Source organism: Lepidochelys kempii, chromosome 1 (genome assembly GCF_965140285.1).
Source record: "Lepidochelys kempii isolate rLepKem1 chromosome 1, rLepKem1.hap1, whole genome shotgun sequence".
In the NCBI taxonomy this organism is placed as follows: Eukaryota; Metazoa; Chordata; order Testudines; family Cheloniidae; genus Lepidochelys; species Lepidochelys kempii.
The window spans coordinates 3,115,565-3,187,421 of NC_136380.1; the positions used below are offsets into that span (position 1 = coordinate 3,115,565).

Genomic DNA, 71,857 nt, shown 5'->3' on the forward strand with positions numbered 1-71,857 from the left:
TATCACTTGGCTAGTGATAGAGGTATAAAAGAAAGAAAGAATCAAAATCACTGTCTGCCAGTGTAAGGGCCTTCTCTCCCTGTGACAGTCTGAGGCCCTGTGCTTAGGTTAAGATCTTTGGCTAAGCAGCAGAGGCAGCCATAACCTGGGAAGTGAACGGTCACATCCCCACATTCCAAATTTGTCACATTGAAATAAGGTGCTATTGGGCTGTTAGGATATAATCCTGTCCTGATAGTGCCTCCAGAGAAAGGGAAGTGCCTAGAAGATGTAAAAGGAATCTTAGCTTGATAGCATCCTGTCTGGCAAGAACTCACTTATCAATAGCTGGGATGTGAAATCCTCACTTCTGTATTGTTTTTCATTATAGTTCCCACTTTGCTATTGTTTGTCTGTATAATCTTTGTCTGGTTCTGTGATTGTTTCTGTCTGCTGTATAATTCCTTTTGCTGGGAGTAAACTAATTAAGGTGATGGGATATAATTGGTTACATAACCATGTTACAATATGTTTGGATTGGTTTGTGAAATTTTCAGGAAAATGATTGGTTAAGGTATAGCTAAGCTGAATTCAAGTTTTACTATATAGTCTGCAGTCAATCAGGAAGTGGGTGGGAAATGGGAACAGACAATGGGGTTGGGGGAATTGGAATCATGTTTAGCTAAGGGTAGGAATGGGAACAGAGACACAGGTAAGGCTCTGTCGTGTCAGAGCTGGGAAGGGGGACACTAAGGAAGGAAACTGGAATCATGCTTGCTGGAAGTTCACCCCAATAAACATTGAATTGTTTGCACCTTTGGACTTTGGGTATTGTTGCTCTCTGTTCATGCGAGAAGGACCAGGGAAGTAAGTGGGTGAAGGAATAAGCCCCCTAACACCCGTTGCCAACGCTGTCCGCATGTCTAGCAGCAGAGAGTATCAATAGAGTATTTATTAGATGGAGTGAGAACTGGCTAATTGATAGGTCTCGAATGGAGATGTCCATGGGGAATACTCATCCAATGGGAGGATTTTCTAGTGGTTCACATGGGTTCTAAGGCACCTAACTTCCACTGATTTGGGCTTCTAGGAGCCTGGATGATGAGCTAGAGATAGGTGCCTATTTCCACATGGGACTGTCCTCTATGAGCCCTCTCCTGGAGCGAGGTGCCTAGGACAGGTCAGCACATTTCCTTAGGGACCCAAGAGAGTCGTGGGGGAACAAGATCCAAAATCTCTGCTCTACTTGATTCGGAGCAGGGACAGAAACACAGGTCTCCCACGTCACACGTGTGCCCTGAACAGCAGGCAAATGGCTTTCTGGGTGGAGCTCTCAGTCTCTGTGGCTGGAGCTGTTCCATTTTGCACAAATAAACTTTCAGTGGACCAGGGATTTGAAAGTGGGTTTCCCAAATTCCAGGTGTGGGTGCTAAACCTCTGGGCTGTGGGATATTCTGAGAGTGCAAACACACGGACGCACATGCAAACACACACGGAACTACATGAGTGCACGCACGCACACACACACGGACGGATGCACATGCACACACATACACAAGACCACACACACACACAGATGCAAGTGCACATACACATGGGTACACAGATCTCGACAGACAAACACATGGACCCACGTGCACACATACACAAAGACTCACACACACACACACATGGATGCACATAAGGATGCACATGCACACAAAAAATATTCCTGAACTTCTCGGCCCCATTCAGGAGGCGTGGTCTGAGAACCCCTAACCGATCAGGTCTGCTGGGGAGATAGGTGGGTCAGGGAGCAGAGCCTTGAAGTAATAGGGGGTTAGGGCGTAACTTGTACATAGACCGATTCCCCAGTTTGTCACACTGACACAGCACAGCAATTCCAGGAAAAGATATAATATCACTCTGACTACCATGTAAGTGTTTCAGGGAAGGGGGTCCATCACCATATCACCAGCCAGCTCTGCATGGAGCTCGGTCTGAGAGCCAGAGCACCAGGAGAAAAATTTAGGTTCCTTAATGAGTACAGGGCCGGAGCAGCCTGTCCCGGATCTGTTTGGTCCTCACCCCGTAGATGATGGGGTTTAGCATGAGGGGCATCAAGAGGTACACATTGACAATGAGAACATGGAAATGCAGGGGCACATTCTGGGCAAATCTGTACATGAGGGAGAAGAAGAGATTTGGGATGTAAAAGACTAAGATGGCACAGAGGTGGGAGATACAGGTCTCAAAAGTCTTGAGCCGGGCATCCTTTGTGGGGAGGCTGAAGATGACTCTGAGGATCTGGGTATAGGACAGGGAAATAAAACTCACATCCAGACCAATCACACAGAATACCACAAAGAGACCATAATAACTACTGGCACGGGTGTCGGCACAGGCCAGGTTCACCACAGCCATGTGGGCGCAGTACGGCTGGGGGATGATGTTGGTTTTGCAATATGGCCACTGCCTCACTAGGAAGGGAAAGGGCAATGCAAGCATGCCACCCCGCAGCATCATGGCCAGGCCAATCTTGGCCACCACAGAGTTTGTCAGGATGGTGGAATGTCTCAGGGGATGGCAGATGGCAACGTAGCGATCAAAAGCCATGGCCACGAAGATCCCAGACTCCATCACTGAGAAACAGTGAAGAAAGTACAGCTGGGTGAGGCAGGTACTGAAATTGATCTCCCTGGAATTGAACCAGTATATTGCCAGCATTTTGGGCATGATGGTCGTAGATATGACCAGGTCAGTGATGGCCAGCATGAAAAGAAAATAGTACATGGGCCCATGGAGACTCGACTCTGTCTTCACAATGAACAGGATGGTGAAGTTCCCCAAGACGGCTATGACATACATGGCGCAGAAGGGGATGGAGATCCAGGCATGGGCTGCCTCCAGGCCAGGAACACCCAGCAGGATGAAGGTGGAGGGGTTGGTGAAGTCAGTTGTGTTGGAACCTGACATGGAGTAGAGGAGAAGGTGTTCTACTCTGAGGCAGAACGGTGTCTCCTGCATGTACATATGTTCCCCTGGCTTCCTGTATGTGCCCAGGCTCTATGGTGATGGTAGTAGTACAAATTCCTGGATGGAGAGACAATGTTAATATGAGATACAACATATGCTATTGGAGGCTGTTCTCATGGGTGAGGCAGATTGGTCGCTTTTCACAACCTGAAAAATTATATTTTCATCATTCAGATAAATGAATTATGAACAACTGACTCTACTAATGCCAATTCCATAGTTTATGGGGCTTCTTGCATCAATAATTCCTACATTTCATGGTCTGAGAAAACTTAATAGGCACCAGGAGTAAACATGAATGTGGATACTGGTTATCCATCATCGTTCCTTAATGCAATGAAAGCCAGGCTAACAAGTCCATGCTCTAGGGAGTTCTGCATTCACCTGATTGCTCAAAATCTGACAGTGGGGAAAAAACAAACCATTGCCAAGATATGTGCCAAGTGAAAATATTCCAACTGGAACATACCTCAGGGAAAAGACCTGGGAGTCATTGATAGCAGCTCCATGGAAACACCTGCTTGTGCATAGCAGTGGCCAAAACAAAGACAATGTTTGGATGCCTAAGGAATGGGATGAAGAATAACCTGCTCTATGAACTCAGTTTTGGTTACCCAGTCTCTCTAAAAGGGTTGCCATATGCAGACAGATTGAAAAGTCTGTGACTGCTTAGTTTAGAGAAGAGATAAAGAAGGGGGCATATGATAGAGGAGAGCCTTATTGCTTCAAATGGGTTAATTCCCCAAAGCAAAACTGATTGGGAGGAAAAAAATAGACAGAAAAACGGGAATGAAAATTGGGAGTTCTTTCAGAAGAGTTCATTAGATATTCAAAAAGTCACAATTCCATAGTCAAGAAAATACAGAACTTTGGACAAACCCCGGTTCAGTAGCCAAGCGAAGGCAGCGATGTTAATCTTTCAGAAAAAGGAGATGTGTTAAAAAAAAATTGTTCTGCATTTGGAAAGAAGCAGTATAATTTCATCCTTTAATGGGAGAACATATATATGGTTGATCAAAGGAATAATGTGGATGCAATAGACTTTGATTTCTCTGAGGCATTTGATTTAGTAGGGGAAAACATCCTAATAAAAAAAAAGAACACTGTAGAATATCAATCGAGCACATGTAAAATGGACTTAAAACTGCCTAACTGACAGATCCCAGAAAGCAGTTGTCAATGGGCTATTGTCAGCAAATTTTGATGTTTTAGTGGGGTTCTTCAGGGATCAGTCCTATGCCTGATCCTATTCAATATTTTCATCAATGATCTGGAAGCAAATAGAAAACCACTGCAGATAAAATTTGTGTACGACCCAAAGATTGGCAGAATGGTTACAATAAGGAGGGCAGGGCAGGCATACTGATTGATCTGGTGTGTTTAGTTGATCTGGGCCCATGCAAAGAAAATGTTTTAATACAGTCATATGCAAAGTGATCGTCTCTGAACAGGGAATGCAGACCTGACCCACAGACTAGGGCACTGTATTAAGGAATGTGGGGACCCTGAAAAGGATTTAGGGGTCCCTGTGGGCAACCAACTCATCGTGAGCTCCCAGTGCGATGATGCAGCCAAAAGGTCTGATGCGATCCTCATATGCATAAACAAGGGAGTCGTGAGTTTGAGCAGGGGAATGATTTTATCTCTGCACATGGAGAAATTCACTCGTCGAACCACAGAGTCCATATTTCAAAAGGGATGTTGAAAAATTGAAGAGTTGCAGAAAAGAGCCACAAAATTATTGGAGGAAGGAGAAAATGCTGGACAGAGAAAAACTTAAAGAACTTCATTTATTCATCTTAAATAGTAATAACGGGCTCTGTAATCCCTACCCTTAGAAAGCTACAGTGGGATTCTCTACCCTTAGAAAGCTACAGTGGCATTTCCGTAGTGATTCGGTGTAGATACTAACACTGACAGCTGGGGTTCTCCCATCAGTGTATGTAATCCACTTCCCTGAGAAGTGCTAGCTAGGTTGTGGGAAGACCTCATAGTGTCTACACAGGGGTTAGGTTGACATAACTACAACTCTCAGAGGTTTGGATTCTTTCTGATGCTTCAAAAAAAGGCAAATGCAATGTTAGATTGTATTAGCGGAGGCATAAAATGCAAGTCACAGTAGGATATAGTACCGCTCTATTCAGCACTGGTTAGGCCTTAGTTAGAGTGGTGAGTCCAATTTTGGCACTCTGTATAGAAAGGATGTAGATTACCTGGAGAGGATCCAGAGGTGAATGACAAAGATGATCAACGGGAGGAAATACAAGCCATATGAGCAAAGGCAGAAGGAACCAGGCATGTTTACTTTCAAAAAGATGAGATTAAGCGGGGATCATGATAGCAGTCTTCAAATAGTTGGAAGGCTGCCATAAAAAGCTGGAGGAAAGTTGTCCTATTTTGCCACAGAGGGCAGGAGAAGAGGCAATAGGTTCAAACTACAGCATCGCAGATTTAGATGAAATATCTGGAAAAAAATTCTAACTGTAAGAATAGGAGAACAATTGAACAGATGCCTAGGGAGGTTGTGGAAGTTCCTTCACTGGAGGTTTTCTAAAGGAGAAGGGACAGTCATCTGTCGGGAATGGTTTAGTCATAATAAATCTTGCATCAGGCAGGCGGTTAGACTAGATGACCCTTGAAGGCCCTTCTTATCCTATGGCTTTGTGATTCTACAATGTAATCTAGTGAGGAGCAGGACTTAGTCAAACACAAGTCATGGAGATGAATACTGGGGAAACTGGGTAAAATTTAATAGCGTGTGTTATGCAAGAGGACAGATTGGTTGATTTAATGGTCCCTTCTGATGCATCCAGTGAAGTGAGCTGTAGCTCACGAAAGCTTGTGCTCTAATAAATGTGTTAGTCTCTAAGGTGCCACAAGTCCTCCTTTTCTTTTTATGGATACAGACTGACACGGCTGCTACTCTGAAACCTTCTGAGCTTGAACACTGTGAATCTATCAATTAAGAAACTAGATCAGGCAATAAAGTTTACTGTGTCTCATAACACGAACAAGGAAACATTCAATTACATTGAAAGTCTGAACATATAACAGTGAGAAAAGAAAATTCTTAACAGAATCCATATTTAACCTGTGGAACTCATTGGCACTGACATATTAGATTGAAGTGTTTAGCTGAATGGGATTCACAAATGGGGAAACTTTGGGGAAAAGGGGAGTCTATAGAGGAAGCAGGGGCTCCACCTGAACCAAAATGGAACCAGATTGCTGGCACTTTACATTAAGAAGGTCATAGAGCAGTTTTGAAACTAAGGGTTGGGGGAAGCCGACAGGTGCAGAGGAACACATGGTTCGAACAGAGACATCCCGAAGGGGAGGCTCTATTAAAGGAGATTCTCTAAGTCCTAGTGAGGACGAGATGATGGAAAATGATAAAATACAGGTAGGATCTGATGAGAAACAATGAAATGAAAAAGTGTCCCGTTCAACTACATCATGTAATGGCAGACAGCTAAAAGGACTCCAGATTTTAAAGTGCTTCTATACCAATGCTAAAATTCTAAATAATTAAATGGGTGAACTAGAGTGCCTCATATTGAATGAGGATATTGATATCAGAGGCACCACAGAAACTTGGTGGAATGAGGATAATCAATGGGACACAGTAATACCAGGGTACAAAATATATCGGAAGGACAGAACAGGACGTGCTGGTGGGGAAGTGGCACTATAGGTGAAAGAAAATGTAGAATCAAATACAAATCTTAACTGAATCAAACTGAAGCATTGAATCTCTGTGGATAGTAATTCCATGTCTAATCATAAGAATATAGTGGTAGGGATATATTACAGACCACCACACCAGGATGGTGATCGTGACTGTGAAATGCTCAGCTAGATTAAACAGGTTATTAAAATAAAATGAATACCTTGCATTGGTCTTCATGGCTGAGGATGTGAGGATATTCCCAAACCTGAGCCATTCTTTTTAGGTGACAAATCTGAGGAACTGTCCCAGATTTAGGTGTCATTGGAGGAAGTTTTGGAACAAATTTATAAATTTAAAAAGTAAGAAGTCACCAGGACCAGATAGGATTCACCCAAGACTGCTGAAGGAACTCAAATGTGAAACTGAAGAACTGTTAACTGTAGCCTGTAACCGATCATTTAAATCAGCTTCTGTACCACATGGCTGGAGGACAGCTAATGTGATGCCAATTTTTAAAAATGGCTCTATAGGTGACGCCGGCAATTACAGGATGGTAAGCCTGTCTTCAGTACCAGGCAAACCGGTTGAAACTATAGTACAGAACAAGACTGTCAGACACGTAGAAAGACATTATTTGTTGGGGAAGAGTCAACATGTGTAAAGGAAAATGATGCCTCACCAGTCTACTAGAATTCTTTGAGGAGATCAACGAGCATGTGGGTAAATGGGATCTGGTGGGTGTAGGGTACATAGATTCTCAGAAAGCCTTTGACAAGGTCCTTCACCAAGTGCGCTAAAGCAAATTAAGCTGTCATGGGATAAGAGGGAAGGTCCTCTCATGCATTGGTAACTGGCTAAAAGATCGGAAACAAAGGATAGTATAAATGGTCAGTTTTCAGAATGGAGCGAGGTAAATACTGATGTTCCCCAGGGGTCTGTTCTGGGCCCAATCCTATTCAATATATTCATAAATGATCTGTAAAAAGGGGGAAACAGTGAGATGGCAAAATTTGCAGATGCTTCAAAATTTCTAAAGATAGCTGTGAAGAGCTATGAAAAGATTTCTCAAAACTGGGTGACTGGGCAACCAAACGCCAGATGAAATTTCATGTTGATAAATGCAAAGTAATGCACATTGGAAAGCATAATCCCAACTACACATATAAAATGATGGGGCTAAATTACCACTCAAGAATGAGATCTTGAAGTCATTCTCTGAAACCATCCACTCCATGTACAGCTGCAGTCAAAAAAGCAAACAGAATGTTGGGAATCATTAAGAAAGGGACAGATAATAAGACAGAAAATATCATATTGCCTCTGTATAAACCCATGATGTGCCCACATCTTGAATCCTGTGTGCAGATGTGGTCACCCCATCTCAAAAAAATGATATATTGAAATTGGAAAAGGTTCAGGAAATGGTAACAAAAATGAATAGGGGTATGGAAGCACTTCTGTGTGATGAGAGATTAATAAGATTGGGACTTTTCAGCTTGGAAAAGACATGACTAAGGGAGGACATACCTGAGGGCTGTAAAATCATGACTGGTGTAGAGAAAGTCGATAAGGAAGTGCCATTTACTCCTTCTCATAACACAAGAGCTAGGGGTGACCAAATGAAATTAATAGGCAGCAGGCTTAAAACAAATCAAAGGAAGTATTTCTTCCCACAACACACAGTCTGTGGAACTCCTTGCCAGAGGATGTTGTGAAGGCCAAGACCATAACAGGGTTCAAAAAAGAACTAGATAAATTCATGGAGGATAGGTCCATCAATGGCAATTAGCCAGGATGTGCAGGAAGGTGACCCTAGCCGCTGTTTGCAAGAGGCTGGGAATGAGCAAAGGGGATGGATCACTTAATGATTCTCTGTTCTGTTCATTCCCTCTGGGGCACCTGGCACTGGCCACTGTCGGAAGAGAGGAGACTGGGCTCGATGGACCTTTGGTCTGACCAAGTATGGCTATTCGTATGTTCTTATTTTTTTCTGGATTGGCCATTGTAGGTGGTGATGGTGGCACGACTTTTAGTTAGGGCAGCCTGGCATGTTCAATTTGAAGACCTTATTTTCAGTTGCTTATAAGTTTGCCAAACTGTCACTGTTTGGACTAAAAAATTCCCATACTGGGTTTCTGCTTCAAGTTTGAAAGTTTCAGGCACAACAGTTCAGCTGACTTCATTAATAAATCTCTGAGAAAACATGTCTTGCCCATGTTGAAAAAATTGTTTAATTGTTCCAGTGAGGAGTGCTATCACCTCCATGCTTTCCAGCAAATTAAAGTCAGGTAACAGCTCCCCTCCCTGTCACTCATTAACAGCCAAGCCCTGAAATGCAAGAGGAGGAGGTCACACTGTCTGTGTGTTAACACACTTCTCGCTCCTGAGGTCTTTTCTCAGTTCTACCTGCAAGGAGACTTTTGCCTCGGTGGGGTCTTAGCAAACTATGGGCCATGGCCTCCAAATTTGGCCTTGTATCAGACATCTACTGTCACCTTTCATGCTGAAGGATCCACAGTGTCACTGAAATACAGACACATTGGGGCTGGAGGTCATCAGCTTGGGGTGGAGGGTGCAGCAAAGAGGGATAATTTACCAGGAAAACTGGAGCAAATTCACCACTTACGTCCAGAGACCTGGGATGTTTAATGGCTGTGCAGAGCAGAAAAGGATGACAGACCTAATCTCTATCCCATCCCACCCAAGTTCTACTGGGTTTGTCAGAGAGGTGAGCTCCTCAGCAGGAGATGGGTACCTGTGAATCCTCAGAAGGAAGTGTCTGCCCTGGGAATTCCCCTCAGGTAGTCGTGTCCCACAAATTTCTCACCCCAGCATCTGCAGGAGAATCCCACGCTGAGAGCTGACAAAGAGGTGTGCACTGTTTATAATATAGTTCTGTGTAATCCCTGCAGGGTTCACTCAGCCTCTAGGGGAGAAGCGGCGTCTGAATGGAAACAGGCTGGACACCAGAGGCATGCTAGCCAATATTTCTTTTTCCATGTCTGTTCTTCTGTGTTCTTTATCCTGTTATTGGAGTAAACAATAATTAAGGGACCTTCCCAAAGGGAGATGAGAACTCTTGGGCTCTGTGCTGAGTGAGAGAGGAATTGGCTAGTCTGTGCATTTGTGTATATTTAAAATTATAGTTGATTACTAAGAAAACTAGGGATAATGCCTAGATCTGCATAGGGCCTGACACCCTGTAAATGCCCAGCCGGCATGAGTAGTAGTAGACAGAGAGACCGAGAGATAGATAACTGAAGGGTGACCTGAGCACTTTCTGCAGGCACACCCTATCAAAAGCTTTGCTAAAGTCAAGGAATAACACGTCCAGTGCTTTCCCCCATCCACAGAGCCAGTTATTTCGTCATATTTCTCATGGCAATGGAATTATAAGTTTTGTACTAAGTATGCCTTGGGAGATATCATTCTAAAAGTCTTGATCTGCTAAATATTAATAGCTCCTTGCTATCAACGTATGTGACATTATGAAATCTTGCTATGTGTGACATGAGGCTGGGAACACTCCAAAGCAGACATATGGCGTATCAATAGAGTAGCCAGACAGTGTTAATTTCTGTAATTTACATCTATCCAGGGAAGAATCCACTAACACAGGAATCTGAATAAGGAAGCCTCCTCAGAGGGAGCATGGATACAATGGAGAAAGTTTGGCCAATGGGAGTGGACCTCCCATGTTACATGCACAGACTTTCCAGCAGGCTGGAAGAAACTATAAAAGATGCGGAGTGACATCCTCACTTGTCTTCACTCCCCCACAGCTCGACACTGAAAGAATGTCTGGAAAACAAAGGATTTTGAATGGGGAAGGGGAACCAGGCTGTAAGGCAGATGCACCCTGTGCTTCAGGAATGTGTGAGCCCACTTGTATCATCAGTCAGGGTGAGAGATTGCTCATTCGAATCCTAAGTAATGTGTTCAAGTCTTAGATTTGTTTCCTTTTATTCTATTTAAAGTTAATCACACTTCCCTGGGTTCAGCTCTGGCGGCTACAGTCTTAAGTTCAACAGAGTCATCTCAGGTTTCAGAGTAGCAGCCGTGTTAGTCTGTATTCGCAAAAAGAAAAGGAGGACTTGTGGCACCTTAGAGACTAACCAATTTATTTGAGCATAAGCTTTCCTGAGCTACAGCTCACTTCATCAGATGCATTCAGTGGCGTCATCTCAGTTTGTTTTAGATCCAGAGCCCATAGGAATACAGTAAACCACAAGCAAACAACACAGACAATTACAAGAGCATTTATCTTTTAGTAATTTTATTAAAGATACCAATCCAATCATGAACGCAACAGCATATATAATTCCAAACACGTACATGTACCGTGGACTAACTGTAACTATAGACACACTCACATCCTCCTAGGTGGTGTTACAGTGTGTCGGCCCTCTCAAAGTCTCTTGGCCCTTGCGTGGAGTGATTGTCAGTACGGGTTTCTGCTGGAGTATCCCAAAGGGAGCTGAATTTGCTATTCTTGGGCACCCCTTTTTATACAGTGATTTTGACTAGACCTACTTCTATGCCTGTACATGCTGCCATTGTCCCTCTCTTTCTTATTGGTCGGCCCCTGGAGTCATGAGGGACCCCGGATTCCACAGGTGGCGTAAGGTGATGCGCCACCTTCGCTTTGCGGTTAAGGCACGTGTTACGGACAGCGTTGCAGCAATCTTGTGTTTAATTCTAAGCTTTTCTGAATTTGCTTTTGCAGTGTCACCAGAATTTTAGGGCATGAGGTCACTCCTGGGCCATTTCTTGTATCCAAGGCCTAAAATAGTTAAGCTAGGTCTTGCTGGTTTTAGCCTACAGTTTCCTTGTGTTTCAGCTTGTCTGATTTCTCACCTAGTTCCATTAAATAGTACTCATTCTTCTGTCTTACTTAATCTTATACTTCTAGAATTCCATAAATCAATTTTGATTAGCATATAGTGAGTACACCGAATATAACGTGTTGATTAATTAAGTACCAGACAATAAATGAATTCTAAACTAAACTGATTGGCTACACTGGGTGTGAGTTATCTTATTATCAAATGATGATTAGATACAAAGTGCCCTGTCACATACCTATGACAACATATAGCAATGGTTAAAGTGAATATCAACAATCAATTGATAATCAAATCTTATATATAACTGAAAATTTATGCCTAAAAGATTATATGTAAATTAATTTTACCCACACACCATTATTTTGCATTATTACTAGGGCTTAGTTCCTTCTTTTGGGACTCTTTCAATTGTTGAAGTAATTACCCCTCTGCATTGTGGTACGTGACTGTAATCATAGGGTGCTTCTTGAATTTGAGGTGGACTTATGTTCTGTATTTCCTCTTAAGTCTGAACATCTTTATACCCTTCTCTCATATTGTGCCTGGCTGTTGCTGGTGTTGTGACAGTTCATAGACTCATAGAAGATTCGGGTTGGAAGGGACCTCAGGAGATCATCTCGTCCAACCCCCTGCTCAAAGGAGGACCAATCCCCAACTAAATCATCCCAGCCAGGGCTCTGTGAAGCCAGGCCTTAAAAAACTCTAAGGAAGGAAATTCCACCACCTCCCTTGGTAACCCATTCCTGGGGGATACGTTCATAGTGACTTTCCCCTGGAAGGTATTTTGAAGATATTTTAATAAAAGATGCTACAGGGTATGATGATAGTCACAGATGAGAATTAAAGATCAGTGATCCATTGGCGAAAGCCTCATGTACCTGAAAAAACGGAGGTTTCTGGTTCTGTTTTCCCATGATCCGTATGGAATTCCATCACTGACTGGTAAAGAGTGAGTTTCTCTTGGGGTATATATTTTACATTCCCCCACCCCCGCCCCAGATTTCTTCAGTAAGGAAAAGATTTTTTTTCTCCAGTCTACATAAGACTTTTGGTTATCTTTCAATGTTACATGTAATCCTAGTCTATACAAACCTGACATATGATTTTATACCTTACATTGTTACAGTTAAGAAGCTATAGTAGTGGGCATAGGTAATTTCCAAATTGCATCCACCTTTTGCTGTGCAGGTGATCGACCTCCTTGAGACAATGTGATACCTAAAAAGGAAACTTCTGGAACCATTAGTCATACCTTTGTTGGATTTCACTTTAATCCTGTGTCTTTGTGTCTATCCCACAGCCCCTATTACTGGACCCCGATTCCCCCCCCAGTCCAACTTCTTCGGCATCCCCCCCCCCGCCCCCGCCTGCAACCAGCGGGGAGGAGCGGTTACTTTGCTTTCCCCCTCCCCCCTCCTCCTTCCGGTGTCTCCCCATCTCTCCCTGCTCACAATGGCGGGGAAGGAGAGGGGCGAGGCCGCTTCAACAAAATTAGCTGTCCCTCCCCCACCACCCCTCCTGCCCGACCCCCAAAGTCCCCCCCACCACTATTGTTAAGATACTTGCCACCCCCCACGCTGGGGCACCGGCAGGAGGAGGCACCGGGGCGATCACTGCTGCTGCTGCGCCCACCGCCCCCCCAGATTCTAGGAACCCGCCCCAGCTGGCCGGAAGGGCCAGGGCGGGATGAAAGGAAAGGGCCCCGCTAAAACCACTAAGCCCTCCATGGCAGGGGCTGCCCCCACCGCTGTGGCCTCGTCATCAGCCGTGGCGTCCCTCCCTGCGTTTCCCTCCACCAGCTCTGCGATTGTCCCTCCCCCGGCACCCAGGACGTATGCCCGAGCGGTGATGGGCTCACCCCTGCCTGCCGCCTCGTCATCTCAACCCCCGGCTACGCCACCATCACCAGCGGCCGGGGCCCTTTCCCCGCCTTGACCAGGAGGCACGGCGTCCGTTGCCTCCTGGTGCCCGCCTCGCCCCACGTGGAGACATACGTGCAGGCGTTGGCAAAGGTGGTAGGACCCACGGCTATTGTGGCGGCCTCCAAGATGTATGGGAAGGTCGTTTTTTTCTTAGCTTCAGAGGCTGCCGCCCAGGAGGCGGTAGAGAGGGGCCTGGCGGTGGGGGGGGTGTTTGTCCCCCTAGAGCCGCTAGAAGACTCGGGCGTTCGCCTCGTCCTCACCTCCGTTCTCACCCAATGCTGCCCTGTTACCCGCTCTTTCCACCCTTGGGAGACTTGTCTCTGTCATCAGCCCTCTCCCATTGGGCTGCAAGGACCCCACCCTCCGTCACATTTTTTCGTTCCGCCGGCAAGTGCAGCTTCTACCGCCGGCAGAGGCGCGTGACGAAGAGGCGCTTGAGGGGTCTTTCCTAGTCCCCTACCAGGGAGCCCGCTATCAGGTTTTTACTCTACCGGAGAGGCCCGGTGCTAACTCTGCCGCTCAGCGGGGCATGTCCGCAGAGACTGCCCTTTGGCTCGGGGGACAGGGACACCCGAAACCCCCGAGACCCGGCAGGACATCGGCCCCATCGCGGCCGACGCGCCTGGCTGCCCGGCACCTGAAACCAACCCCCCTCCTACTCGACCCATCGCTGCTCCTGTCCGGGCCCAAGAGATACCTTCCCTACAATGCCCGGGCGAGCAAGGGACTTCCACCCTTGCTAGTACCAAGCCAGCAGAGCCTATGGAGGAGGGTGTGGCAAGGATATTACCAGGTATAGGAGAGGACCCGCCCCAAAGAGAAACCCCCGCTCCTCATGCGTGCCTCACCGCTACCCCCCCGAACCCCTGAACCATCGCCCCTGCCCCCCGACACGACCCCTGCTAACCAGCCCCCAGATGACGCTATGGAGGGCTGGACCCTAGTCCAGGGGAAGCAAGGCAAGCGGAAGACTCGAGCTCCGCTGCATCCATCCGACGCGGAAGCCCCCCGGAAGACCAGGAAAGGAGGCACTGCTATCGAGCCTCCCGCCATGGCCACGAGTGAGATCCATCCGCTGGTGTCGGGAGGGGAAGACGGACTGGCATTGGAGGGCAGAATCCCCCCTCCACAGGAGAGCCTCCCCTCCGAGACTTCTGAGGACGCCCCTTCTGCCTGGATACCACCCGAACCCCCCGCGGACCCCGAGGCGACCCTTGAGGCGGGCCGTAGAGGAGAGGCCCCCGGGGTGGCAGGAGCTGGCCTCTCCCCTGTGTATGCGGAGATTGAGGCCCTAGATTTGACCCCGGTCACCCAGGGAGGGGATGATATGCTGCCGGCTGGCCTCGAGCTGGGCAACCTTACCCCAGCCTCCCTTTCCCCATGCTCCCTCCCCCTAATTGCCTTCCCGGGTGAGCACCCTGCAGAAGGTGGTCCACCACCTGATGCCATGGCCGCTAAGACCACCATGGAGCCAGCGCCTGGCATTATTGGGAGCCCCCTCCCTTACCCCTTAACCCTTGACTCTGCTCAGGAGGCACTTTCATTTAGCTGCTTGCCTCCTGAACCCCAGAGCCTTACCCCTGCCCCTGCCCCCACCCCTGTCCCTGCCCAAGTCCCCTCCTCATGCAATGCTAATGCCGCCCCTGGGGTTATTTCCTTTCCGCCTTTCGCAGATTCCCCCCAGGAAGCAGTCTTTGCACTTTCTAGCCGCGACCGATTAGGAGTGGCAATTTTTTCCCTGCCATCCCCCTCTACCCCCCTGCACTTAACCTTATTGAACCTCATCAGATTTCTTTTGGCCCAATCCTCCAATTTGTCTAGGTCTTTCTGTATCCTATCCCTCCCCTCCAGCGTATCTACCAGTCCTCCCAGTTTAGTATCATCCGCAAATTTGCTGAGAGTGCAATCCACACCATCCTCCAGATCATTTAGGAAGATATTGAACAAAACCGGCCCCAGGACCGACCCTTGGGGTACTCCACTTGATACCGGCTGCCAACTAGATATGGAGCCATTGATCACTACCCGTTGAGCCCGACAATCTAGCCAGCTTTCTACCCACCTTGTAGTGCATTCATCCAGCCCATACTTCCTTAACTTGCTGACAAGAATACTGTGGGAGACCGTGTCAAAAGCTTTGCTAAAGTCAAGAAACAATACATCCACTGCTTTCCCTTCATCCACAGAACCAGTAATCTCATCATAAAAGGCAATTAGATTAGTCAGGCATGACCTTCCCTTGGTGAATCCATGCTGGCTGTTCCTGATCACTTTCCTCTCATGCAAGTGCTTCAGGATTGATTCTTTGAGGACCTGCTCCATGATTTTTCCAGGGACTGAAGTGAGGCTGACTGGCCTGTAGTTCCCAGGATCCTCCTTCTTCCCTTTTTTAAAGATTGGCACTACATTCGCCTTTTTCCAGTCATCCGGGACTTCCCCGGTTCGCCACGAGTTTTCAAAGATAATGGCCAATGACTCTGCAATCACAGCCGCCAATTCCTTCAGCATTCTCGGATGCAACTCGTCCGGCCCCATGGACTTGTGCACGTCCAGCTTTTCTAAATAGTCCCTAACCACCTCTATCTCCACAGAGGGCTGGCCATCTCTTCCCCATTTTGTGATGCCCAGCGCAGCAGTCTGGGAGCTGACCTTGTTAGTGAAAACAGAGGCAAAAAAAGCATTGAGTACATTAGCTTTTTCCACATCCTCTGTCACTAGGTTGCCTCCCTCATTCAGTAAGGGGCCCACACATTCCTTGGCTTTCTTCTTGTTGCCTACATACCTGAAGAAACCCTTCTTGTTACTCTTGACATCTCTGGCTAGCTGCAGCTCCAGGTGCGATTTGGCCCTCCTGATATCATTCCTACATGCCCGAGCAATATTTTTATACTCTTCCCTGGTCATATGTCCAACCTTCCACTTCTTGTAAGCTTCTTTTTTATGTTTAAGATCCGCTAGGATTTCACCATTAAGCCAAGCTGGTCGCCTGCCATATTTACTATTCTTTCGACTCATCGGGATGGTTTGTCCCTGTAACCTCAACAGGGATTCCTTGAAATACAGCCAGCTCTCCTGGACTCCTTTCCCCTTCAAGTTAGTCCCCCAGGGGATCCTGGCCATCCGTTCCCTGAGGGAGTCGAAGTCTGCTTTCCTGAAGTCCAGGGTCCGTATCCTGCTGCTTACCTTTCTTCCCTGCGTCAAGATCCTGAACTCAACCAACTCATGGTCACTGCCTCCCAGATTCCCATCCACTTTTGCTTCCCTCACTAATTCTACCCGGTTTGTGAGCAGCAGGTCAAGAAAAGCTCCCCCCCTAGTTGGCTCCTCTAGCACTTGCGCCAGGAAATTGTGCCCTACGCTTTCCAAAAACTTCCTGGATTGTCTATGCACCGCTGTATTGCTCTCCCAGCAGATATCAGGAAAATTAAAGTCACCCATGAGAATCAGGGCATGCGATCTAGTAGCTTCCGTGAGCTGCCGGAAGAAAGCCTCATCTACCTCATCCCCCTGGTCCGGTGGTCTATAGCAGACTCCCACCACTACATCACTCTTGTTGCACACACTTCTAAACTTAATCCAGAGACACTCAGGTTTTTCTGCAGTTTCGTACCGGAGCTCTGAGCAGTCATACTGCTCCCTTACATACAGTGCTACTCCCCCACCTTTTCTGCCCTGCCTGTCCTTCCTGAACAGTTTGTAACCATCCATGACAGTACTCCAGTCATGTGAGTTATCCCACCAAGTCTCTGTTATTCCGATCACGTCATAGTTCCTTGACATCACCAGGACCTCCAGTTCTCCCTGCTTGTTTCCAAGGCTTTGTGCATTTGTATATAAGCACTTGAGATAACCTGTTGATCGCCCCTCATTCCCAGTATGAGGCAGGAGCCCTCCCCTCAGAGACATTCCTGCCTGTGCTTCCTTCCGGTATCCCGCTTTCCCACTTACCTCAGGGCTTTGGTCTCCTTCCCCCGGTGAATCTAGTTTAAAGCCCTCCTCACTAGGTTAGCCAGCCTGCTGGCAAAGATGCTCTTCCCTCTCTTCGTAAGATGGAGCCTGTCTCTGCCCAGCACTCCTCCTTCATGGAACACCATCCCATGGTTAAAGAAACCAAAGCCTTCTCTCCGACACCACCTGCGTAGCCATTCGTTGACTTCCACGATTCGACGCTCCCTACCTAGGCCTTTTCCTTCCACGGGGAGGATGGACGAGAACACCACTTGTGCCTCCAACTCCTTTATCCTTCTTCCTAGAGCCACATAGTCCACATTGATCCGCTCAAGGTCATTCTTGGCAGTATCATTGGTGCCCACGTGGAGAAGCAGGAAGGGGTAGCGATCCGAGGGCTTGATGAGTCTAGGCAGTCTCTCCTTCACATCGCGAATCTTAGCCCCTGGCAAGCAGCAGACTTCTCGGTTTTCCCGGTCAGGGCGGCAGATAGATGACTCAGTCCCCCGGAGGAGAGAGTCCCCGACCACCACCACCCGCCTTCTCCTCTTGGTAGTGGTGGTCGTGGAACCCCCAACCTCAGGACAGCGCATCTCATGCCTTCCAACCAGCGGAGTCTCCTTCTGCTTTCTCGCCCCTGACGTATCATCTGGTCCACTCTCCGCAACGATACCTGTGGAGGGAACATGAAAGCGGTTAGTTACCTGTGTCTGTGTTACTGGAACCCGGACATTCCGCTTACCTCTTCTGGAGGTCACATGTTGCCAAGCTTCTTCACTGGCCTCTTGGCTCCTCTGTGCAACCTGCTCTGTATCTGTAGAGCTTTGTGCCCCTAGAAGCCTATCCTGAGTTTTGTCCAGAAAATCCTCAGTTTCTCGTATGCAACGCAGGGTTGTTATCTGTTGCTTCAGACCTTCAATCTTCTCTTCCAATATGGAGACCAGCTTGCACTTTGTACAGACAAAGTTGCTTCTGTCCTGTGGAAGAAGACAAACATGGCACATCCAGTGCAGGTCACAACAGCTGAACCCCCCCCCCCCTTCTATATCACCTTCCAACTACGAGCTTCCTCAGAGCAGTTTGCAAGAAGTAAGCCTCACTGGGCTCACTCCAGATGAACTCCCAGGCAAACTCCTGCTGTGAGCTGCTCTGCTGTCCCCGCTGCTCAGCTAGTTCGCCGCTGCTCAGCTGGTTCGCGAAGCTCTGGCTATTTTTAAACAGCCAGGCTTCCCTGTCGCAAACAAACAGACACCCTACTGCCCGCCCCCTGCAGGCTAGCAGCCAATCAGACACTCACTCAGGCTCTCACACTGCCCACCCCAGCAAACACACGCTCGGATACTTCCTCAGCAAGCAAACAAACACACACTCGGATACTTACCAGTCCCAGGCAAACTCCTGCTGTGAGCTGCTCTGCTGTCCCCGCTGCTCAGCTGGTCCGTGATGGTGGACGTGATTCACCCAGACCAGACCTATACTGTCCCGGGTCGCAGCATTTTTGACAACCTATTTCTGGTCCAAGACCTCTTGGAACTCGGGCGGAGAGATGGTCTGTCATTTGCCCTTCTGTCTCTTGATCAGGAGAAGGCCTTCGATAGAGTAGACCATGGGTACCTCCTGAGCACTCTGCAGGCGTTTGGATTCGGATCTCAGTTTGTTAGTTTTCTCCGGGTGCTGTATGCCTCCGCGGAGTGTTTGGTTAGGCTCAACTGGACCCTGACTGAACCGATCAGCTTCAGGCGAGGAGTGAGGCAGGGGTGCCCCCTCTCGGGCCAGTTGTACGCTCTGGCGATCGAGCCTTTCCTCTGTCTCCTCCGCAGGAGGATGACAGGGTTGGTGCTGCGGGAGCCGGAGCTGCGTCTGGTCCTGTCGGCGTACGCCGATGACGTACTCCTCGTGGTCCAGGACCCGGGCGACTTGGCGCGAGTGGAGGCATGCCAGGCCATCTATTCGGCAGCCTCCTCCGCCCGAGTCAACTGGGTCAAGAGCTCTGGCTTGGCGGTGGGGGACTGGCGGCAGGTAAGCTCCCTCCCACCCACGCTTCAGACCTTCCGGTGGAGTGCGGGTCCACTGCTCTATCTCGGCGTTTACCTTTCCGCCACGCACCCTTCCCCTCTGGAGAACTGGCAAAATCTAGAGGGTGGGGTGATAGAGCGGATCCAGAAATGGACGAGGCTACTCCGATGTCTCTCCCTCCGAGGGAGAGCACTGGTGCTTAACCAACTAGTCCTGTCTACGCTCTGGTACCGGCTCAACACCCTGGCCCCGGCCCCGGGTTTCCTGACCTACCTCTGGAGATTGATTCTAGATTTCTTTTGGTCAGGAATGCACTGGGCCCCTGTTGGAGTTCTTCATTTACCCCTGAAGGAAGGAGGGCAGGGCCTGAAGTGTCTGTACACTCAGGTCCACGTTTTCCGCCTCCAGGCCCTGCAGAGGCTCTTTTATAGTGCACGTAGTTCAGCATGGAGCATACTGGCGCACGCCTTCCTGCGCCGCTTCCAACGGCTCCGATACGACCAGCAGCTCTTTTATCTTTCTCCGAGGGGTTTTCCGCGAGACCTCTCCGGGCTGCCGGTCTTCTACCAGGACCTCCTCCGGACCTGGAAACTGTTTCTAACAACCAGGTCCGTGGCGGCCACGGTGGGAGCAGATCTCCTCACGGAGCCCCTGCTACACAACCCCCAGCTCCGTGTGCAGGTGGTGGATTCCTGCTCGGTGCGCCAGAGGTTGGTTCTGGCGGAAGTCACGAGGGTCGGAGACCTCCTGGACTACGACCGGAGGGACTGGCTGGATCCCCTGACGCTCGCTCGGCGCATGGGGCTTTCCAGCCCCCGCTCCCCCCGGCGCGTACTTCAGGAGGTGAAGGCCGCCTTAACCCCCGCTGCTCAGGCTTATGTTAGCCGAGCCTTGTGCGAGGGCGCGTCCCACCAACCCTCCACCCCAGGCCCTCCGGACCTTTTCATCGGTCCCCTGCCCCGTGGACCCGACCGACCCCCCCGCCCCTTCACTGTGAGCCGGCTGCGCAAGCTGCAGCCGGTCCAGTTCGAGACCGCACCAAAACAACATCTCTACACGCTCGTGCTCCACACCCTTCATGTCCTCACCCTCACGTCCCGCCCTGACACAAAGTGGCGGGACCTCCTGCCACCTCTAGAGGGTGAAGAGCCCTGGTGGGCCAGCCTCTACTCCACCTTAGTCCTGAGGCCCGCCGAGGATATCAGTCGGCGGTTCCTTCATGGGGCCGTGAGCACGGGCGTGTACTTGACGCGGTTCACCCCAATCCCGGACACCTGCCCCTTTTGTGGCATGAGGGAAACCCTGGCGCACGTCTATCTGCAGTGCGCCAGGTTGCAGCCCCTATTCCGGTATTCACAAAAATTTTGTTAAGGTTTTGGTTGCACTTTTCTCCTCACCTTCTTATCTATGCACTCCCTGTCCGTGGCCCCACTAAGTCACGGGACCTCCTGGTCAACCTCCTCCTGGCCCTGGCTAAAGTGGCCATCTATAAAACCAGGGTGAGGAGGTTGGCCGATGGTGTCCCCATCCGGTTCCCTTCGTTTGATCCTTTGACCGCACTCCCATCCCTGTTCTTCATTAGTTGTCCCCCGTAATTATTTGGCTTCCCAGGTCCTGTGGATCCCCCCCTTAGTCTGGGGGGTGATCCTTTAGCAGTGGGCGAGCTTCGCCCACCCTCTTCCTGGATCCCAATAAGACCTTAGCCAGGGAAAAGGGACCTGCTTAATCGGGGACCCATACCTCTCCATTTGATACCTCTCCTGTAGATCTGAGAGGTCTTCTGCGAGACCTCTCCGGGCTGCCGGTCTTCTACCAGGACCTCCTCCGGACCTGGAAACTGTTTTCAATGACCAGGTCCGTGGCGGCCACGGAGGGGGCAGGTCTCCTCGCGGAACCGCTGCTACACAACCCCCAACTCCCCGTGCAGGTGGCGGAGTCCCCCTCGGTGTGCCAGAGGTTGGCCCTGGCAGAAGTCACAAGAGTCGGAGACCTCATGGACTATGACTGGGGAGACTGGCTGGATCCCCTGATGCTTGCTCAGCGCATGGGGCTGTCAAGGCCTCGTTCTCTCTGGGGTGTACTTCAGGAGGTGAAGGCCGCTTTGCTGCCCGCTGCTTGGGTTTATCTTGACCGGGTCCTGCACGAGGGAACGCCCCGCCCATCTTCCACCCCAGGCCTGCCGGACCTTTTCATTGGGCCCCTGCCCCGTGGACCCAACCGAACCCCCCACCCCTTCACCATGAGCCGGCTGCATGAGCTGCAGCCAGTTTGTTTCCAGACCGTGCCAAGGAAATATCTATACACGTTCGTTCTCCACACCCTTCACGCCCTCGCCCTCGTGTCCCGCCCCGATACAAAATGGCGGGACCTCCTGCCACATTTGGAGGATGAGGAGCCCCGGTGGGCCAGCCTATATTCCACCTTGGTCCCGAGGCCCGCCGGGGATATAAGTTGGTGGCTCCTTCACGGAGCTGTGAGCACGGGCGTGTATTTTGTGCAGTTCACCCCTCTCCCAGACACCTGCCCCTTTTGCAGTGTGAGGGAAACCCTGGCACACATATATCTGGAGTGTGCCAGGCTGCAGCCCCTATTCCAGCTCCTCACCAATATTTTATTACATTTTTGGTTGCACTTTACCCCTCACCTTCTTATTTATGCACTCCCTATCCATGGCCCCACAAAGTCACAGGATCTCCTGGTCAACCTCCTAGTCCTAGCTAAAATTGCCATCTATAAAACCAGAGTGAGGAGGTTGGCCGATGGAGTCTCCTGTGATTGTGGGGCCTATTTCCAATCCTCGGTCCGTTCACGTATCCAGGCAGAGATCCTCTGGGTGGCGTCCACTGACTCCCTTGATGCCTTTGAGGAGCAGTGGGCACTGTCCAGGGTTCTCCGCTCAGTGTCCCCATCTGATTCCCTTTGTTTGACCCTTTGACCACACTCCTGTCCCTGTTATTTCATTAGTTGCCCTCCAGATTTATTTGGTGTCTGAGTCCTCTGGATCCCCCTCTTAGGCTTTGCCCACCCACTTCCCGGATCCCAATAGGATAGCTCTCCTGTGGTCATCTGTCCCCACCCTATCACAATACAGATATCATTTTTGTATTCAAAGTTATAAATACTGGCTGTACACTTGTCTGATTCTAAGTAGGTTTTAGTAAAGCAGTTGATCAGCTTCCTGAGAAAAGATTCTTCTCAGTAAGTGCCCATTCAAGAAGCCCTTAAGCCAACAATGAACTTGGAGACGCCAATCCATATCTGAGCTTTCCCAGGAATGTGGCTTGGCTGGTAAGGAACTCAGTCATGTGTGGACATGTGACTTGCCCAGGGGACTTCAAAACTCCATTTTATACCTGGACTTTGCATAGGAGAGAGGAGCGGGTCTCCGCCCACAAGAGAAAGTCTATTTAAACCCCTGGGAAACCCCTCCATTTGGTCTTCAGCTGGCTAAAGAGAGAGCCTCTCCACCCCTAAAGACACCTGAAAGAAACTGGAACAAAGGAAAGTAACTAGAGGGGGTGTGAGTGATTGCTGGACTGCCACTGCCACTGCCAACACCAAACTTTAACTGGGTTTACTGGGAAATGTAGTTTGGACATGTCTTTCCCCCCAAAATCCTCCCAGCCCTTGCACCCCACTTCCTGGGGAAGGTTTGGTAAAAATCCTCACCAGTTTGCATAGGTGACCACGGACCCAAACCCTTGGATCTGAGAACAATGAAAAAAACATTCAGTTTTCTTACAAGAAGACTTTTAATAGAAGTAAAGGAATCACCTCTGTATAATCAGGATGGTAGGTACCTTACAGAGTAATTAGATTCAAAACATAGAGAATTCCTCTAGGCAAAACCTTAAGTAACAAAAAAGACACACAGACAAGAATAGTCATTCTATTCAGCACAGTTCTTTTCTCAGCCATTTAAAGAAATCATAATCTAACACATACCTAGCTAGATTACTTACTAAAAGTTCTAAGACTCCATTCCTGTTCTGTCCCTTTCAAAAGCAGCATACAGACAGACATAGACCCTTTGTTTTTCTCCCTCCTCCCAGCTTTTGAAAGTACCTTGTCTCCTCATGGGTCATTGTGGTCAGGTGCCAGGGAGGTTACCTTTAACTTCTTAACCCTTTACAGGTGAGAGGATTTTTTCTCTTGCCAGGAGGGATTTTAAAGGGGTTTACCCTTCCCTTTATATTTATGACAAGGTTAAATTGTTTTATTTAGGGTTTGGACCCCATTGGGAGTTGGGCATCTGTGTGTCAGGGACAGGCACACTTCTGTAATCTGTTTTCAGTTAAGCCTACAGCTGTTAGGGAACGTGGTTCAGACCTGCGTCTGGGTTTTCAGCAGACTAGGGGGTCTGGCTCATACCAGGCAGGGCACTGAAGTCCTAAGCTGACAGGGCAGGAAAGCAGGAGAAGAAGTAGTCTTGGCACATCAGTTGGCAGCCCCCAGGGGGTATCTGTGATCCAACCCGTCACATCGAGCTTCCATCAGCCGTTTACGAGAGAGAGCTGATATCTGATAGAGTTAAACCCCCACAAAGAGGAGTGGAGCCAGGCAGGGAGGTGTCCACAAGATGTTCTCTTCACCAAAATGTGGCTCCTCTGCCCTCAGTGTTTCTCAAAGTGCTCTGGTTTCAGGACTGACCCAGCTGGACTCCCCTGAAGGAAATGTTTCCTCAACCAGTCAGTACTGGTTTGGGGTCAGGAAGAGGATTTCTCTTCTCTTTTGGAAAGTGCTCCCCAGAACTGAAGAGGCAGGAAGTCCCTGTTTTAGTAGGCTTTGTCCCATCTTCTCTCTCTGTGTTCATTTAGGTCCATCTCTCCCTTTCCTTTTTAACTCACCCTCCACCCCCCGCCAACGCCTTCCTCTCTCTTCCACTTCTAATGTGCATCCCATCCTATGTACCAGTTACAAGCATACAAAGGGCTGTTATTCCATCAACTTCAGTGACAACTGAAGGTGTAGTAATGTGAATCGCTGCATCTGAGAGCTGATCTGGCTGGGCACGAAACAGTGCACATTAGTCTGGTTATTAATCCAGGTAAAACAAAGTCCCTGGCCATTACCATCAAGCAGCCTTAAAATGCAACCTGCTTGGTATTAACCTGTATGGTAGGACTGGTTATCAGGTGGCAGCTTCATAGACAGGGCTGCAGGCTGCTCGAAAGATGTGGGCACTTGGAGAGCAGCTGCTGTTGCCCTCTTCCATTCCATAGACTTTGTGGTTTTGTTGTGGTGTCAGGCTTGCTACAACCTCAGTTCTATGGAACAATAGGTCCCTCATCTCCCCTGGATGGGAATGAAATGTGCGACTGATGAAAGCTGAGGATCTCCAGGCTGACATTTTCAACCCAGGAACCAATCCCTGCAACAAACCCCATTGTTAGGATATAGATATTCAGGCCTGTCTGTAAAGGCCTATACTCGAAGAATTTAGGTGTATTCTTATCACTTGGCTAGTGATAGAGGTATAAAAGAAAGAAAGAATCAAAATCACTGTCTGCCGGTCTAAGGGCCTTCTCTTCCTGTGACAGTCTGAGGCCCTGTGCTTAGGCTAAGGCCTTTGGCTAAGCAGCAGAGGCAGCCATAAGCTCCTCACATTCCAAATTTGTCACATTGAAATAAGGTGCTATTGGGCTGTTAGGATACAATCCTGTCCTGATAATGCCCCCAGAGAAAGGGAAGTGCCTAGAAGATGTAAAAGGAAACGTAGTTTGATAGCATCCTGTCTGGCGAGAACTCACTTATCAATAGCTGGGATGTGAAATCCTCACTTCTGTATTGTTTTGTCATTATAGTTCCCACTTCGCTGTTGTTTGTCTGTATAATCTCTGTCTGGTTCTGTGATTGTTTCTGTCTGCTGTAGAATTAATTTTGCTGGGTGTAAACTAATTTAGGTGGTGGGATATAATTAGTTACATAATCATGTTACAATATGTTCGGATTGGTTAGTTAAAGTTCAGGAAAATGATTGGTTAAGACATAGCTAAGCAGAACTCAAGTTTTACTATACAGTCTGCAGTCAATCAGGAAGTGGGTGGGAAATTGGAACAGGGAATGGGGTTCGAGAAATTGGAATCATGTTTAGCTAAGGGTAGGAATGGGAACCCGGACACAGGTAAGGCTCTGTGGTGTTAGAGCTGGGAATAGGGACACTAAGAAAAGAACCTGGAGTCATGCTTGCTGGAAGTTCACCCCAATAAACATCGAATTGTTTGCACCTTTGGACTTTGGGTATTGTTGCTCTCTGTTCAAGCGAGAAGGACCAGGGAAGTAAGTGGGTGAAGGAATAAGCCCCATAACACCCGTTGCCAACGCTGTCCGCATATCTAGCATCAGAGAGTATCAATAGAGCATTTATTAGATGGAGTGAGAAATGGCTAATTGATAGGTCTCGAATGGAGATGTCCATGGGGAATACTCATCCAGTGGGAGGATTTTCGATGAGAGCTATGAGCTCTCTCCTGGAGCGAGGTGCCTAGGACAGGTCAGCACATTTCCTTACGGACCCAAGAGAGTCGTGGGGGAACAAGATCCAAAATCTTGGAAAAGTGGGTGAAGGAATAAGCCCCCTAACACCCGTTGCCAACGCTGTCCGCATATCTAGCATCAGGTAAGGCTCTGTGGTGTCAGAGCTGGGAATAGGGACACTAAGAAAAGAACCTGGAATCATGCTTGCTGGAAGTTCACCCCAATAAACATCGAATTCTTTGCACCTTTGGACTTCGGGTATTGTTGCTCTCTGTTCATGCGAGAAGGACCAGGGAAGTAAGTGGGTGAAGGAATAAGCCCCCTAACACCTGTTGTCAACGCTGTCCGCATGTCTAGCAGCAGAGAGTATCAATGGAGCATTTATTAGATGGAGTGAGAACTGGCTAATTGATATGTCTCGAATGGAGATGTCCATGGGGAATACTCATCCAATGGGGGGATTTTCTAGTGGTTCACATGGGTTCTTAAGCACCTAACTTCCACTGATTTGGGCTTCTAGGAGCCTGGATGATGAGCTAGAGATAGGTGCCTATTTCCACATGGGACTGTCCGCTATGAGCCCTCTCCTGGAGCGAGGTGCCTAGGACAGGTCAGCACATTTCCTTAGGGACCCAAGAGAGTCGTGGGGGAACAAGACCCAAAATCTCTGCTCTACTTGATTCGGAGCAGGGACAGAAACACAGGTCTCCCATGTCCCACGTGTGCCCTGAACAGCAGGCAAATGGCTTTCTGGGCGGAGCTCTCAGTCTCTGTGGCTGGAGCTGTTCCATTTTGCACAAATAAACTTTCAGTGGACCAGGGATTTGAAAGTGGGTTTCCCAAAATCCAGGTGTGGGTGCTAAACCTCTGGGCTGTGGGATATTCTGAGGGTGCAAACACACAGACGCACATGCAAACACACACGGAACTACATGAGTGCACAAACACACACACACACACACGGACACACACACACACGGACGCACATGCACACAGACATGGACCAATTCTCTCACACACACACACACACAAAATATATTCCTGACCTTCACGGCCCCATTCAGGAGGCGTGATCTGAGAACCCCTAACCGATCAGGTCTGCTGGGAAGATAGGTGGGTCAGGGAGCAGAGCCTTGAAGGAATAGGGCGTTAGGGCGTAACTTGAACATAGACGAATTCCCCAGTTTGTCACACTGACACAGCACAGCAATTCCAGGAAAAGATATAATATCACTCTGACAACCATGTAAGTGATTCAGGGAAGGGGGCCCATCACCATATCACCAGCCACCTCTGCATGGAGCTCGGTCTGAGAGCCAGAACACCAGGAGAAAAAAATAGATTCCTTAATGAGTACAGGGCTGGAGCAGCCTGTCCCGGATCTGTTTGGTCCTCACCCCGTAGATGATGGGGTTTAGCATGGGGGGCATCAAGAGGTACACATTGGCAATGAGAACGTGGAAGTGCAGGGGCACATTCTGGGCAAATCTGTACATGAGGGAGAAGAAGAGATTTGGGATGTAAAAGACTAAGATGGCACAGAGGTGGGAGATACAGGTCTCAAAAGTCTTGAGCCGGTCATCCTTTGTGGGGAGGCTGAAGATGACTCTGAGGATCTGGGTATAGGACAGGGAAATAAAACTCACATCCAGACCAATCAAACAGAATACCACAAAGAGACCATAATAACTACTGGCACGGGTGTCGGCACAGGCCATGTTCACCACAGCCATGTGGGCGCAGTACGGCTGGGGGATGATGTTGGTTTTGCAATATGGCCACTGCCTCACTAGGAAGGGAAAGGGCAATGCAAGCATGCCACCCCGCAGCATCATGGCCAGGCCGATCTTGGCCACAACAGAGTTTGTCAGGATGGCGGAATGTCTCAGGGGATGGCAGATGGCCACGTAGCGATCAAAAGCCATGGCCACGAAGATCCCAGACTCCATCACTGAGAAACAGTGAAGGAAGTACAGCTGGGCGAGGCAGACAATGAAATTGATCTCCCTGGAATTGAACCAGTATATTGCCAGCATTTTGGGCATGATGGTCGTAGATATGACCAGGTCAGTGATGGCCAGCATGAAAAGAAAATAGTACATGGGCCCATGGAGACTCGACTCTGTCTTCACAATGAACAGGATGGTGAAGTTCCCCAAGACGGCTATGGCATACATGGCACAGAAGGGGATGGAGATCCAGACATGGGCTGCCTCCAGGCCAGAAACACCCAGCAGGATGAAGGTGGAGGGGTTGGTGAAGTCAGTTGTGTTGGAACCTGACATGGAGTAGAGGAGAAGGTGTTCTACTCTGAGGCAGAACGGTGTCTCCTGCATGTACATATGTTCCCCTGGCTTCCTGTATGTGCCCAGACTCTATGGTGATGGTAGTAGTACAAATTCCGGGATGGAGAGACAACGTTAATATGAGATACAACATACGCTATTGAAGGCTGTTCTCATGGGTGAGGCAGATTGGTCGCTCTTCACAACCTGAAAAATTATATTTTCATCATTCAGATAAATGAATTATGAACAACTGACTCTACTAATGCCAATTCCATAGTTTATGGGGCTTCTTGCATCAATAATTCCTACATTTCATGGTCTGAGAAAACTTAATAGGCACCAGGAGTAAACATGAATGTGGATACTGGTTATCCATCATCGTTCCTTAATGCAATGAAAGCCAGGCTAACAAGTCCATGCTCTAGGGAGTTCTGCATTCACCTGATTGCTCAAAATCTGACAGTGGGGAAAAAACAAACCATTGCCAAGATATGTGCCAAGTGAAAATATTCCAACTGGAACATACCTCAGGGGAAAGACCTGGGAGTCATTGATAGCAGCTCCATGGAAATACCTGCTTGTGCACAGCAGCGGCCAAAACAAAGACAATGTTTGGCTGCCAAAGGAATGGGATGAAGAATAACCTGCTCTGACTATGAACTCAGTTTTGGTTACCCAGTCTCTCTAAAAGGGTTACCATATGCAGACAGATTGAAAAGTCTGTGACTGTTTAATATAGAGAAGAGACAAAGAAGGGGGCATATGATAGAGGAGAGCCTTATTGCTTCAAATGGGTTAATTCCCCACAGCAAAACTGATTGGGAGGAAAAAATTAGACAGAAAAACGGGAATGAAAATTGGGAGTTCTTTCAGAAGAGTTCATTAGATATTCAAAAAGTCACGATTCCATAGTCAAGAAAATACAGAACTTTGGACAAACCTCGGTTCAGTGGCAAACCGAAGGCAGCAATGTTAATCTTTCAGAAAAAGGAGATGTGTTCCAAAAAAAAATTTGTTCTGCATTTGTAAAGAAGCAGTTTAATTTCATCCTTTAATGGGAGAATGTGTATATGGTTGATCAAAGGAATGATGTGCATGCAATGGACTTTGATTTCTCTGAGGCATTTGATTTAGAAGGGGAAAACATCCTGATTAAAAAAAGAACACTGTAGAATATCAATCGAGCACATGTAAAATTGACTTAAAACTGCCTAACTGACAGATCCCAGAAAGCAGTTGTCAATGGGCCATTGTCAGCAAATTTTGATGTTTTAGTGGGGTTCTTCAGGGATCAGTCCTATGCCTGATCCTATTCAATATTTTCATCAATGATCTGGAAGCAAATAGAAAACCACTGCAGATAAAATTTGTGTACGACCCAAAGATTGGCAGAATGGTTACAATAAAGAGGCCAGGGCAGGCATACTGATTGATCTGGTGTGTTTTGTTGAGCTGGGCCTATGCAAAGAAAATGTTTTAATACAGTCATATGCAAAGTGATCGTCTCTGAACAGGGAATGCAGACCTGACCCACACACTAGGGCACTGTATTAAGGAATGTGGGGACCCTGAAAAGGATTTAGGGGTCCCTGTGGGCAACCAACTCATCGTGAGCTCCCAGTGCGATGATGCAGCCAAAAGGGCTGATGCGATCCTCGTATGCATAAACAAGGGAGTCGTGAGTTTGAGCAGGGGAAGGATTTTATCTCTGCACAAGGAGAAATTCACTCGTCGAACCACAGAGTCCATATTTCAAAAGGGATGTTGAAAAATTGAAGAGGTGCAGAAAAGAGCCACAAAATTATTGGAGGAAGGAGAAAATGTTGGACAGAGAAAGACTTAAAGAACTTCATTTATTCATCTTAAATAATAATAACGGGCTCTGTAATCTATCAGAGAAAGGCAGAGCAAGAACCAATGGCTGGAAGCTGGGGTGATTAACCATTGGAACAAACTGCGATAGGAAGTGGTGGATTCTCCAACTCCCCATGTCTGCAGATCCAAACTGGATCCTTTTCTAGAAGATCTGTTTGAGGGATTCTCTACGCTTAGAAAGCTACAGTGGCATTTCCGTAGTGATTCAGTGTAGATACTAACACTGACGGCTGGGGTTCTCCCATCAGTGTATGTAATCCACTTCCCTGAGAAGTGCTAGCTAGGTTGTGGGAAGACTTCATGGTGTCTACTCAGGGGTTAGGTTGATATAACTACATCTCTCAGAGCTTTGAATTCTTTCTGATGCTTCAAAAAAAAGGCAAATGCAATGTTAGATTGTATTAGCGGAGGTATAAAATGTAAGTCACAGTAGGATATAGTACCGCTCTATTCAGCACTGGTTAGGCCTTAGTTAGAGTGGTGAGTCCAATTTGGCACTCTGTATAGAAAGGATGTAGATTACCTGGAGAGGATCCAGAGGTGAATGACAAAGATGATCAACGGGAGGAAATACAAGCCATATGAGCAAAGGCAGAAGGAACCAGGCATGTTTACTTTCAAAACGATGAGATTAAGTGGGGGTCATGATAGCAGTCTTCAAATAGTTGGAAGGCTGCCATAAAAAGCTGGAGGAAAGTTGTCCTATTTTGCCACAGAGGGCAGGAGAAGAGGCAATAGGTTCAAACTACAGCATAGCAGATTTAGATGAAATATCTGGAAAAAAATTTGTAACTGTAAGAATAAGAGAACAATTGAACAGATGCCTAGGGAGGTTGTGGAAGTTCCTTCACTGGAGGTTTTCTAAAGGAGAAGGGAAAGTCATCTGTCTGGAATGGTTTAGTCATAATAAATATTGCATCAGGCAGGGGGTTAGACTAGATGACCCTTGAGGGCCCTTATCCTATGGCTCTGTGATTCTACAATGTAATCTAGTGAGGAGCAGGACTTAGTCAAACACAGATCATGGAGATGAATACTGGGGAAACTGGGTAAAATTTAATAGCATGTGTTATGCAAGAGGACAGATTGGATGATTTAATGGTTCCTTCTGATGCATCCAATGAAGTGAGCTGTAGCTCATGAAAGCTTGTGCTCTAATAAATGTGTTAGTCTCTAAGGTGCCACAAGTCCTCCTTTTCTTGTTATGGATACAGACTGACACGGCTGCTACTCTGAAACCTTCTGACCTTGAACACTGTGAATCTATCAATTAAGAAACTAGATCAGGCAATAATGTTTACTGTACCTCATAACATGAGCAAGGGAACATTCAATTACATTTAACATATAACAGTGAGAAAAGAAAATTCTTAACAGAATCCATATTTAACCTGTGGAACTTATTGGCACTGACATATTAGGTTGAAGTGTTTAGCTGAATGGGATTCACAAATGGGGAAACTTTGGGGAAAAGGGGAGCCTATAGAGGAAGCAGCGGCTCCACCTGAACCAAAATGGAACCAGATTGCTGGCACTTTACATTAAAAAGGTCACAGAGCAGTTTTGAAACTAAGGGTTGGGGGAAGCCGACAGGTGAAGAGGAACACATGGTTCAGACAGAGACATCACGAAGGGGAGGCTCTATTAATGGAGATTCTCTAAGTCCTAATGAGGACGAGATGATGGAAAATGATAAAATACAGGTAGGATCTGATGAGAAACAATGAAATGAAAAAGTGTCCCATTCAACTACATCATGTAATGGCAGACAGCTAAAAGGACTCCAGATTTTAAAGTGCTTCTATACCAATGCTAAAATTCTAAATAATTAAATGGGTGAACTAGAGTGCCTCATATTGAGGAAATGGTAACAAAAATGAATAGGGGTATGGAAGCACTTCTGTGTGATGAGAGATTAATAAAATTGGGACTTTTCAGCTTGGAAAAGACATGACTAAGGGAGGACATGCCTGAGGGCTGTAAAATCATGACTGGTGTAGAGAAAGTCGATAAGGAAGTGCCATTTACTCCTTCTTATAATACATGAACTAGGGGTGACCAAATGAAATTAATAGGCAGCAGGCTTAAAACAAATCAAAGGAAGTATTTCTTCCCACAACACACAGTCTGTGGAACTCCTTGCCAGAGGATGTTGTGAAGGCCAAGACCATAACAGGGTTCAAAAAAGAACTAGATAAATTCATGGAGGATAGGTCCATCAATGGCAATTAGCCAGGATGTGCAGGAAGGTGACCCTAGCCGCTGTTTGCAAGAGGCTGGGAATGAGCAAAGGGGATGGATCACTTAATGATTCTCTGTTCTGTTCATTCCCTCTGGGGCACCTGGCACTGGCCACTGTCGGAAGAGAGGAGACTGGGCTCGATGGACCTTTGGTCTGACCAAGTATGGCTATTCGTATGTTCTTATTTTTTTCTGGATTGGCCATTGTAGGTGGTGATGGTGGCACGACTTTTAGTTAGGGCAGCCTGGCATGTTCAATTTGAAGACCTTATTTTCAGTTGCTTATAAGTTTGCCAAACTGTCACTGTTTGGACTAAAAAATTCCCATACTGGGTTTCTGCTTCAAGTTTGAAAGTTTCAGGCACAACAGTTCAGCTGACTTCATTAATAAATCTCTGAGAAAACATGTCTTGCCCATGTTGAAAAAATTGTTTAATTGTTCCAGTGAGGAGTGCTATCACCTCCATGCTTTCCAGCAAATTAAAGTCAGGTAACAGCTCCCCTCCCTGTCACTCATTAACAGCCAAGCCCTGAAATGCAAGAGGAGGAGGTCACACTGTCTGTGTGTTAACACACTTCTCGCTCCTGAGGTCTTTTCTCAGTTCTACCTGCAAGGAGACTTTTGCCTCGGTGGGGTCTTAGCAAACTATGGGCCATGGCCTCCAAATTTGGCCTTGTATCAGACATCTACTGTCACCTTTCATGCTGAAGGATCCACAGTGTCACTGAAATACAGACACATTGGGGCTGGAGGTCATCAGCTTGGGGTGGAGGGTGCAGCAAAGAGGGATAATTTGCCAGGGAAACTGGAGCAAATTCACCACCTACGTCCAGAGACCTGGGATGTTTAATGGCTGTGCAGAGCAGAAAAGGATGACAGACCTAATCTCTATCCCATCCCACCCAAGTTCTACTGGGTTTGTCAGAGAGGTGAGCTCCTCAGCAGGAGATGGGTACCTGTGAATCCTCAGAAGGAAGTGTCTGCCCTGGGAATTCCCCTCAGGTAGTCGTGTCCCACAAATTTCTCACCCCAGCATCTGCAGGAGAATCCCACGCTGAGAGCTGACAAAGAGGTGTGCACTGTTTATAATATAGTTCTGTGTAATCCCTGCAGGGTTCACTCAGCCTCTAGGGGAGAAGCGGCGTCTGAATGGAAACAGGCTGGACACCAGAGGCATGCTAGCCAATATTTCTTTTTCCATGTCTGTGCTTCTGTGTTCTTTATCCTGTTATTGGAGTAAACAATAATTAAGGGACCTTCCCTAAGGGAGATGAGAACTCTTGGGCTCTGTGTTGAGTGAGAGAGGAATTGGCTACTCTGTGCATTTGTGTATATTTAAAAAATATAGTTGATTACTAAGAAAACTAGGGATAATGCCTAGATCTGCATAGGGCCTGACACCCTGTAAATGCCCAGCTGGCATGAGTAGTAGTAGACAGAGAGACCGAGAGATAGATAAGTGACGGGAGACCTGAGCACTTTCTGCAGGCACACCCTATCAAAAGCTTTGCTAAAGTCAAGGAATAACACGTCCAGTGCTTTCCCCCATCCACAGAGCCAGTTATCTCATCATATTTCTCATGGCAATGGAATTATAAGTTTTGTACTAAGTATGTCTTCGGAGATATCATTCTAAAAGTCTTAATCTGCTAAATATTAATAGCTCCTTGCTATCAACGTATGTGACATTATGAAATCTTGCTATGTGTGACATGAGGCTGGGAACACTCCAAAGCAGGCATTTGGCATGACAATAGAGTAGCCAGACAGTATTAATTTCTGTAATTTACATCTATCCAGGGAAGAATCCACTAACATAGGAATCTGAATAAGGAAGCCTCCTCAGAGGGAGCATGGATACAATGGAGAAAGTTTGGCCAATGGGAGTGGACCTCCCATGTTACATGCACAGACTTTCCAGCAGGCTGGAAGAAACTATAAAAGATGCGGAGTGACATCCTCACTTGTCTTCACTCCCCCACAGCTCGACACTGAAAGAATGTCTGGAAAACAAAGGATTTTGAATGGGGAAGGGGAACCAGGCTGTAAGGCAGATGCACCCTGTGCTTCAGGAATGTGTGAGCCCACTTGTATCATCAGTCAGGGTGAGAGATTGCTCATTCGAATCCTAAGTAATGTGTTCAAGTCTTAGATTTGTTTCCTTTTATTCTATTTAAAGTTAATCACACTTCCCTGGGTTCAGCTCTGGCGGCTACAGTCTTAAGTTCAACAGAGTCATCTCAGGTTTCAGAGTAGCAGCCGTGTTAGTGTGTATTCGCAAAAAGAAAAGGAGGACTTCTGGCACCTTAGAGACTAACCAATTTATTTGAGCATAAGCTTTCCTGAGCTACAGCTCACTTCATCAGATGCATTCAGTGGCGTCATCTCAGTTTGTTTTAGATCCAGAGCCCATAGGAATACAGTAACCACAAGCAAACAACACAGACAATTACAAGAGCATTTATCTTTTAGTAATTTTATTAAAGATACCAATCCAATCATGAACGCAACAGCATATATAATTCCAAACACGTACATGTACCGTGGACTAACTGTAACTATAGACACACTCACATCCTCCTAGGTGGTGTTACAGTGTGTCGGCCCTCTCAAAGTCTCTTGGCCCTTGCGTGGAGTGATTGTCAGTACGGGTTTCTGCTGGAGTATCCCAAAGGGAGCTGAATTTGCTATTCTTGGGCACCCCTTTTTATACAGTGATTTTGACTAGACCTACTTCTATGCCTGTACATGCTGCCATTGTCCCTCTCTTTCTTATTGGTCGGCCCCTGGAGTCATGAGGGACCCCGGATTCCACAGGTGGCGTAAGGTGATGCGCCACCTTCGCTTTGCGGTTAAGGCACGTGTTACGGACAGCGTTGCAGCAATCTTGTGTTTAATTCTAAGCTTTTCTGAATTTGCTTTTGCAGTGTCACCAGAATTTTAGGGCATGAGGTCACTCCTGGGCCATTTCTTGTATCTAAGGCCTAAAATAGTTAAGCTAGGTCTTGCTGGTTTTAGCCTACAGTTTCCTTGTGTTTCAGCTTGTCTGATTTCTCACCTAGTTCCATTAAATATTGCTCATTCTTCTGTCTTACTTAATCTTATACTTCTAGAATTCCGTAAATCAATTTTGATTAGCATATAGTGAGTACACCGAATATAACGTGTTGATTAATTAAGTACCAGACAATAAATGAATTCTAAACTAAACTGATTGGCTACACTGGGTGTGAGTTATCTTATTATCAAATGATGATTAGATACAAAGTGCCCTGTCACATACCTATGACAACATATAGCAATGGTTAAAGTGAATATCAACAATCAATTGATAATCAAATCTTATATATAACTGAAAATTTATGCCTAAAAGATTATATGTAAATTAATTTTACCCACACACCATTATTTTGCATTATTACTAGGGCTTAGTTCCTTCTTTTGGGACTCTTTCAATTGTTGAAGTAATTACCCCTCTGCATTGTGGTACGTGACTGTAATCATAGGGTGCCTCTTGAATTTGAGGTGGACTTATGTTCTGTATTTCCTCTTAAGTCTGAACATCTTTATACCCTTCTCTAATATTGTGCCTGGCTGTTGCTGGTGTTGTGACAGTTCATAGACTCATAGAAGATTCGGGTTGGAAGGGACCTCAGGAGATCGGGTTGGAAGGGACCTCGTCCAACCCCCTGCTCAAAGGAGGACCAATCCCCAACTAAATCATCCCAGCCAGGGCTCTGTGAAGCCAGGCCTTAAAAAACTCTAAGGAAGGAAATTCCACCACCTCCCTTGGTAACCCATTCCCGGGGGATATGTTCATAGTGACTTTCCCCTGGAAGGTATTTTGAAGATATTTTAATAAAAGATGCTACAGGGTATGATGATAGTCACAGATGAGAATTAAAGATCGGTGATCCATTGGCGATAGCCTCATATACCTGAAAAAACTGAGGTTTCTTTCCAGTGCTTCACCACCCTCCTAGTGAAAAAGTTTTCTAAAACCCAACCTAAACCTCCACAACTGCAACTTGAGATAGAATCAGTTGATCACATAGGTAAGGGAATAAGAAATATACGTGGTAAGGGGTTAGCCCATTATGTACATATTGTTTTAATTTTTCCTCCCATACACCATGAATAGCCATTGCTCCACCTTTCACTGAGCTTCAACACCTGGTTCTGTTTTCCTATGATCCATATGGAATTCCATCACTGACTGGTAAAGAGTGAGTTTCTCTTGGGATATATATTTTACATTCCCCCCCACCCCACCCCCGCCCCAGATTTCTTCAGTAAGGAAAAGATTTTTTTTCTCCAGTCTACATAAGACTTTTGGTTATCTCTCAATGTTACATGTAATCCTAGTCTATACAAACCCGACATATGAGTTTGTACCTTACATTGTTAGAGTTAAGAAGCTATGGTAGTGGGCATAGGTAATTTCCAAATTGCATCCACCTTTTGCTGTGCAGGTGATTGACCTCCTTGAGACAATGTGATACCTAAAAAGGAAATTTCTGGAACCATTAGTCATACTTTTGTTGGATTACACTTTAATCCTGTGTCCTTGATTATTTGAAAAAGTTCATTTAGACACTCCAGGTGTTTCTCTTTAATTTCTGTTGCTAAATAAATGTCTACACATTGCAATAGAACAGATGGTTTAGAAAACCTTGACAAAATTAATTTTATTTGCCTATGGGAAATGGCTGAGCTCTTATCTACCCCTTAAGGTCAGACTTGAAATGTAAACTGAATCCCATCTACTGTGAAAGCTAATGTTGACTTTCCTTAGACACATGGTGGAAAACCATTTTGCTTTGGGATTGATAGATTTAATCAGGTCAGGCTTTTTGGATACAACAGCTAAACAAGCTAGAGTCACTTGATTCAACTTTCGGTAGTCAATAGTAAGACACCATGACCCATTTGGTTTTTGTACTGGCCAGATTGGAGAGTTGCATACTGTTATACACTCATCAATGATTCCCTGCTGAAGCAATGATTCAGTGTTTTTAGCAATATGAGGTGAGGCCTAAAAAATTGGAAAATTTGCCATTCCTTGGAATGTCTGAAATGGCTCCCTTGCAAGCCACAGGGGTGTGGTCTCGGCCAAAAAGGTGGTGCAATTACCAGCAATTAGAATGGTGGCAACTTTATGACTTGTGCAAATACCGATTCCCTAATTTGCCACACTAGCTCAGCATAGTAAGGTTAGGAAAGGATTTAATGTCTCTCTGACTGTCCAGCACCATGTCACCTGCCAGCTCCGCATGGAGGTCTGAGAGCCAGAGCACCAGGAGAAAAAAATTAGGTTCTGTTATGAGTAAAGATCCGGAGCAGCCTGTCCCGGATCAGTTTGGTCCCCACTCCGTAGATGATGGGATTTAGCATGGGGGGCATCAAGAGGTAAACGTTGGCAATGAGAATGTGGAAATGCAGGGGCACATTCTGGCCAAACCGGTACATGAGGGAGAGGAAGAGACTTGGTATGTAAAAGGCTAAGATGGCACAGAGGTGGGAGATGCATGTCCCAAAAGTCTTGATCCGGGCATCCTTTGTGGGGAGGCTAAAGATGGCTCTGAGGATCTGGGTGTAGGACAGGGCAATAAAAATCACATCCAGACCAATCACACACAATACCACAAAAAGGCCATAGTAACTACTGATGCGGGTGTCAGCACAGGCCAGCTTCACCACGGCTATATGTGCGCAGTACGGCTGGGGGATGATGTTGGTTCTGCAATATGGCCACTGCCTCAACAGGAAGGGATATGGCAGTATGACCATTCCACTTCTCAGCATCATGGCCAGTCCAATCTTGGCCACTACGGAGTTTGTCAGGATGGTGGAATGTCTCAGGGGATGGCAGATGGCCACATAGCGATCCAGAGCCATGGCTACGAAGATCCCAGACTCCATCATTGTGAAGCAGTGAAAGAAGTACAGCTGGATGAGGCAGGCAGTGAAATCAATCTCTCTGGAATTCAACCAGTATATTGCTAGCATTTTGGGCACAATGGATGTAGATACAACCAGGTCGGTGAAGGCCAGCATGCAAAGGAAATAGTACATGGGCCCATGGAGACTCGGCTCTGTCTTCATGGTGACCAGGATGGTGAAGTTTCCCAAGATGGCTATGATGTACATGGTGCAGAATGGGATGGAGATCCAGACGTGGGAAGCCTCCAGGCCAGGAATGCCCAGCAGGATGAAGGTGGAGGGGTTTGTGAAGTCGGTGGTGTTGGAATCTGACATGGAGTAGGGGAAAAGGTGTCCAACACTGAGGCAGAACGGTGTCTCCTGCATGTACTGTATGTTCCTCTGGCTTCCTGTATGTGCCCCGGCTCTAGGGTGATGGTGGCCGTACAAATGCCTGGGTGGAGAGACAGAGTTAATCTGAGACACTACATACACAACTGGAGGCTGTTCTCCCGGGTGAGGCAGATTGGTCGCTCCTCACACACTGAAAAATGACACTTTCAATGTTCAGAGAAATGAATTATGAACAGCAGACCCCTCTAATGCCAATTCCATATTTTATGGGGCTCTTGGCATCAGTAATTCCTACACGTCATGGTCTGGGAAACCTTAATAGGCATCAGCAGGAGACATGATTGTCAATACTGGTTATTCATCATTGTTCCTGTCAAGAGTGAATCCCAACTCTGTCACTCCAAGTGCAGAAGTGGGGCCTGTAAGGATTTTAAATATTAATACTTGCATTAAGGCTTAAGGCTTGTATTAAACTCCCAAGGTTTCACATTCTCTCCAATGTTGGCTTGGTAAACACTGCCATCACCCAAATGCAAAAAAAAATAAATAAATAAAAAATCTTTGAACCCAGGAAGGAGTACTTGGGAATTCCTCCCTGTGGGGTACCATCAAGCCTTTTACACACACACACACACGCCACCACCATGGTAGAGCTGAGAAAGAAAACAAAGGAATTTAGCTGTCGCTACCAGCTCATCAAACAACATGCACAAACATCTTAGGACAACCAAAATCCAATCCTGTTCGTAAAAAAAGTAAATTTTACTAAAAAACAAAAAGAAAATACATCTGAAACTTAGGCTTTTACAAGATTTTAAAAGAGCAATTCCAAAAATCAAGCACCCAAAATAGCTTTCTTGGGGGTTCAGCTTAAAAGGAGTCCACAAGCCAAATAAAAGAAATAACCCTAATCACGTCTAACTAATCATTCTGATCTACTTACACATTTGAAGTTCAGGTAAGTAGTTCTAGGCATGGTCTGATAATATATGATCATACCTGGCTTTAGCTGCCTGCAGTGTGGCTGTTCTGTCCCTCCAGCCCAGGGAACAACAGACAAAGGGAAAGTTTCTTTCCCAATTTCAAAAAGTTTTACCTTCCCATTGGCTCTTTTGGTCAGGTGCCCTCTTTTTTCATTACTGGGGGACTTTTTTAACCCTGTACAGGTAAAGCAAGTAAAGAACAGCTACAAAGAGGATTTTTACAGCTAACTGACTCTATGATGGATAACCAGTACTGACATTCCAAGCTGAAAAGTCCCAGTCTTATTAATCTCCCCTCATACGGAAGACATTCCATACAACTAATCATTTTTGTTGTCCTTTTCTGAACCTCTTCCAATTCCAATAGATCTTTTTTGAGATGGGGTAACCAAATCTGCATGCAATATTCAAGGTGTGGGCATACCATGGATTTATATAGAGGCAATATGATATTTTCTGTCTTATTACCTATCCCTCTCTAAAAAAAAAATGAGGAAACCAAAAAATAATTTGAAGAACAACTACCCAAAAACTCAAAAAATAAATTTTATTTAAGTACATCAGAAGCAGGAAGCCTGCTAAACAACCATTGGACAATGAAGATGAAAAATGGGCACTTAGGGACAATAAGACCATTGTGGAGAAACTAAATGAATACTTTGCATTAGTCTTCACGGCTGAGGATGTGAGGCAGATTCCCAAACTTGAGCCATTCTTTTTAGGTGACAAATCTGAGGAATTGTCCCAGATTTAGGTGTCATTGGAGGAAGTTTTGGAACAAATTTATAAATTAAAAAAGTAAGAAGTCACCAGGACCAGATGGGATTCACCCAAGACTGCTGAAGGAACTCAAATGTGAAACTGAAGAACTGTTAACTGTAGCCTGTAACCGATCATTTAAATCAGGTTCTGTACCACATGGCTGGAGGATAGCTAATGTGATGCCAATTTTTAAAAATGGCTCTAGAGATGACGCCGGCAATTACAGGACGGTAAGCCTGACTTCAGTACCAGGCAAACCGGTTGAAACTATAGTAAAGAACAACATTGTCAGACATGCAGACAGTCATTATTTGTTTGGGAAGAGTCAACGTGTGTAAAGGAAAATTACGCCTCACCAATCTACTAGAATTCTTTGAGTGGGTCAATGAGCATGTGGGTGTCAGGATATAGATATTCAGGCCTGTCTATAAAGGCCTAGACTCTAAGAATGTAGGTGTATTCTTATCACTTGGCTAGTTCTAGAGGCATAAAAGAAAGAATCAAAATCACTGTCTGACGGTGTAAGGGCCTTCTCTTACTGTGACAGTTTGAGGCCCTGTGCTTAGTCTAAGGCTTTTGGCTAAGCAGCAGAGGCAGCCATAAGCTGGGAAGCGAACGGTCACCTCCTCACATTCCAAACTAGTCACATTGAAAGAAGGTGCTATGGGGCTGTTAGGATACAATCCTGTCCTGATAGTGCCTATCTCCTCCAGAGAAAGGGAAGTGCCTAGAAGATGTAAAAGGAAACTTAGTCTGATAGCATCCTGTCTGGAAAGAACTCACTTATCAATAGCTGGGATGTGAAATCCTCACTTCTGTATTGTTTTGTCATTATAGTTCCCACTTTGCTATTGTTTGTCTGTATAATCTCTGTCTGGTTCTGTGATTGTTTCTGTCTGCTGTAGAATTAATTTTGATGGGTGTAAACTAATGAAGGCGGTGGGATATAATTGGTTAAATAACATATTGTAACATGATTAGGATTGGTTAGTTAAATTTCAGTAAAATGATTGATTAAGATATAGCAATGCAGAATTCAAGTTTTACTATATAGTCTGCAGTCGATCAGGAAGTAAGGGGGGGAAATGGGAACTGGGAATGGGGTTGGGGAAATTGGAATCATGTTTTGCTAAGGGGGGAGGAATGGGAACAGGGACACAGGTAAGGCTCTGTGGTGTCAAAGCTGGGAAGGGGGACACTAAGGAAGAAAATTGGAATCCTGCTTGCAGACGTTCCTCCCAATAAACATTGAATTGTTTGCACCTTTGGACTTCAGGGATTGTTGCTGTGTTCATGCGAGAAGAACCAGGGAAGGGGGAGGGTGAAGGAATAATCCCCCTAACAGTCATTCCATCTAAAAAAAAAAAAAAAATACATTGGACCTGGAAAAGGTTCAGAAAATAGCAAGAAAAATGATTAGGGGTATGGAAGCACTTCTGTGTGATGACAGATTAACAAGATTAGGACTTTTCAGGTTGGAAAAGACATGACTAACGGAGGACATGCCTGTGGTCTGTAAAATCATGACTGGTGTCGATAAGGAAATGGTAGGTGAAAACAAACAAAAGTAAGTATTTCTTCACACAATACACAGTCAACCTGTGGAACTCCTTGCCAGAGGAAGTTTTGAAGTCCAAGACTGTAACAGGGTTCAAAAAAGAACTGGATAAATTCATGAAGATCAGATCCATCAATAGCGATTAGCCAGGATGGGGGGGGGGGAGGGGAAGGTGTCTCTAGCCTCTGTTTGCCAGAGGCTGGAAATGGACGACAGGGGATGAAACACCTTTCATGATGAAAGATCCCCTATGTCACTGAAATACAGACACATTGGGGCTGGAGATCATCAGCTTGTGGTGGAGTGGGCAGCAAAGAGGGAGAATTTGGCCAGTGATACGGGAGCAAACTAACCTCCTATGTCCACAGTCTTGGGATGACCTGATCTCTATCCCATCCCACCCATGTTCTGTTGGGTTTGTCGGACAGCTGAGCTCCTCAGCAGGAGATGGGTACCTGTGAATCCTGAGACGGAAGTGTCTTCCCTGGGAATCCCTGTCAGGTAGCCGTGTCCCACACCTCTCTCACCCGAGCATCTGCAGCAGCGTCCCATGCTGAGATCTGACACAGAAGTGTGCACTGTTTATAATATAGCTCTGTGCAACCCCTGCAGGGTTCACTCAGCCTCTCGGGGAGAAGCAGCATCTGAATGGAAATGGGCTGGACACCGGAGGCACTCTAGCCAATATTTATTTTTCCATGTCTGTGCTTCTGTGTTTTTTATCCAGCTATAGGAGTAAACAGTAATTAAGAGACCTTCCCAAAGGGAGATGAGAACTCTTGTCTCTCTGCTTAGTCAGCGATGAATTGGCTGCTCTGTACATTTGTGTATATTTAAAAATTATAGTTGATTACTAAGAAAACTAGGGATAATGCCTAGATCTGCATAGGGCCTGACACCCTGTAAATGCCCAGGTGGGATGAGTAGTAGTAGACAGAGAGACTGAGAGATAGATGACTGAAGGGAGACCTGAGCAGTTTCTGCAGGCACACAGTGATGTCTCTAATGGATCACAGATCTTTAATTCTCGTCTGTAACTATCATCATACCCTGTAACACCTTTTATTAGAGGAACTTCAAAATACCCAGCAGAGGAAAGTCACTATGAAAACATCCCCATCATTCAGATAGGTAAACTGATGCTCGGGGAGATGTGAATTGGGAAAGGTCACACAGAGAATGACAGACAGAATGCATCAGTCCTAATTTCCCTGCCATAACCATGGTCTCTCCGTCATTAACTGAGCACACGACAAGAGGGAAATGAAAACATGGTCTAGTCTGGCCTGTTTGTTGGGTGGGTGACGGACTTCCTGGGGTTCAGCCTGGAACATGGTTTGTCAAGGTTCCTTCCCCACTCTGAACTCTAGGGTACAGATGTGGGGACCTGCAGGAAAACCTCCTAAGCTTACTTTTACCAGCGTAGGTTAAAACTTCCCCAAGGTAAAAATTAATTTTACCCTTTGCCCCTGGATTTCCACTGCCACCACCAAACTCTAAATGGGTTTACTGGGAAACATAGTTTGGACACGTCTTTCCCCCAAAAATCCTCCCAACCCTTGCACCCCACTTCCTGGGGAAGGTTTGGTAAAAATCCTCACCAATTTGCATAGGTGACCACAGACCCAAACCCTTGGATCTCAGAACAATGAAAAAGCATTCAGTTTTCTTACAAGAAGACTTCTAATAGAAGTAAAGGAATCATCTCTGTAAAATCAGGATGGTAGATACCTTACAGGGTAATTGGATTCAAAACATAGAGAATCTCTCTAGGCAAAACCTTAAGTTACAAAAAAGACAGAAAGACAGGAATAGTCATTCTATTCAGCACAGCTCTTTTCTCAGCCATTTAAAGAAATCATAATCTAACACATACCTAGCTAGATTACTTACTAAATTCTAAGACTCCATTCCTGTTCTGTCCCTGGCAAAACATCACACAGAGAGACGCAGACCCTTTGTTTTTCTCCCTCCTCCAAGCTTTTTAAAGTATCTTGTCTCCTCATGGTCATTTTGGTCAGGTGCCAACAAGGATACCTTTAGCTTCTTAACCCTTTACAGATGAGAGGATTTTTCCTCTTGCCAGGAGGGATTTTAAAGGGGTTTACCCTTCCCTTTATATTTATGACAGATGAAGATGCCACCACCTCCCTAGGTAACCCGTTCCAGTGCTTCACCACCCTCCTAGTGAAATAGTGTTTTCTAATATCCAACCTAAACCTCCCCCACACTGCAACTTGAGACCTTTGTTCTCCCTCAATGTGGAGAGGACAATGCACCAGCCCTTGCTCCTGAACAGATTTCCTTTTAACATTTCAAACAACTCGCTGCTAGGTAAAAAAATATAAAACAGATTAGGTACAGAAAGATAGATTTTAAGTGATTATAAGTAATAGCGTACAGATCAATGTTGATTACCTAAGAAATAAACAAAATCACAACTTAAATTCTGTACACTAGACAGAGATTGAATCAAGCAGTATCTCATCTTTATGATACAGTTAGTCCACCAGTCTTCTTTTCACAGACTAGATATCCCTTCAGCCTGGGACCACATCCCCAGTTCAGTCCATGTTTCTAAGGTGTTTACAAGTCTAGAAATATGTGGGGAGTGAGGTTGAGTGATGATGCCGCTTCTCCCCATTATATCTTCTGCCACAAGAAGGGAATTTCAGTTTTCCAAGCAAAAGCCCGCATCACAGTTAATGAGAAAGAACAGGCACAAGATGGAGTCCAGTGTCACATGACTGGTCACACACTCTTGCTTCGATGAGTCATAGCAGGGGTCAGTACCCATATCCTGGCTAGAACGTTCACAGGAAAGTTCATCAGGTGGGGTTAAGCTTCTTCTAAGACCTATCATGTTTCTTAACGAGCCATTCCTTTGAATAGTTCATCCAAGTGGATGTAAAGTCTCGTGTGGGTGTTACCGAGGAGCAAACACTTTTGAAATACTGGTACGTAGTCAATATTCATAACTTTAGGTATAAAACTAATACATGCATACACATAGCATAATCATATTCAGCAAATAAAACTTTTCCATTGAAATCTTACATGATATACTGTATGTAAAACACATCATAATCAAATCACTGTGGTAAGTATGGGGGTGCCAGGGTGTTGTTTTGGGTGCAGAATGTTACACCTTCCCCCTTAATTTACTGCAGCAGAGTTAGTCACTGTCTAATATGGACACAGTGTACCCAAGGCCCTCTTTAGGTTTTTACCATAAAGCTCCCAAGAGTTGAAAAACATTGTAGTATTATCCACATGTTCTTGCAAAGTTCTGTGTAGTTTTAACACTTTATAGACCATCCCAGTGATATTAAAAGTCAGGTAGTGTGCCTTCTCTGGGTCTCTAGAGAACGTATCTTTGTATCTGTGCAGCATTGTTAACCATCACGCTTTTCCAACTGGGGGTAACTCAATACAGATATTCATCAATGCCATGAGGTGGTGTGCCTCAGTCTCCCCTTCCACACAGCAAACTAGGTTTATTATGGTTTCCCTGCTGTGATGAGCTTTGAGCCTGTTTACAGGTGTTAGTGAGAAGCAGTATCCCCAAGGGCTTCTTGTTTCCAACTCCTAGTGTGTCCAAAAGCTTTGCCCCAAAATCATGCATGTTACACCCTTTCATAGCATTTACCATCAGTACCAAATTCTTTGTTTCACCGTTAGTAGCAGACTTTGCATCATGAGATTTAACCATAACTCCACATCTTTTATCACAGGCAGGCGTTTCCAAGTATTTTCATTATAAATCACCTTTTGCTTGAACAGTTTGGTTTGTTCAAACCCAGAGTGTCTTTCAATTCCACTGTGAACCTTAACATGTTTAACTACTGGTTTTCCTTTCCCCTCTGTGTCCCCTTCAGTACGGATCTCGGTCTAAGGTCATTATTGGTTCTTTGTCTGCCAGGGTCAGGTGAGATAAGGATGTAAGGGGACTTTGCATGTTGGCTAGCCCGCTGTAGAGTTGCTTGTCAATCCCAGGGTTATGCCCATGCAAAAAAATTCACCCGCTCCCATCTCATGTTTTCCTTTTGATCCCCACTCTCAGCACTGGGACCTAGAGAGTTGTGATCTGTGCTCTTTTCAATAAGAGGTGTATCTTCTCCCAGCAGCTATTTCACAGCTGATTTCTGTGTCTTCCCAACCCAGGGAATTTACTCCTCCTCTCTGTCAATTTGGTCATTAGCATTTTCACAGACAACCATTTATTCATTTGGATCCACATCCTGTCTTTCACAAGGCCATCAGGAACAAAGTCCTGAAAAATTGTGACCTGGATTGGGGTATCCTCCGTCACCCCTCTCTGTCCCCGAGAGGTCAGTTGTGTGACTGCTCCCCTTCAGGAGGTCAGTTACATGGTTCCCGCTCAAAGCCTGACCCACAGCTTGAGTATCTAGGTGCATAGATGCTGAGTCAGCCATTCTGTCCTGGGTGTCTCCCCCACCAACGTGTGACCAGTGAGGAGACTTTCCTGTACTCCCATTATTCCTCCCCCAGTTTCTTCCTCTGTGCCCCCCAGGAACATTTCCCTGTGCTTTCTAGGGTGGGACCTGTCCCCAGTTCAGCTATGAAGGGCCTGGGAGGTTGTGTCACTGGCAGGCGCTCCACCCCGTCTCCTTCCTGAGTTGGGGTTGCCTCCTGCTGCAGAGTTAAAGGAAATCTCACCCACCTCCTCAGTGGTTTCTATGATTCCAGAACCCTTCTCTGGACTCTGCTCTGGGATACATCTTCCTACACTTCTGAGCATTTTGTCTTTAAGATTTGTCCTGTTTAGCTGCAACCTGGACACTTTTATCCCTAACAGGCAATAAACTGTCCTCCCTTCCTGTAGACACGCTGCCTTCAGCTGCAGGGCAGGCACTGGTCTCAACCACCCCCCCCCCCCCCCCGGAAGCATGTAGCTTCCCCCTGCTGCACAGGAATCAAAGAGACTCTCTCTTTCCTTCAGTAGTTCCTGTGACTTTCCCCTTTCCCTCTGAGGTCCCAGCAGGATGTTCCTTCGTGTTGCAGGTGGACACTTTAACAGCTTGAGCTACATGGAAGAAATCATTACCAGTTAGTGTATCAATGGGGTTATTGTCTAGTAGCCCTACTGATAATACAGCATCCAAACCCTCGGTTTCTATGTGCAATTTAACCAAAGGCACAAAGATTTTTTGACATCCTACCAATAAAAACTCTGCCATCTGTCCTAGCAGTATGTCAGCTTTTTACACTTGTCATAAATATAAAGGGAAGGGTAAACCACTTTGAAATCCCTCCTGGCCAGGGGAAAGCTCCTCTCACCTGGAAAGGGTTAAGAAGCTAAAGGTAACCTCGCTGGCACCTGACCAAAATGACCAATGAGGAGACAAGATACTTTCAAAAGCTGGGAGGAGGGAGAGAAACAAAGGGTCTGTCGGTCTGGATGCTGCTCTTGCCAGGGACAGAACAGGAATGGAGTCTTAGAACTTTTAGTAAGTAATCTAGCTAGGTATGTGTTAGATTATGGTTTCTTTAAATGGCTGAGAAAAGAATTGTGCTGAATAGAATAACTATTTCTGTCTGTGTATCTTTTTTGTATCTTAAGGTTTTGCCTAGAGGGGTTCTCTATGTTTTTGAATCTAATTACCCTGTAAGATATCTACCATCCTGATTTTACAGGGGGGATTTCTTTATTTCTATTTACTTCTATTTTTTATTAAAAGTCTTCTTGTAAAACGCTGAATGCTTTTTCATTGTTCTCAGATCCAAGGGTCTGGGTCTGTAGTCACCTAGGCAAATTGGTGAGGCTTTTTACCAAACCTTGTCCAGGAAGTGGGGTGCAAGGTTTTGGGAAGTATTTTGGGGGGAAGGACGCGTCCAAACAGCTCTTCCCCAGTAACCAGTATTAGTTTGGTGGTGGTAGCGGCCAGTCCAAGGATAACGGGTATAATATTGTGTACCTTGGGGAAGTTTTGACCTAAGCTGGTAAAGATAAGCTTAGGAGGTTTTTCATGCAGGTCCCCACATCTGTACCCTAGAGTTCAGAGTGGGGGAGGAACCTTGATGTCAAGGGATGTTCCTCCCCCACTCTGAACTCTAGGGTACAGATGTGGGGACCTGCATGAAAAACCTCCTAAGCTTATCTTTACCAGCTTAGGTCAAAACTTCCCCAAGGTACACAATATTACACCCGTTATCCTTGGACTGGCCGCTACCACCACCAAACTAATACTGGTTACTGGGGAAGAGCTGTTTGGACGCGTCCTTCCCCCCAAAATACTTCCCAAAACCTTGCACCCCACTTCCTGGACAAGGTTTGGTAAAAAGCCTCACCAATTTGCCTAGGTGACTACAGACCCAGACCCTTGGATCTGAGAACAATGAAAAAGCATTCAGCGTTTTACAAGAAGACTTTTAATAAAAAATAGAAGTAAATAGAAATAAAGAAATCCCCCCTGTAAAATCAGGATGGTAGATATCTTACAGGGTAATTAGATTCAAAAACATAGAGAACCCCTCTAGGCAAAACCTTAAGATACAAAAAAGATACACAGACAGAAATAGTTATTCTATTCAGCACAATTCTTTTCTCAGCCATTTAAAGAAACCATAATCTAACACATACCTAGCTAGATTACTTACTAAAAGTTCTAAGACTCCATTCCTGTTCTGTCCCTGGCAAGAGCAGCATCCAGACCGACAGACCCTTTGTTTCTCTCCCTCCTCCCAGCTTTTGAAAGTATCTTGTCTCCTCATTGGTCATTTTGGTCAGGTGCCAGCGAGGTTACCTTTAGCTTCTTAACCCTTTCCAGGTGAGAGGAGCTTTCCCCTGGCCAGGAGGGATTTCAAAGGGGTTTACCCTTCCCTTTATATTTATGACAACACTATACTCCTAACCACAGAAATTGTTGCCCCTTTATCTTCCCACTGAAGGTGTTCCCTGCAGTTAATGCCGACAGCCTTGTTGTGCTTCATGCCCAGCTGTGCAGAGGCTAGTTTGAGAAGTGACAGGCATCTGAGAGGCTTCTGTGCTCAGGGTCTCAGTATTTGCATGAGATACCTGTTGCCTGCTTCCTCCCAGCACAGGGCATTGATTCCCCAGGTGATCAGTGGAATTACAGTGATAGCACCTTCCGCGCTCTTCTGTTTTTACAAGAGAGTTGGGTCTGGGATTATTGGAATAAGGTAAAATGGAATCCTGCTTCCCACAAAGTTTACACCCCCTCTGCTAGAGAAGCCATCTCATACATAGTTTTCACTTTTTTATCACATAGACACTGTTTTAAATCATCTTTGTGTATGTTTACGAAATGAGCAACAGGGTCAAACATTCCTTCAAAACTTGTAACATCTCAGTTCCTTACCCACTTTCCCATCAAATCTCTCATTTTCATAAAATTATAAGACTGAAATGGACCTTGAGAGTCATCTAGTCCAGTTCCCTGCCCTCATGGAAGGACTAAATATTATCTAGGCCATCCCTGACAGGTGTTTGCCCAACCTGCTCTTAAATATCCCCAATGATGGAGATTCCACATCCTCCATAGGCAATTTATGTCAGGGCTTAACCACCCTGACAGTTAGGATTTTTTTCTTATGTCCAACATAAACCTCCCTTGCTCCAGTTTAACCCCATTACTTCTTGTCCTATCCGCAGAGGTTAAGAAGAACAATTACATAAAACTGTTATCATGTCCCTCTCATAGGGCATGGGTACACTGGAAACTTCAAAGCGCAGTTGCGGGAACGCTCCCATGGCAGCGCTTTGAAGTGTGAGTGTGGTCGCGTGTGAGCGGTGGGAGAGAACTCTCCCAGCGCTCCTGGTAATCCACCTCCATGAGGGGATTAGCTTCGAGCACTGGGAGCATGGCTCCCAGCGCTCGGAGCCTGTCTACACTAGAGCGTTAAAGTGTTCAGACTTGCTGAGCTCAGGGGGGTGATTTTTCACCCCATTAGCCAGCAAGTTAGAGCACTATAAAATGTAAATGTTGACAAGCCCATAGTCTTCTCTTTTCCAGACTAAACAAACCCAGTTTTTTTCAAAGTTCCCTCATAGGTCATGTTTTCTAGACCTTTAATCATCACCTTTGTTGCTTTTCTCTGGACTTTCTCCAATTTTTCCTGATCGTTCCTGAAATGTGGCACCCAGAACTGGACGCAATACTCCAGTTGAGACCTAATCAGCATGGAGTAGAGTGGAAGAATTACTTCTTGTGTCTTCCTTTGAACACCCTGGCTAATACATCCCATAATGATGTTTGCTTTTTTTCATGAAAGCATTACACTGTTCACTCATATTTAACTCGTGGTGCCTGGTGACCCCCAGATCCCTTTCCGCAGGACTCCTTCTTCGGCAGTCATTTCCCATTTAGTATGTGTGCAACGGATTGTTCCTTCCTAAGTGGAGTACTTGGCATTTGTCCTTATTGAATTTCATCCCATTGACCTCAGACCTTTTCCCCAGTTTGTCCAGATCATTTTGAACTATAATGATATCCTCCAAAGCACTTGGAACTCCTCCCAGTGTGGTATCATCTATAAACTTCATAAGTGTACTCTCAATGCCGTTATCTAAATCACTGATGAAGACATTGAACAGAACCGGTTCCAGAACTCCCCCACCCACTGACCAACTGGACCTGCTCTTCACCCCTTGATGCGGCCATCTGCTTCACCCTTTACACCATCTGGGACTGTTCCAGCGGCAGGAAAAAAGACTGAGTGACACAGGCGCTGAGTGACACATGCCTCCCATCCCCCTTTGGACTTACCCTCCCAGCTACATTTGGATGGTGGGCCTCCCTCTGCTTTGCCCACCAGCCCTCCTGCAGCAGTTGGCTCCTTCCGCCTGCCACCTGCCCCGCCCGCCCCTTTTTGCCTGTTTTCTCCCCGTCCGCTGCTTTGGCCCTTTGGGAGTTTTTCTTTCCTCTTAGTTTGCTTACCCCAACTCAGTGTTTGTTAGATTGTTAGCTGCAGGCCCCTTCCCTTGTAGTTCCTCCCACCAGCTCTAGAGACATTCCACCCTTGGATCCCAGAGTAAACGCCCAGGTGCCCGCAGCCCCTCCATGCACCACCACGTCATCTGCCCCAACTGCCACCTCCAGTTCCATCCCTGGTGGCCGGAGTCCCTTCCCCACCCTGACCAAGAAGCATGGTGTCTGTTGCCTCCTGGTGCTTGCCTTGCCCCACGTGGAGACCTAGGTGCAGACATTGGCAAGGGTGGTGCAGCCTATGTCTATGGTGGCGATCTCCATGATGTATGGGAAGGTGGTCTTCTTGGCATAGGAGGCCATCCTCCAGGAGCCAGAGGAGAAGGGACTGGCAGTGTGGGGAGTTTGTCCCTATTCAGCCCCTTGAGGACGTGGGCGTAGGTGTGGTTTTTACCTCCATTCCTCCCTTCCTTACTAACAGAATCCTTCTGCCATTCCTCTCCACCCCGAAGGAAGCTGATATCTAAAATGAGCCCACTCCCATTGGGTTGTAAGGACCCTATCATCCGTTACATCCTGTCCTTCCACCAGCAGATCCAAATCAAACTGCATCCCGTGGCGAGTGATGGAGTGGCACTGGAGGAGTCCGACTGGTGCCTACAAGGGGTCCACTACCTGGTGCATTACTTCTCGGAGGAGGCCTGGTGTTACCTCTGATGGGGGATGTGCAGAGGGATTGTCTCCCTGCCCCAGCATGGAGGTGCACCTGGGACCCCCAAGAACCAGGACAATACATGTCCTGCCATTGCCGGCGACCCTGGTGGACTTTTCCATGTACTCGCCCCTCCTTCCTTCATAGAATCATAGAATATCAGGGTTGGAAGGGAGCTCAGAAGGTCATCTCATCCAACCTCCTTATAAACAGAACCCTTCTGCCATCACTGGAGGGATTGCTAGGCAAGGAGAAGCTTCATAGACAGGGGTGGAGGCTGCTCGAAAGATGTGGGTGCTCGTAGAGCTTGGCTTAATAGTGAAATCCTAGCGGATCTTAAACATAAAAAAGAAGCTTACAAGAAGTGTAAGGTTGGACATATGACCAGGGAAGAGTATAAAAATATTGCTCGGGCATGTAGGAATGTTATCAGGAGGGCCAAATCGCACCTGGAGCTGCAGCTAGCCAGAGATGTCAAGAGTAACAAGAAGGGTTTCTTCAGGTATGTTGGCAACAAGAAGAAAGCCAAGGAAAGTGTGGGCCCCTTACTGAATGAGGTTGGCAACCTAGTGACAGAGGATGTGGAAAAAGCTAATGTACTCAATGCTTTTTTTGCCTCTGTCTTCACTAACAAGGTCAGCTCCCAGACTGCTGCGCTGGGCATCACAAAATGGGGAAGAGATGGCCAGCCCTCTGTGGAGATAGAGGTGGTTCGGGACTATTAGGAAAGCTGGACGTGCACAAGTCCATGGGGCCGGACGAGTTGCATCCGAGAGTGCTGAAGGAATTGGCGGCTGTGATTGCAGAGCCATTGGCCATTATCTTTGAAAACTCGTGGCGAACCGGGGAAGTCCCGGATGACTGGAAAAAGGCTAATGTAGTGCCAATCTTTAAAAAAGGGAAGAAGGAGGATCCTGGGAACTACAGGCCAGTCAGCCTCACCTCAGACCCTGGAAAAATCTTGGAGCAGGTCCTCAAAGAATCAATCCTGAAGCACTTGCATAAGAGGAAAGTGATCAGGAACAGCCAGCATGGATTCACCAAGGGAAGGTCATGCCTGACTAATCTAATCGCCTTTTATGATGAGATTACTGGTTCTGTGGATGAAGGGAAAGCAGTGGATGTATTGTTTCTTGACTTTAGCAAAGCTTTTGACACGGTCTCCCACAGTATTCTTGTCAGCAACTTAAGGAAGTATGGGCTGGATGAATGCACTATAAGGTGGGTAGAAAGCTGGCTAGATTGTCGGGCTCAACGGGTAGTGATCAATGGCTCCATGTCCAGTTGGCAGCCGGTATCAAGTGGAGTGCCCCAGGGGTCGGTCCTGGGGCCGGTTTTGTTCAATATCTTCATAAATGATCTGGAGGATGGTGTGGATTGCACTCTCAGCAAATTTGCGGATGATACTAAACTAGGAGGAGTGGTAGACACGCTGGAGGGGAGGGATAGGATACAGAAGGACCTAGACAAATTGGAGGATTGGGCCAAAAGAAATCTGATGAGGTTCAATAAGGATAAGTGCAGGGTCCTGCACTTAGGATGGAAGAATCCAATGCACCGCTACAGACTAGGGACCGAATGGCTAGGCAGCAGTTCTGCGGAAAAGGACCTAGGGGTGACAGTGGACGAGAAGCTGGATATGAGTCAGCAGTGTGCCCTTGTTGCCAAGAAGGCCAATGGCATTTTGGGATGTATAAGTAGGGGCATAGCGAGCAGATCGAGGGACGTGATCGTTCCCCTCTATTCAACATTGGTGAGGCCTCATCTGGAGTCCTGTGTCCAGTTTTGGGCCCCACACTACAAGAAGGATGTGGATAAATTGGAGAGAGTCCAGCGAAGGGCAACAAAAATGATTAGGGGTCTAGAACACATGACTTATGAGGAGAAGCTTAAGGAGCTGGGATTGTTTAGTCTGCAGAAGAGAAGAATGAGGGGGGATTTGATAGCTGCTTTCAACTACCTGAGAGGGGGTTCCAAAGAGGATGGCTCTAGACTGTTCTCAATGATAGCAGATGACAGAACGAGGAGTAATGGTCTCAAGTTGCAGTGGGGGAGGTTTAGATTGGATATTAGGAAAAACGTTTTCACTAGGAGGGTGGTGAAACACTGGAATGCGTTACCTAGGGAGGTGGTAGAATCTCCTTCCTTAGAGGTTTTTAAGGTCAGGCTTGACAAAGCCCTGGCTGGGATGATTTAACTGGGAATTGGTCCTGCTTTGAGCAGGGGGTTGGACTAGATGACCTTCAGGGGTCCCTTCCAACCCTGATATTCTATGATTCTATGATTCTATGAACTACTGCCCTGTTCCTTTCATGGCCTTTGTGGGGATGTCAGGACCGCAGCCTTACTACAAAACCGCAGATCTATAGAACAATGGATGCCAAAGCTCCAGTGGATGAAAGCAATATTTGGGGCTGAGGGAGGCTGAAGAAATCTGGGCTAAGGTCATCAATGCTCATAGTCTCCAATACCTGCTTCACATCAAGGGGCAGCACAAGATCAGGAGTGAGTATATATTGAGTATATATTGAACCCAGAAATACTCCCATAAATGGTGGTAGTTTTGGCAGCTCACGTGGGTGCTGAAAGCTTCAGAGGCACAACCAGACTGTCACTGTGTGAATATACAGCCAAACCTGCTTCATCACCTTCCGGGAGACAGATCCAGACAGTCCACGGTTTGCAAGGAGCCTACATTCATTTGGGATTAGCCATGACGATGCTGATGATGACTGTCAGTACGAATGGCTCCCCAGTTACTGTGGCAAAATTTCTGTTGATCCAATAATGTGTGTGAGGCTGAGGTCTGCCAAACAGAAAATGCAGGTGACACTTGCTGAACAAGTAAAGTGAGAGGGACATTTTCAGGGGGTCACATATTGCACATGTGTTGGGTAAAGGGGAAAACACTCTTTCATTTTCTTTTCCTCCGTACCTCTGTTTGCTTCTCTCCTATGGTACAGGCTATAATGCAGTCTTTTTCAGGACATGGATGCATGTCTTATATAAAAATACAAAATTAGATTTCAGAGAGCTTTAATTTGATAGATGTATTGCTGTAAGATGCTGTACCCAAAAACAAAACACCCTGGCACCCCCGTATGCACCACTGTTATATAATTGCAACAAATCTAGTCCAAAATATATCATGTGAGGTGTCTATAGAAAAGTTATGGTTTTCTGAATATGATTATCCTATGTATATATGACTCTTCTTTGGATCTGAAGTTATGAATATTGACTATGTACCTGTATTTCGAATGTGTTTGCTCCTGTGGTAACTCCCACAGGGTACTTTACATACAGTCTATCCAGCACTTTGTGAATGGACTATTCAACTTCATGGCCCATCCATAATCACAATAGGCCATGGAGAAAGCTCATCCCCACCTGATGGACTTTCCTGTGGACATTCTAACAAGAATGTGGGTTATGGCCCCTGCTATGACTCATTGACACATACAAAGTTATGTGACTAGCTCATGTGACCCTGGATTCCATTTTGTGCCTGCACTTTTCCACTGACTGTGCTGGAGACTTTTGCTTCAAAAAATGAAATTCCCTCCACATGGCATAAAGGGAAATTTGCTAAGCAACAGGGGCTGGTACATTGTCCTCTCCACATTCAGGGAGGGGAAGACTGAGTAATAAACTAACACTGGTCGGGATTCTGACCAAGACAAGATGGTATAGCTCTGGGGTCCTAGGCTGGGGAGCTGTGGGGAACTGGCTGGAGACTCTTTCCTCTTAGTTGATGAGTGGCTGGTGAAAGTATTCATGTAACTCAGCTGGGTGTGTCCCTGCCTGTGAATGTTTGTGTAAGTGCAGTACATGGAGGGGTCTTCTCCTTGTCACTACCTTACAGTGGGAAGGGGGAACAGGCTTGTATGCCAGAGGGATCATCTGGGAACAGTTGTGTTCTGCATACAGGGAGGGAGATGATATTGATGAATACTTCACTACCTTTGAGAGGCTCTGTGTGATTCATAAGACTCCTGATGACCAGATGATGCCCACTTCAGTTGCAAAGTTAACTGGTACAGCTCTGCATAAGTTAGACAAACAGCTGTCAGGGATGGTCTAAATGTTGCTGGTCCTGCCATGAGTGCAGGGGACTGGACTTGAAGACATCTCAAGGTCCCTTCCAGTTCTTTGATTCTGTGATTCTATATACTCAATAAAATGACATCTGAGGATGCTGTAGTTTATTGCAAAGTCAAAGAAATGCTGTTGAAATAATTTCAAATTGTCCCTGAAACATACAGAGTGGAATCCTCAGTATGGTGCTGGTATGAACAATGCAGAATATATCTAAACAATGAAAGTTTGACCTTGTTGCTTAAGAGCATTTCTTAAACATATGTGAAGATGATGTAAAACAGTGACTATTGGACAAAAAGGTGAAAACTATGGATGAGATGAGTGACCTAGCTACTGATTTTGAGAGACACAAGCATCTATTTTGAATAAACCAGAAACAGAGGGGTTTAAGCCTGGTGGGACGTAGGGGTCCATTTTACCTCATTTCTCTAATCCCCGACCCAAATTTCTAGTAAAAACAGAAGAATTCAGAAGGTGCAGTCAGTGTAATTCCACTGATCACCTGAGGAATAAATGCCCTGTGCTGGGCAAAAGCCAGCAGCAGGTAGCCCATGCAAATGCTGTGACCCTGAGCACAGATGCCCCTCAGGTTCCTGTCACATATCATACTGGGATTGTAAAATTAGCCTCTGCACTCCCAGGCATGAAAAACATCAAGTTCATCAGGACTAATGGCATGGAACACGTTGGGTGGGAAGATACAGGGGTAGAAATGTCTGTGCTTACATAGAGTATAGTTCAAAAGGGTGACATACTGACAGGACAGATGGCAGAGACTTTATTACTACGATATTAGTGTTCTTAGGCTGTTACCAAATCCTTGTGCCTTTGGCTAAAATGTGCATAGAAACTGAGGGTTTGGAAGCTGTATAATCAGTGTGCGTAGGAGATAATAACCCTGCTGATATGCTAATTGGAAATGATTTCATCTGTTTAACTAAGGCTGTTAAAATATCCACCTGCAGGAAGAAGGAGCATTCTGCTGGGACCCCAGAGAGAAAGGGGAAAGTCCTAGCAACTGCTGAGGAAATGGGAGTAAGTCTTCTTTATTCCTTTGCAGCAGTGGGAAGCTGAATGCTTCCATGGGTGGGGGTGGCTGAGATCAGCTCCTGCCCTGCAGCTGAAGGCAACATCTCCTCAGGGAAGGAGGAGAGTCTATTCCCAAATGTCCAGGTTGCCGCTAAACAGGGGACAAACCCAATGCTAGGGAGCTTAGGAAGCTTTGTTCTGGAGGGGATCCCAGGGAAGGGTGATGGAATCATAGAAACCCCTACAGAGGTGGGTGAGATTTCCCTTACCACTCAGCAGGAGGTAACACCACCCCACAGAGGGAGAAGTGTGTAGCGCCTGTCACGGAGACAACTGTCCATGCTCTTGGATCTGAGGCAGTTATGGCTAAGCAGGGGATAGATCCCACCCTAGAGAGCATTGGGGTCTGTGTCTTAGAGGGGGGCCCAAAGTAGGAAACTGGGGGCGGAATAGTGGGAGAACAGGAATTATTTTCTTACTCATCACATGGGGGAGGATGGCCAGGACAGAATGGCTGGTTAAGCATTTGTGCACTCACGCCCTCAACCCATGACTCAGGTTTTGAGAGGAAACTGTGTAACTGACTTCCCAAGGGAGCAGTCACACAACGGACCTCCTGGGGATAGAGAGGGGTGAGGGAGGGCACCTCAATCTAGGTCCTGATTATTCAGGAATTGGTTCCTGATGTGCTTGTGAAAACTAACTGTGTCTCTTTAAGACAGGGTGTGGCTCTCACTTTAGAAATGGTTGTTTGTGAAAATGCTAATGACCCACCTGACACAGGGGAGAAGGAAATTCCTTGGGCTGGTAAGACACAGAAAGCATTTGTGAAAGAGCTGCTGGCACCAGACACACCACTTAGCCCAGACAGCACAGATCCCCACCCTTTATGAACGGGGTGGGGAGTCCCAGTGCTTAGAGTGGGGATCACAGGAAAAGCCCAAAGGGTGGATTTTTTTGCATGGGTTTTTTTGGATGTATAAACCTGGGTTTGGGAAGCAGCTCCACAGAGGGCTAGCCAACACTTAAATTCCCTTTACATCCTAACCCACCAGATCCCAGTATACCATGACCCGAAAGATGACCTTTGACTGAGATCCCTACTGCCAGGCAGGGTTACAAGGTCTCCAGTTTTCAGCTGAACACCTGTTTGAAAAGGGACCCTCTCCAGCCCTCCCAGCCCAGTTAAAATGAGAGAGGGAGGGAGGGGGAGACCTAGTGACTGAGGGAGGTCAGATGGAGTGAGACGGGTGGGACCTCAGAGAAGGAGTGGAGCAAGTGTGTTTGGGTTTGTTCACTCAGAAATTAGAGAACCCTTCTGACAGGGACACTGAGGGGAAAGGAAAACAACTTACTAAACACATGTCAAGGTTCAGAGAGGAGTTGAAAGTCACAGTGGATTTTGAAGAAACAAACTGTTGAAGCAGAAGGTGTGACAAAATAAGAAGTCTCCGAAAAGTGTACCTCTGACAAAAAGATTTTGTGTTAGTGTTCAATCTCATGATGCAAAGTGTGTTGCTAACAATAAACCTTATAACAAAGAATTTGATACTGGTGGTAACATCTATGAAAAGGTATAACGTGCATGATAAGGGGGGAAAGCATTTGGACATGGTAGGAGTAGTAAACAAGAAACCTTATGGGGATACTGCTTCTCAGCTAGCACATGTAAACAGGCTCAAATCTTCTCACAGTATGGAAACCATAATAAAAATGGTCTGCTATGTGGAAGGGGAAATTGAAGCACCCCCATCTCAATCCTTCTCCGCCCCTAAGATTTGAAAGTATCTTGCCCCCTTATTCGTCCTTTGGGTTGATCCAGCCAGGTTAGCTGAGCTTCTTAACCCTTTCCAGGTAACAGGATGTTGCCTCTGGCCAGGAGGGATTTTATAGCACTGTATACAGAAAGGTGGTTACCCTTCCCTTTATATTTATGACAGATACAAAGAGAGGTTTCCTAGCGACCCAGAGAAGGCACATTTGCTGACTTTTGATATCAATAGGCTGATCTACAAAGTGTTAAATGGTATACTGAACTTTGCAAGAATGCCTGTAGATCACTACAATGTTTGCAACACTTGAATGTGTGAAATGCAAAATAGCATAGGCTCAGGAATATGGGCTTATTCATTGTCCTTCGCTCATTGAGGGAGGGGCAGACTGGGTAATAAAATTACATGGTTCAAGCTTCAGACCAGGGCAAGATGAGAAAGCTCTGGGGTGCTAGGCTGGGGAGATGGGAGGAATTGTCTGGAGTCTCTCTATTGTTGGTTCATGAGTGGTGAAAGCATTCCTATAAGTGCAGCTGGTGTATCCCTGTTTGTGTAAATGCAAGGCCTGGTGAGGCTTGCCACTTGTCAGAGACCTACAGCAAGAGAAGGAGCCCAGATTAGTATGCCAGAGGATTCGGTGGTACCCCAGTTTCAAGTTGCATCCCGAGGGAAATCCGTAACTTCTGCCCAAAGAACAGGCCAAGCTAGAGCGTGAGTTCATTTCCTTCTTTTCATGAGCTCAGTTACTGATGGAGAAACCCTGGTCATGGCAAGGAAGTCAGGATCCTGGATTCCATCTGTTGTTCTCTGTGTGACCTTGGCCAAGTCACATCTCCCTTTACCCCAGTTTACCTATCTGTATAATGGGGACATGATCATAGTGACTTTCATTTTCTAGGTATTTTGAAGATCCTTCAGTGAAAGGTGCTGCATAGTATGGCGATAGTTAATGACGAGAATCGCATATCCCTGATTACTTTGCGACAGCCCCATGTACCTGAAAAAAACTGCTAGTGTCTCCCGTAAGTCATCTTTCTCGAGATCTGTTTTTCTATTACCTACCCATACGTCCTGTGTATTTACAGGCTTTCAGATCCTCTGGAGACCTAGGCATTATCCCTACTAAAGAACTAGAATTTTTAAATATACACAAATACACAGAGCAGGCAATTCCTCTCTGACTCAGCACAAAGTCTAAGAGTTCTCATGTCCCTTTGGGAAGGTCCCTCAATTACTGTTTACTGCTAAAGATGGATAAAGAGCACAGAAGCAGAGACATGGAAAGAGAGAGATTGGCTTGAATCTCTCTGGTCTCATGCCTGTTTGCTTGCTTCTCCACTAGAGGCTGAGCGAACTCCCAAGGAATGGCACAGAGCTCTATTATAAACAGTGCACACTGCCAATTCGGCTCTTGGCGTGGGATGCTCCTGCAGATACTGGAGTGAGTGAGGTGTGGGACACGGCTACCTGAGTGGGATTCCCAGGGAAGACACTTCTGTCTCAGCATCCATCTCTTCCTGAAGAGCTCACCTCTCAACAAACCCAGGTATGCATGGTGCGATAGACAGTAAGTCTGGGGTCCTTTCCCCTCTGCACAGCCATTAAATATCCCAGGTCCCTTGCCAGAGCTGATGAGTTTGCTCCACTCTCATGGGTCAAAGTGTCCCTCACAGCTGTTTCTCTGCCTCCAGGCTGGCTGATGTCCTCTATTCCAGAGGTGGCTGTATTTCGGTGGGCACAGAGTATCCTTCAGGATCACAGGCATTAGTAGATGTACACTACAAGGCCAAGTTCTAAGGCTCTGGCCTGTATTTTTGCTCAGGCCCCACTGAAGCAAAACTCCCCTTTGAGTAAGAGGAGAGGAAAGATCTCAGGAGCCAACTGTGTGTTAATGCACTGACCCTGTCACCTCCTCCCCTTGGATTTCAGGGCTCTGGTAGTTAACAGGATGACGGTTACCTGACTTTTATGTGCTGAAAAGTATGGAGGTACTAGGGCTCCTCACTAGACAAAGTAAAAGAATTTTTCAACGTGGGCAAGACATCGTCTCTCCTAGCTTCATTTGAGTAGTCAGCTGAATGGTTAGGTCGGAAACTTTAAAAAAAAAAAAATCAGCTGGAAGCAGACACCCATTGAGGGAAATTTCAGACCAAATGGTGAAAGTTTGGCAAACTTGTAAGCAACTGAAAATGAAGTCTTCTTCGTTAAGGTGCCAGACAACCTTAACTTACAGTGGGGCCATCAGAGTTACCTATAAGGGCCAATCCATTTTTGAATCCCATTCAACTAAGCTCTTTGCTCCAATAATGTCTATGGCAAGGAGTTCCACTGGGCAAATATGTATTATGTAAACAATTTTCTTATCAGTTTTATAGTTCAGACTTTTGAATGTAATTCAGTGTTCCCTTGTCTGTGCTTTATGAGACATAGCAAATATAAATCCCTGATCTACTTCCTTTATCGATGGATTCATAGGGTTTAAGGCCAGAAGGGACTATTCAATTATCCCATCCAACCTCCTGTACAACACAGGCCATTAAATTTCAGCTAGTTACCCCTGTATTGAGCCCCATGGCTTGTGTTTAACTGAGGCCTGCTCTGTGATAGAATTTTCCATCATTGAATCATAGAGCCAAAGGGTTAGAAGATACCTCAAGGCTCAGGTAGTTTAAACCCCTGCAAAGATGAAAGATGTGTTCTGTATAAACCATTCGAGACAGATGGGCATCCAGCCTCCTTTGGAAAAGCTCTAGCGAAGCACCTTCCACAGCTTCCTGAGTCATCCGTTCCATTTTCCTCCTGTTCTTCCTGTTAGGAAGTTTTTCCGGAGATTTCATTGAAATCTGCTATGCTGTAACTGAACCCATTGACTCTTGTCCTCCTTTCAGTGGAAAAAGAGAATAATTTTTCTCCATCCTTTTTTATGGCTTCCTGTCACAGGGCAACCCAGGTTTCTTCCCCCTTGTCCCTGCGCCCTGTGCTTGAACAGGCAAAAGAAAGGGTCTCAGAACCTTCTTGCAGGTGCTTCATCCGTGTTTCTTTATTTACAGTGCCTGTACACTCCCAATTCCCCCACAACACCAGTGCCCGCCCAACCCCTCACTGGGTCCTCTGGCCTTTGAGGCTTGTGTCAGCCAGAAGGGATAGAGCCACAACCCATCTATCTTCCTGCCTGGCATCACACTAGCACCTCACGGTGAGCTGGGTGTCCACAATGACCCCTAAATTCCTTTCAGAAGCCCTGCGTTCCATAATACAATGCCTTAGTCTGTGGGTCGGCCTGCGTACCCTGATCGGAGAGGATAACTTTGCATTTGACTGTATTAAAACATTTTATATGCATGAACCCAGCTCACCAAAGGCTCCAGATCAACCCATATGCCTGCCCTGGCCACCTCATTGTAACCACTCTGCCAATCTTTGGGTTGTCCACAAATTTGATCTGCAATGATTTCCTATTTGCTTCCAGGTAATTGATGAAAATATTGAATAGCATCGGGCCTAGAAATGATCTCTGCACAACCTCATTAGAAACGCCCCCTGCCCCTCCACTGACCATGGCCCTTTGACAACAGCTTTCCGAGATCTGTCAGTTAGGCAGTTTTTAGTCCATTTTACATACGCTCTACTGATATTATACTGTTCATTTTTTATCTGAATGTTGTCGCCCAGTAAATCAAATGCTTTAGAGAAATCAAACTTTATGCAATTGAGTGGCCCCTTTGATCAACCAAACCGCTACTCTTATTAAGGGATAAACGTGTTAATCAACTCTGTTGTTTTTTGGCATTAATTAAATTCTGAGACTATTTTAACCAATCCCAGACCAGCTTTTCCATTGCTTCCTAATCTTGTCAAATCTTTTTTTAAAACTTTCCCTTTCTTTTTGATGTTTAACACAGAACTGCCCTGTATTTGTCTCTCTTTTTTTACTCTGCTGCTGCCTGATCATTTATTTCTGGTTCCGAATGAGATTTGTGATGGATCGGTCAGTTCGTAACCCTGGTGTTCGTATCTCTAAGGTTCTACTATAGATGCTCTTATGCTCCCTCCTTGACTGCTAATGGACTGGAAAGTATTTTCTCACCTCATGTGATATGAGTCCCTCATACTGCTTCTTTCCAAATGTAGAACAAATATATTTACTGAAGAAATCTACGTTTTTTGCAAAATTAACATGTTTACTTTCTCCCTCTAGGAATTGGCCTAAACCTTTTCGAGGATTTCTTTTGTTCTTAATATACTGAACAACCTCCTTTGTGATCCTGAGACCTGCCACACATGGATTTTTCCCTCATGTCTTTAATGTCCATGACCAATATTCACAACTTCAATTTTGTATTATTTAATATTTATTTCTCTTTTTTCCATGTGTTATATATTTCTCTTCTTCCCTCCACCCCTGCAAAAAATGTCTTTGCTTTGTCACTGAACCAGGTGTTTATACAAAGCTGTCCACTTCTTTGACTATGGAATTGTGACTTTCTAGCTATCTAAAAAATGCTTCTTATAGAATTCCAATTTTCCCTCCCAAGTTTTCTGTCTAATTTTTTCCGATATTTTGCCTTAGCTTTGAGGAACTAGCTCTTGTGAAACACTAAGTATCTACAGTTATTACTGGTTGGGAATAGTTCTCTGTTTGACCATTTGAATGTAATCAGCTCCATTTTTTAATTTTCCTCTCCTCTATCACACACCTGTTTCTTTGTCTCTCCAGCCAGGAATATTTACTGCGACCATCATCCGAGACCCTGGGCACATACAGAAATTCCAGTGATTGTCCAGTATATGCAGGAGACACCATTCTGCCTCAGAGTTGGACACTTTCTCCCCTACTCCATGTCAGCTTCCAACACAACTCACTTCACCAACCCCTCCACCTTCATCCTACTGGGCATTCCTGGCCTGGAGGCAGCCCATGTCTGGCTCTCCATTCCTTTCTGCACTGTGTACACCATAGCCATCTTGGGGAACTTCACCATCCTGCTAACAGTGAAGAGGGAGCCAAGACTCCATAGGCCCATGTACTATTTCCTCTGCATGCTGGCTGTCACCGACCTGGTCTTGTCTACGTCCATCCTGCCCAAAATGCTGAGCATCTTCTGGTTGAATTCCAGGGAGATCAATTTCAGTGCCTGCCTCACCCAGCTGTACTTCATTCACTGCTTCTCAGTGATGGAGTCTGGGATCTTTGTGGCCATGGCTTTTGATCGCTACGTGGCCATCTGTCATCCCCTGAGACATTTCACCATCCTGAGAAACTCTGTGGTGGCCAAGATAGGCCTGGCCGTGGTGCTGCGTGGAGGCATGCTTGTACTGCCCTGTCTCCTCCTGGCGAGGCAGTGGCCATATTGCAGAACCAACATCATCCCTCACTCGTACTGCGAGCACATGGTCATGGTGAAACTGGCATGCGCAGACATCCGCATCAGCAGTTACTACGGACTCTTTGTGTTATTCTTTCTGACCAGTGTGGATGTGTTTTTTATCGCCATGTCCTATATCCAGATCCTCTGGGCCATCTTCAGCCTCCCCACAAAGGACGCTCGGATCAAGACTTTGGGGACCTGCAGCTCCCACCTCGGTGTCATTTTAGTCTTTTACATCCCGGTTCTCTTCTCCTTACTCACACACCGGTTTGGGCATAATGTGCCCCTTCATTTCCATATTCTCATGGCCAATGTGTACCTCCTGGTGCCCCCCATGCTGAACCCCATCATCTACGGGGTGAGGACCAAAGAGATTCAGGACAGGTTTCTCCATCTCTTTACTCATAAGGGGATGTAAATGTTTTCTGCTGGTGCTCTGGATCTCAGAAAAAGCTGTCTGTGGAGCTGGCTGGTAACATGGTGCTGGGCCCTCTTCCCCGAGTCACTTCTTAGACGGTCAAAAAGATATTAAATCCTTTCCTGCTCTTACTGTGCTGTGTCAATGTGATAAACAGGGGAATTGCTCTGTGTTCAACTCCTTAACCCATCGGGATGCCATCTTTCTCATTTCTGTTAAATGGACCCCTGAAGCTCTGCCCTCCGCCCAATTCCTTCCTCCAATGCCCAGTCCATGCTCCACATGTCACCTCAAGCCTCCAACCATTTCTGTGCTTTACCCCAAAAGGCCCCGCCCCTCTTGTTCACTCCTCTCCGTCTCTTCCACCCTCACTCACCGAATCACCTCCCTCTCCCACCACCTCAGTGGGGCTCCATAGGATCCGGGGGTGGGACTGGAGCTGCTGCAGCCTTAGAAAGAGCCTGCAGTGAGTACAGTGAGGACACAGTGTCTGGCCGACATGCCACTTAGGAACAGAGAGGGAAGCCAGGGTGAGATTATGCATCGTACAGGTTGTGGGCCCTACAGCTCATATACAAAATTCTGAGGGTATAGACCATTGTATGACTTATTTCTTTAGCTTCTGGCTCCCTTTTGTTCCTCCTGCAATGGGGATGGGATGGGAGCTGTTTGCCCTGAGCCAGGCCTTGCGGACAGGGCAAGGGATCAGCTTTGAAGCTAGGTGGACAGCTTTGAAGCAACAGCGGAGAGAGGCAGAAGGATCAGCCCCTGTTTTATCTGGGAAGCTGGGATGCTGGACAGAGGCTGGGGTGGCTGCAGTAGCTCACATGGAGGGAAATAAACCACATACCTGCCATTAGCTGGGTATTTACAAAAATACACGGCACCTTATCTGTAAAGGTTATGATCTACTGAATATATTCATCCCAGTTGTATGCATGCATCATTTTTCTATTTGAAGTTATGAATACTGGCCATGTACTTGTTTACTTTTAAGTAGTCTCAGTGAAGCAGTTGGTTAGCTTCCTGAGAAAAGACTATTCTCAGTAAGTGCCCAATGAAGAAACACATAAGCTCACGAAGAAGTGGGAAACGCCAATCCACATCTGAGCTTTCCCAGGAATGTGGCCTGGCTAGTAAGGAACTGAGTCAGGCATGGACATGTGATGTGTCCATGTGACTCCAAAGCTCGATCTTGGAGATGATTTCTGGATATGAGAGAGGAAGGGGTTTCCACACACAAGAGAAAGTCCATTTAAGCCCCTGGGAGACCCCTCTATTTGGTGTTCAGCTTGCTGACGAGGTAGGCTCTCCACCCCAAAGGATAACTGAAAGAAACTGGAACAAATGACAGTAACCATGCGGGTGTGAGTGATTGCTGGACCCAGACTAGAAGGAGGCTAGTCTGTAAAATAATCTTATTGGAACATCTCTGAGGTTTAGATTTAATCTGTAATCACTTTCTAAGCCCTGGTCTACACTAGGACTTTAGGTCGAATTTAGCAACGTTAAATCGATTTAAACCTGCAACCGTCCACACAGTGAAGCCCTTTATTTCGACTTAAAGGGCTCTTAAAATCGATTTCCTTACTCCACCCCTGACAAGTGGATTAGCGCTTAAATCGACGTTCCCAGGTCGAATTTGGGGTACTGTGGACACAATTCGATGTTATTGGCCTCCGGGAGCTATCCCAGAGTGCTCCATTCTGACCGCTCTGGACAGCACTCTCAACTCAGATGCACTGGCCAGGTAGACAGGAAAAGAACCGCAAACTTTTGAATCTCATTTCCTGTTTGGCCAGCGTGGCAAGCTGCAGGTGACCATGCAGAGCTCATCAGCACAGGTGACCATGATGGAGTCCCAGAATCGCAAAAGAGCTCCAGCATGGACCGAACGGGAGGTACGGGATCTGATCGCTGTTTGGGGAGAGGAATCCGTGCTATCAGAACTCCGTTCCAGTTTTCGAAACGCCAAAACGTTTGTGAAAATCTCCCAGGGCATGAAGGACAGAGGCCATAACAGGGACCCGAAGCAGTGCCGCGTGAAACTGAAGGAGCTGAGGCAAGCCTACCAGAAAACCAGAGAGGCGAACAGCCGCTCTGGGTCAGAGCCCCAAACATGCCGCTTCTATGATGAGCTGCATGCCATTTTAGGGGGTTCAGCCACCACTACCCCAGCCGTGTTGTTTGACTCCTTCAATGGAGATGGAGGCAATACGGAAGCAGGTTTTGGGGACGAAGAAGATGATGATGAGGACGAGGTAGTAGATAGCTCACAGCAAGCAAGCGGAGAAACCGGTTTTCCCGACAGCCAGGAACTGTTTCTCACCCTAGACCTGGAGCCAGTACCCCCCGAACCCACCCAAGGCTGCCTCCTGGACCCAGCAGGCGGAGAAGGGACCTCTGGTGAGTGTACCTTTTAAAATGCTATACATGGTTTAAAAGCAAGCATGTGAAAGGATTACTTTGCCCTGGCATTTGCGGTTCTCCTAGATGTAGTCCTAAAGCCTTTGCAAAAGGTTTCTGGGGAGGGCAGCCTTATTTCGTCCTTCATGGTAGGACACTTTACCACTCCAGGCCAGTAACACGTACTCGGGAATCACTGTAGAACAAAGCATTGCAGTGTATGTTTGCTGGCATTCAACCAAAATCCGTTCTTTATCTCTCTGTGTTATCCTCAGGAGAGTGAGATATAATTCATGGTCACCTGGTTGAAATAGGGTGCTTTTCTTCAGGGACACTCAGAGGAGCCCATTCCTGCTGTGCTGTTTGCCTGTGGCTGAACAGAAATGTTCGCCGCTGTTAGCCACAGGGAGGGGGGAAGGTTGAGGGGGTAGTCACGCGGTGGGAGGAGGCAAAATGCGACCTTGTAACGAAAGCACATGTGCTATGTATGTAATGTTAACAGCAAGGTTTACCCTGAAAGAGTGTAGCGACTGTTTTATAAAATGTGTCTTTTTAAATACCGCTGTCCCTTTTTTTTTCTCCACCAGCTGCATGTGTTTCAATGATCACAGGATCTTCTCCTTCCCAGAGGCTAGTGAAGCTTAGAAAGAAAAAAAAACGCACTCGCGATGAAATGTTCTCCGAGCTCATGCTGTCCTCCCACACTGACAGAGCACAGATGAATGCGTGGAGGCAAATAATGTCAGAGTGCAGGAAAGCACAAAATGACCGGGAGGAGAGGTGGAGGGCTGAAGAGAGTAAGTGGCGGGCTGAAGAGAGTAAGTGGCGGGCTGAAGACAGGGCTGAAGCTCAAATGTGGCGGCAGCGTGATGAGAGGAGGCAGGATTCAATGCTGAGGCTGCTGCAGGACCAAACCAGAATGCTCCAGTGTATGGTTGAGCTGCAGCAAAGGCAGCTGGAGCACAGACTGCCACTGCTGCCCCTCTGTAACCAACCGCCCTCCTCCCCAAGTTCCATAGCCTCCACACCCAGACGCCCAAGAACGCGGTGGGGGGGCCTCCGGCCAACCAGCCACTCCCCCACAGAGGATTGCCCAAAAAAAAGAAGGCTGTCATTCAATAAATTTTAAAGTTGTAAACTTTTAAAGTGCTGTGCTTAAAGTGCTGTGTGGCATTTTCCTTCCCTCCTCCACCACCCCTCCTGGGATACCTTGGTAGTCATCTCCCTATTTGTGTGATGAATGAATAACGAATGCATGACTGTGAAGCAGCAATGACTTTATTGCCTCTGCAAGCGGTGATTAAAGGGAGGAGGGGAGGGTGGTTAGCTTACAGGGAAGTAGAGTGAACCAAGGGGCGGGGGGTTTCATCAAGGAGAAACAAACAGAATTTTCACAGCGTAGCCTGGCCAGTCATGAAACTGGTTTTCAAAGCTTCTCTGATGCGTACCGCGCCCTCCTGTGCTCTTCTAACCGCCCTGGTGTCTGGCTGCGCGTAACCAGCAGCCAGGCGATTTGCCTCAGCCTCCCACCGCGCCATAAACGTCTCCCCCTTACTCTCACAGATATTGTGGAGCACACAGCAAGCAGTAATAACAGTGGGAATATTGGTTTCGCTGAGGTCTAAGCGAGTCAGTAAACTGCGCCAGCGCGCCTTTAAACGTCCAAATGCACATTCTACCACCATTCTGCACTTGCTCAGCCTGTAGTTGAACAGCTCCTGACTACTGTCCAGGCTGCCTGTGTACGGCTTCATGAGCCATGGCATTAAGGGGTAGGCTGGGTCCCCAAGGATACATATAGGCATTTCAACATCCCCAACAGTTATTTTCTGGTCTGGGAATAAAGTCCCTTCCTGCAGCTTTTGAAACAGACCAGAGTTCCTGAAGATGCGAGCGTCATGCACCTTTCCCGGCCATCCCACGTTGATGTTGGTGAAACGTCCCTTGTGATCCACCAGAGCTTGCAGCACTATCGAAAAGTACCCCTTGCGGTTTATGTACTCGGCGGCTTGGTGCTCCGGTGCCAAGATAGGGATATGGGTTCCGTCTATAGCCCCACCACAGTTAGGGAATCCCATTGCAGCAAAGCCATCCACTATGACCTGCACATTTCCCAGGGTCACTACCCTTGATATCAGCAGATCTTTGATTGCGCTGGCTACTTGCATAACAGCAGCCCCCACAGTAGATTTGCCCACTCCAAATTGATTCCCAACTGACCGGTAGCTGTCTGGCGTTGCAAGCTTCCACAGGGCTATCGCCACTCGCTTCTCAACTGTGAGGGCTGCTCTCATCCTGGTATTCATGCGCTTCAGGGCAGGGGAAAGCAAGTCACAAAGTTCCATGAAAGTGCCCTTACGCATGCGAAAGTTTCGCAGCCACTGGGAATCGTCCCAGACCTGCAACACTATGCGGTTCCACCAGTCTGTGCTTGTTTCCCGAGCCCAGAATCGGCGTTCCACAGCATGAACCTGCCCCATTAGCACCATGATGCATGCATTGTCAGGGCCCATGCTTTCAGAGAAATCTGTGTCCATGTCCTGATCACTCACGGGACCGCGCTGACGTCGCCTCCTCGCCCGGTATCGCGTTGCCATGTTCTGGTGCTGCATATACTGCTGGATAATGCGTGTGGTGGTTGATGTGCTCCTAATTGCCAAAATGAGCTCAGCGGCCTCCATGCTTGCCTTGGTATGGCGTCCGCACAGAAAGAAGGCGCGGAACGATTGTCTGCCGTTGCTCTGACGGAGGGAGGGGCGACTGACGACACGGCTTACAGGGTTGGCTTCAGGGAGCTAAAATCAACAAAGGGTGTGCCTGTACATCAAGGAGTATTTCAGGCAGGACTGCACGGAGGGTTCCAATAAGAAATGGTGCACCAAAGTTATAGTTGTTATTGGAACAAGGAGGTTAGCCTGGCCTCTGATTGATACATGGCTAGATTTACCTCGCTGCGCCTTCTCTGTGAGTGACTGCAGTGTGATCTAGACAGGGGAGGAGGAAAATGAGTATCAAACAAATCTGGTCTATTTCTTGTTCTGACCCACTCCATCTATCCTTTACATCTTTGGCTGGCAGCAGAGGGTGCAGAAGGACTGCATGCCATCCACATCTCATGGCTGCTTGGCAGAAGATGGTACAGTACGACTGCTAGCCATCTTCATCTCTTGCCTGCCTGGCATAAGATGGTACAATACGACTACTAGCAATCCTCATCTCTTGCCTGCCTGGCAGAAGATGGTACAGTACGACTGCTAGCAGTCCGTATCGCCTGCCTGCTCACCATAAGACGGTTCAATAGGACTGCAGGACTAAAGAGAATGACCTGGTCAAGTCACTCCAAATTTAGTCCCTGCGCCCATGTCTGCCCAGGCGCTCCCAGCCGACGTGGCCAGGAGCACCTCGGACACGACGAGGACGACTACCAGTCGTATTGCACCGTCTGCTGCCAGAAGGCAATGGGTTGCTGCTACTGTGCAGCAAAGCCGTACCGCGTCTGCCAGCACCCAGGAGACATAGGGTGACGGTTACCTGAGCTGGCTCCATGCTTGCCGTGGTATGGTGTCTGCACAGGTAACTCATGAAAAAAGGCGCGAAACGATTGTCTGCCCTTGCTTTCACGGAGGGAGGGAGGGAACGGGGGCCTGACGACACGTACCCAGAACCACCCGCGACAATGTTTTAGCCCCATCAGAGTGCTCCATTGTGAGTGCTCTGGACAGCACTCTCAGATGCCCGATTGTTTGCCATTGCTCTGACGCTGGGAGGGGCGCTTACAGGGTTGGCTTCAGGGAGCTAAAATCAACAAAGGGGGTGGCTTTACATCAAGGAGTATTTCAGGCAGGACTTCACGGAGGGTTCCAATAAGAAATGGTGCACCTAAGTTATCGTTGTTATTGGAACAAGGAGGTTAGCCTGGCCTCTGATTGATACATGGCTAGATTTACCTCGCTGCACCTTCTCTGTGAGTGACTGCAGTGTGATCTAGAAGAATGAGTCCCCTAGACAGGGGAGGGGGGGAAGCAAATCTGGTCTATTTCTTGTTTTGATCCACTCCATCTATCTTTTACATCTTTGGCTGGCAGCAGACGGTGCAGAAGGACTGCATGCCATCCACATCTCATGGCTGCTCGGCAGAAGATGGTACAGTACGACTGCTAGCAGTCCGTATCGCCTGCCCGCTCACCGTAAGACGGTTCAATAGGACTGACTGCAGGACTAAAGAGAATGACCTGCTCAAGTCACTCCAAATTTAGTCCCTGCGCCCATGTCTGCCCAGGCGCTCCTGATCGACCTCACAGAGGCGACCAGGAGCACCTCAGACATGACGATGACGGCTACCAGTCGTACTGTACCGTCTGCTGCCACAAGGCAAGGGGTTGCTGCTACTGTGTAGCAATGCCGTACCGCGTCTGCCAGCATCCAGGAGACATAGGGTGACGGTTACCTGAGCGGGCTCCATGCTTGCCGTGGTATGGCGTCTGCACAGGTAACTCAGGAAAAAAGGCGCGAAATGATTGTCTGCCCTTGCTTTCACGGGGGGAGGGAGGGTGGGAACGGGGGCCTGACGATATGTACCCAGAACCACCCGCGACAATGTTTTAGCCCCATCAGGCATTGGGATATCAACCCAAAATTCCAATGGGCAGCGGAGACTGCGGGAACTGTGGGATAGCTACCCACAGTGCAACGCTCCGGAAGTCGACGCTTGCCTCGGTACTGTGGAAGCGCTCCGCCGAGTTAATGCACTTAATGCACTTAGAGCATTTTCTGTGGGGACACACAAACTCGAATATATAAAACCGATTTCAAAAAAAACGACTTCTATAAATTCGACCTAATTTCGTAGTGTAGACATACCCTTACTGTATTAGGTTTACACTTGCGTGTGTTTTTTTTATTTTACTTGGTAATTCACTTTGTTCTGTCTGTTATTACTTGACCACTTAAATCCTATGTTTGGATTCAATAAAGAAAGTTTTATTTATTAATTAACCCAGAGTATCTCTTAATATCTGGCAGGGGCAGAAGAGCTGAGCATATCCTTCTATCATTGTTATAGACGGCGAACAATTTATGAGTTTACCCTGTATAAGCTTAAAACAGAGTAAAACAGATTTATTTGGGGTTTGGACCCTATTGGGAGCTGGGCATCTGAATGTTGGAGACAGGAACACTTTTTAAGCTGTTTTCAGTTTAGCCTGAATCTTTTGTGTGACGTTGTTCAGGCCTGGGTTTGTAGCAGGCAAGCTGGCTAGAACAAGGCCTGGTTCTGAAGTCCCA

At 46.7% G+C, this 71,857-nt stretch overlaps 4 protein-coding genes across 4 annotated transcripts; 1 reads left to right on the forward strand and 3 right to left on the reverse strand.

Annotated features, from left to right (window-relative positions):
• Positions 1-1,995: 1,995 nt before the first annotated feature.
• Positions 1,996-2,985, reverse strand: LOC140914089 (olfactory receptor 52R1). Its single transcript, XM_073351184.1, has one exon. The coding sequence runs from the start codon at positions 2,983-2,985 to the stop codon at positions 1,996-1,998; it is 990 nt and encodes a 329-aa protein (XP_073207285.1).
• A 24,235-nt stretch (positions 2,986-27,220) lies between these two features.
• LOC140914135 (olfactory receptor 52R1-like) lies at positions 27,221-28,210 on the reverse strand. The gene has a single exon (XM_073351318.1). It carries the CDS (start codon positions 28,208-28,210, stop codon positions 27,221-27,223), a length of 990 nt encoding a protein of 329 aa, XP_073207419.1.
• Positions 28,211-37,589: 9,379 nt separating this feature from the next.
• On the reverse strand, positions 37,590-38,588 carry LOC140914182 (olfactory receptor 52R1-like). The gene has a single exon (XM_073351458.2). It carries the CDS (start codon positions 38,586-38,588, stop codon positions 37,590-37,592), a length of 999 nt encoding a protein of 332 aa, XP_073207559.2.
• A 24,581-nt stretch (positions 38,589-63,169) lies between these two features.
• On the forward strand, positions 63,170-64,168 carry LOC140914219 (olfactory receptor 52J3). The gene has a single exon (XM_073351589.2). It carries the CDS (start codon positions 63,170-63,172, stop codon positions 64,166-64,168), a length of 999 nt encoding a protein of 332 aa, XP_073207690.2.
• Positions 64,169-71,857: the final 7,689 nt, after the last annotated feature.

Bases quoted from the DNA above. Each gene is read 5' to 3' on its own strand.
- LOC140914089 (XM_073351184.1), bottom strand. From the start codon at position 2,985: ATGCAGGAGACACCGTTCTGCCTCAGAGTAGAACACCTTCTCCTCTAC.
- LOC140914135 (XM_073351318.1), bottom strand. From the start codon at position 28,210: ATGCAGGAGACACCGTTCTGCCTCAGAGTAGAACACCTTCTCCTCTAC.
- LOC140914182 (XM_073351458.2), bottom strand. From the start codon at position 38,588: ATGCAGGAGACACCGTTCTGCCTCAGTGTTGGACACCTTTTCCCCTAC.
- LOC140914219 (XM_073351589.2), top strand. From the start codon at position 63,170: ATGCAGGAGACACCATTCTGCCTCAGAGTTGGACACTTTCTCCCCTAC.